The 71674-nt window shown below is 46.1% G+C and overlaps 2 protein-coding genes, 2 long non-coding RNA genes and 2 pseudogenes across 4 annotated transcripts; 4 read left to right on the top strand and 2 right to left on the bottom strand.

Moving 5' to 3' along the window:
• Window positions 1-7296: 7296 nt before the first annotated feature.
• On the bottom strand, window positions 7297-7718 carry LOC119361481 (annotated as a pseudogene).
• An 8-nt stretch (window positions 7719-7726) lies between these two features.
• Window positions 7727-8732, top strand: LOC119361480 (annotated as a pseudogene).
• Window positions 8733-14090: 5358 nt separating this feature from the next.
• Window positions 14091-15681, bottom strand: LOC119366402 (protochlorophyllide reductase A, chloroplastic-like). Its single transcript, XM_037632136.1, has 2 exons — window positions 15547-15681; window positions 14091-15450 (listed from the first exon to the last, which is right to left on the bottom strand). Exons 1-2 carry the CDS (start codon window positions 15589-15591, stop codon window positions 14329-14331), a joined length of 1167 nt encoding a protein of 388 aa, XP_037488033.1. The 5' UTR covers window positions 15592-15681; the 3' UTR covers window positions 14091-14328.
• A 4484-nt stretch (window positions 15682-20165) lies between these two features.
• Window positions 20166-22068, top strand: LOC119368856. Its single transcript, XR_005176758.1, has 5 exons — window positions 20166-20434; window positions 20514-20737; window positions 21337-21499; window positions 21681-21719; window positions 21887-22068. It is a non-coding gene; the product is annotated as an uncharacterized LOC119368856 (long non-coding RNA).
• Window positions 22069-24078: 2010 nt separating this feature from the next.
• Window positions 24079-24674, top strand: LOC119368855. Its single transcript, XM_037633991.1, has 2 exons — window positions 24079-24255; window positions 24361-24674. The coding sequence occupies exons 1-2, from the start codon at window positions 24103-24105 to the stop codon at window positions 24607-24609; spliced, it is 402 nt and encodes a 133-aa protein (XP_037489888.1). The 5' UTR covers window positions 24079-24102; the 3' UTR covers window positions 24610-24674.
• Window positions 24675-37045: 12371 nt separating this feature from the next.
• Window positions 37046-41424, top strand: LOC119368854. The gene is made up of 3 exons (XR_005176757.1): window positions 37046-37173; window positions 37335-37388; window positions 41381-41424. It is a non-coding gene; the product is annotated as an uncharacterized LOC119368854 (long non-coding RNA).
• The last annotated feature ends 30250 nt before the right edge of the window (window positions 41425-71674 follow it).

Raw genomic sequence — 71674 nt, 5'->3', positions numbered from 1 at the left:
CTTTAGTGTCGGTTGCCGAACCGGCACTAAAGGCCGTTACGAACCGGCGCTAAAGCCTGGTTCTGCACTAGTGATGGGTGGGATACAAGTGGCGTCGGGAGCACCATATGTCAACCATCTTCTGTTTGCTGATGATAGCTTGTTGTGATGGCGCAAGGGAGGTGTCAACCCTGTTGGAGAGGTATTGCCAAGCTTCAGGTCAGAGAGTTAATACGAGTAAATCCTCAATTTTCTTTAGTAAAGGGTGCCCGGCTAATACGAAAAAGGAGATCAAAGGAATTTTGAATGTTCCCAATGAAACTTTAAAGGAAAAGTACCTAGGAATGTCTTGTGATGTAGGCACTTCGAAATCAGGGGCTTTCAAATATTTGAAGGACAGACTATGGGGTAAAGTGAAAGGTTGGATAGAGAAAACAATTTCGTTTCAAGGCAAGGAAGTGTTGGTAAAATCTGTAGCCCAGGCTATGCCAGTTTTCTCTATGTCCTGCTTTAAGTTACCAAGAGGATCATGTGAACATCTGAATAAGTTGATAAGGCAATTTTGGTGGGGCAGTAGGGAAGGAAAACGCAAACCTCATTGGGTGGCGAGGAAGACCTTCAGTCAGCCCAAAATTATGGGGGGTCTAGGCTTTCGAGATTTTGAACTTTTTAACCTATCTCTTCTTGCGAAACAGTCTTGGCGCCTACTACAGAATCCTAGCTCGCTATGTGCACAAATGCTTAGAGCAATCTATTTTGCCAATGGATCCATCTTGACAGCTGAACTGGGGAGTAGGCCATCACAAGTATGGCGAGCAATCTTGGAGGAAAGGGATGTTTTGAACCAAGGTATCATATGCAGAATTGGCAACGGTACCTCCACAGTGATATTGAGAACATAATTGGATTCCTAACAATGTTATGATGCGGCCAATTGCCTGTTTGTCAAGCGACCCGCCGGTGCGTGTCAACGAACTAATTGATGCAACGAGTGCAACATGGATAAGGGAAGTGCTTCAGCAGGTCTTTTTGGCGCCAGACGTAAATTCCATTCTTAGCATCCCTCTGTGCACTAGGAATCTAGAGGATTCGTGGGCTTGGAATTATGAGAAAAATGGCATTTTCACAGTTAGATCCGCATACCGCATGCTTGCAGATACCAAAAGGAGGAGAGAGGACTGGTTGGAAAACAATGCAGCTAGATCAAATTATGAGGAAGATGCAAGGGAATGGACTTCTTTATGGGCAGTGGAGGTACCGGGAAAAATAAGAAACTTTTTGTGGAGACTAGCGAGGTGCTCGATCCCGACGGAGGATGTTCGACATAGTAGAAACATGGCGGACAACGAAAAACGCCAGCTGTGCGGTGCACAGGACTCATGGAGGCATTCATTATTGGAGTGCTCATCGTCAAGATGTGTCTGGGCTTTAGTTGACATGGAAATTGTGGATCTCTTTGAGTCTACGAGAACCAAATGCCAAGAGCTGGATAGTCGCGATGATCGATAGCTTAGAGCACAAAAAACTCATAGAGTTGGTCGATACTCTTTGGGCGATTTGGACAGCGAGACGAAAGGCAATTCGTGAAGGTAGACAAAGCCCACATGCTACTCATTCTTTCGTGACCAGCTTCATCTTCGAGCTTGAAAATATTCAGAGTTCAGAGAGAAGGGTTGCTCCCTTAGTACTACATGCAACCTCAGGCGGCCGTGGTTCAGTCTCTCGCGAGGGATGGATAGCACCGGGTGCTGGTCGGGTTAAAATACATGCTGACGGAGGCTTCTCCAGGATTGAAGAGCGAGGTGCAGCAGCTGCAGTATGCAGAAATAATGAAGGCGTCTTTCTGGGATCCTCTGCCATGGTTGTCGAAGGTATAACTGAAGCAACAGTATTAGAAGCCTTGGCGTGTCGAGAAGCTCAAGCGCTTGCACTTGATCTCATGGAAGATAGAATCGTTATTGCGAGCGATTCGAAGACGGTGGTTTAAGATATTGAAAAAGGTACAGAAGGGCGACATTCTTCCACTGTAATGCGGGCAATGGAGTTTGGTTTATGTGACTTTATTTTCGAGGGTCGAGCACTCAATTGGGAAGCTCACAATTTAGCTAAATTTGCTAGTTCTTTAGATGTTGGTCGCCATGTTTGGCTAGGGGCTCCTCATGACCCCCTAATTATTCCTGTAAACCTTGATACTATTCAATAAAGCTTGGTTTACTGCTAAAAAAAAACCCTCTCTCTCTCTCTCAAATCTATTTTTGGCACGCAGGAGCATGTGCTCAGGCAAAATGGATTTCCGACCCCGTGAGAATAAATCATCTTCGTAAGGAGTCATATTCCCTTGATACTTGAATCCAACTGTTTGGAGGCCATAAATTTGCTAAGGAATGAAGATCCTGATAGATCAAGAAATTCTTTTTTGGTTTAAGAGATCAAGTGGAGGAGCAATGCTACACTCACGGGCATATAAGCACGGGCTATTACGGAATGCTTAGTTGGGATACTTTGATTTGAGAGGATATCCGTAAACCCCCGTGTGTTCAGAATTTTCGGCTGGAGGAAAGGGAATCTTGTATTACTAGTGTTTGTCGTTGTCAAAATAATGTAAGCTACTTTATGGCATCATATGGTAGGACGCAACAGCGACTGCAGTTTGGCTAGGCATGGAGACCTCGGGCGCTATCCCAATGTGTGAAACCAAATCTTTCCCTAATAATAAAGCACGAATTGACTTCGTGAATTCATCATCACAATACGCTTCTTTCTGTGAATTTACACTTTCAATTTGATCTTAAACCATATACATGAGGTGGTACGAAAACCGTTTCGTTCGCTGGTGACAATTGTTTCTGATTGTAGTCGATGTTGGGCTGGAGTCAGGCGAGTCTGCTTGGTCAAATGGGCCAACTCTGGCCCGTAGCTCATCCGCCCCACACAAGCCATTTGGGCACGAACGGCGAAACTTCACGTAGAGTCGCTACCGAATTACATAATCCCACCTCGCTTATGGTCGTACTTCGTTGGCCTTTTTGCAAAAAAGTCCTCCTATTTTTGATAAATTAACCTGCAGTGCTATTTAAAGTGTAGATAATGTTTCGTTTCTTTCAAAAAACACTCTGCCTCCACTGAACAGCCGTGCACGCACCGCCGCTTGTCGCCGGTGTCGACGCCGCTGAAGCCAAGGCAGGGGATGCGTTTTGGCGGACGTCAGCGCCGCTAGAGCCCAGGAATGAGGCGACGTGTCGCGGCTGGCGTTGTAGAGCGCGGCGTACCAAGGCGTCGCGGCGGTCGTTGAAGGGTGCGGTGGACCGAGGCATCGCGGAGGAGGATGATAAGGCGGCCGGCGTGCTCTCTTGGGGCGAGGCGTCATGGCGGGTTGTGGTGAGCGCGGCCAGAAGTGGTGGAACGCGCGCGAGGCTACAAAGGGGGGAAACAGCAGAGGTGGGGCGCGGCAGTGGCGGCGTTGCAGGCTGGCGGGCCAGGGTTGGCGCGTGCGGCTGGCTGCGAGTGAAGCGGCGACAGACAGTAGCGAGGTAACAAGAGGGAGCGAGCGGCGATGCTGGCTGGCAAGTGAGAGGCGTGGGCAGGTCGCGGCGGCAATAGCAAACCACCAGCAGCAGCATAATATGGTAGGAAGCAGCAACGACTGCAGTTTGGCTAGGCATGGGGACCTCGGGCGCCATCCCGATCCGTGAAACCAAATGTTTCCCTAATAATAAAGCACGGATTGACACCGTGGATTCACCGTCACAATACGCTTCTTCCCGTGAATTTACGCTTTCAGTTTGAACTTAACACATACACGCGAGGTGGTACTAAAACCGTTTCGTTCGTTGGTGATAATTGTTTCCGATCGTAGTCGATGTTGGGCTGGAGTCAAGCAAGTCTGCTCGGTCAGATAGGCCATCTCTGGCCCATAGCTCGTCCGCCCCACACTAGCCATTTGGGCACGAACAGTAAAACTTCATGTAGAGTCGCTACCGAATTACATAATCCCACCTTGCTTCTAGTAGTACCTTTTTGCAAAAAAGTCCTCTTGTTTTTGAGAAATTAACCTGCAGCGCTACTTAAGGTGTAGATGACGTTTCATTTTTTCTTCAAAAAACCTCAGCCTCCACTGAACCGCCGTGCACACCCCGTCACTTGTCGTCGACGTCAACACCGTAGAAGCCAAGGCAGGAGATGCGTCGCGGCGGACGTCAGCGCCGCCCGAGCCCAGGAATGAGGCGACGTGTCGCGGCTGGCGTTGTAGAGCGCGGCACACTGAGGCGTCGCGGTGGGCATTGAAGGGCGCGGTGGACTGAGGCGTCGCGGCGGAGGATGATAAGGCGGCCAGCGTGCTCTCTTGGGGCGAGGCGTCGCGGCGGAGGATGATAAGGCGGCCAGCGTGCTCTCTTGGGGTGAGGCGTCGCGGTGGGTCGCGACGGGTTGTCGCGGGGCTACATAGGGGGGAAACGGCAGAGGCGGGGCGTGACAGCGGCGACGTTGCAGGCTGGCGCGTGCGGCTGGCTGCGAGTGAAGCGGCGACAGATGGTAGCGAGGCAACAAGCGGGAGCGAGCGGCGATGTTGGCTGGCGAGCGAGATGTGTGGACAGGTCGCGGCGGCAACAGCAAAGCAGCAACAACATAATATGGTAGGACGCAGCAGCGACTGCAGTTTGGCTAAGCATGGGGACCTTGGGCGCTATCGTGATCTGTTAAACCAAATCTTTCCCTAATAATAAAGCATGGATTGACTCCATGGATTCATCGTCACAATACGCTTCTTCCCGTGAATTTACGCTTTTAGTTTGAACTTAAAACATATACACGAGATGGTACTAAAACCGTTTCGTTCGCCGGTGACAATTGTTTCCGATCGTAGTCGATATTGGGCTGGAGTCTGGCGAGTCTGCTCGGTCTGATGGGCCAACTCTGGCCCATAGCTCATCTGCCCCACACAAGCCATTTGGGCACGAACGGAAAAACTTCACGTAGAGTCGCTACCGAATTACATAATCCCACCCCGCTTCTGGTCGTACGTCGTTGGCCTTTTTGCAAAAAAGTCCCCCAGTTTTGAGAGATTAACCTGCAGTGCTAATTAAAGTGTAGATAACGTTTCGTTTTTTCAAAAAACACTCTGCCTCCACTGAACCGCCGTGCACGACCCGTCGCTTGTCGCCGGCGTCAACGCCGTTGAACCCAAGGCAGGGGATGCGCCGCGGAAGACGCCAGCGCCGCTCGAGTCCAGGAATAAGGCGACGTGTCGCGGCTGGTGTTGTAGAGCGCGGCGTACCGAGGCGTCGCGGCGGGCGTTGAAGGGCGCGGTGGACCGAGGCGTCGCGGCGGAGAATGATAAGGCGACCGGCGTGCCCTTTTGGGGCGAGGCGTCGCGGCGGGTTGTGGCGAGCATGGCCAGCAGTGGCAAAACGCGCGCGAGGCTACAGAGGGGGGAAACGGCAGAGGCGGGGCGCAGCAAAGGCGGGGTGCAGTCGCGGTGGCGTTGCAGGCTGGCGGGCCAGGGCTGGCGCGTGCGGCTGGCTGCGAGTGAAGCGGCGACATACGGTAGCAAGGCAACGAGCGGGACCGAGCGGCAGCGCTGCCTGGCGAGCGAGAGGCATGGATAGGTCGCGGCGACAACAGCAAAGCAGCAGCAACATAATATGGTAGGACGCAGCAGTGACTGCAGTTTGGCTAGGAATGGGGACCTCGGACGCTATCGCGATCTATGAAACCAAATTTTTCCCTAATAATAAAGCACGGATTTACTCTGTGGTTTCACCGTCACAATACGCTTCTTCCCGTGAATTTAAGCTTTCAGTTTGAACTTAAAACATATACGCGAGGTGGTACTAAAACCGTTTCGTTCGCTGGTGACAATTGTTTCCGATCGTAGTCGATGTTGGGCTGGAGTCAGGCGATTCTGCTCGGTCAGATGGGCCAACTCTGGCCCATAGCTCGTCCGCCCCACACAAGCCATTTGGGCACGAACGGCGAAACTTCACGTAGAGTCGCTACCGAATTACATAATCCCACCTCGCTTCTGGTCGGATGTCGCTGGCCTTTTTGCAAAAAAGTCCTCCTATTTTTGAGAAATTAACCTGCAGTGCTACTTTTGTAGATAATGTTTCGCTTTTTTTTCAAAACATACTCTGCCTCCACTAAACCGCCCCGCCGCTTGTCGCCGGCGTCGATGCCGCAGAAGCCAAGGCAGGGGATGCGTCGCGGCAGACGTCAGCGCCGGAGCCCTGGAATGAGGCAAGGTGTCGCGACTGGCGTTGTAGAGCGCGGCGTACCGAGGCGTCGCGTCGGGCGTTGAAGGGCGCGGTGGACCGAGGCGTCTCGATGGAGGATGATAAGGAGGCCGGCGTGCTCTCTTGGGGCGAGGCATTGCGGCGGGTTGTGGCGGAACGTGCGCGAGGCTACAGAGGAGGGAAACGGCAGCGGCGGGGCGCGGCAGTGGCGGGCTTGCAGGCTGGCGGGCTAGGGCTGGCGCCAGCGGGGCAACCAGCGGTGACAAACGGTAGCGAGGCAACCAGCGGGAGCGAGCGGCGGCGCTGGCTGGCGAGCGAGAGGCGTGGACAGATTGCGGCGGCAACTGCAAAGCAGAAGCAGCATAATATGGTAGGACGCAGCAGCGACAGCAGTTTGGCTAGGCATGGGGACCTCGGGCGCTATCCCGATCTGTGAAACCAAATGTAATCCTACCTGACGAGTAATACATGTTTTTTCACGAAAAAAAACTATGTAATTATCCATCTAAGCTAATCCGAAACATTGCTCTTTTTGAGTTGATGGAGAGCCATTATATTTGAGAGACAACATCTCTAGTAATATCTGATTTCATTCAGGAAACAATTTATTTTTTGAACTGGTAGCTACATAATTTTTTTTTCAGGGCTGTCACTTTTATTTCCAATTGAGCGGACAAATCAGGAGGGTGTACCTGTAGGCCGCAGCATCTATTTGAACCAAGATACTCATCAATATGCTGGAATGGCATTCTGTAGACAGAACCATATATAGGCTCTGTTTTATCATTCATTCAATGTACAGCAATATGATAAAAAGAAGCAACTTTCAATCAACGCAGACCACAATATATGTCATCCTCAATCAGGCCTATGGTTTTATTATTCATGGTTGGCCGAAAATTGTACATCTTCCACACAAGATCTATGCACTCTCGCCGACACTCGCAAGGCCTATCCCGCATAATTGAGTTTCTAAAAGGGCGTAAAAATGATAATTACCAACGTTAAAAATGCGACAAGTTCATCATCGGCGTCCCAGATGCATGCCGTTGCCCGGACGTGGCCGGAGCCGGAGATGGGTGGGAGATCAGACGAGTCCGACGAGCTTCTCACTGAGCGCCCAGACCTTGCAGGCCTTCTCAGGGTCGCTGGCCTCCTGCGAGAGCTGGTTCTCGAAGGACGCCGATTCCTTGTTCCAGCTCCAGTACACGCCGGACTTGGTCAGGCTAGGCTCCGCCACCACCTGTGCCAGCCTCTTGCGGGACTCCGTCTCGGAGACGAACCCCTTGGTGACGGCGGGAACAGGGTGCGCAACAACGGGATGTGCTCCCGGAACAGCCCCGTGGTGGCGATGCAGCCGGGGTAGAGCGAGGAGAAGGTGATGCTGGTGTCCTCGTGGTACCGCTGGTGGAACTCCTGCATGGTCAGCATGTTGCACACCTTTCTGTCCTTGTACACCTTGGCGCCGTCGAAGCTCTCGTCCCCGTCGATCATGGCGGAGGTCGCCGAGGCTGGCCTTGGGCGGCACGTTGCCGGCGAGCGTGTTGCTGTTGCCGGCCATCTTCGACATTATGGGCGGCATCTTCTTCACCGTCGACGGCAAGCCATGTCGCCGGTAGCGCGTGAAGATCCAGAGCGTGCTGAGCAACCCACGGTTACTTGCCCGCATGACCGCTTGTTGTCGCGACAAGGTGGAGAATGGACTCCTCCCGGTGTTTACGCACATGGCTAGCACCGGGACTATGTTCGACCTGCATGATTTGATAACGAGGTTTGTGTTCGACCTGATCACCACCACGCCTGTCTTCGGCGTGGACCCTGGCCTCCTGTCCTCGGACATGCCGCCCATGGATACGGCCTCTTTCTGGATGGTGATGAGGCAGCTAAACAGCGGTCCAGAGAGGAAGCTCGCCGCAACGCACACGGTGCTGCGCAGGTTCGTTGCCGAGATGATGGAGAGAAGGAAGAAGAAAGAACGTGATAGTAATGAGGGTGCTAGTTCTTCCATAGACATTCTGTCTTTCTACATCCACGATCCAGACTACCAGCATGATGGCTTGCTCCATGCGACCCTCATGAACTACATGATTGCCGGGAGGGACACGGTTGGCACCACTTTGCCATGGGTCTTCTACAACCTTGCACAAAACCCTCATGTCATGTCAATCATCCGTAATGAACTATCGCCCATCGCATCACGGAAAGCTGCCATGGATGCCAAAAATGCCAGCACCATGGTGTTCTTTGAGCCAGGGGAGACCAAAACTCTTGTCTATATGAGATCTGTCCTCTACAAGTCTCACAGGCTATACCCGTCGGGCCCCATCGAGCGAAAGACGGTGGTCTTCGATGACGTGATGTCGAGTGGCCATGACACTTATGCAGATGAAGACTGTTGTTGCCGTAGTGGTGTGGAACTTCGATGTTGAGGTGGTTGAATGGCAGAGTGTCGAGCCGATGATGTCTTGTATACTACAAATGAAAAATGGACTCATGGTGAAGCTGAAGAAGCGAGAAATATGACCTCTGGTCTCTTTTTCTTATATGTATCTTGCTTGAGCCTTCGGGGTTTGGGACCTCATGGTATTTGTATGTGTATTGTTATATAATTTTTTGTGGCAATATATTGTTATATATTGTTATCATTGATTTGGAGTCTGATTAAATGTGCTTTTGATTTGAGATTTACTCATGTTAGAGTTAATAAATGTTTCGGAGACTAGCTTAAGCGGTTCTTTAAAAATGGTAAGAAAATGGTTCTAGTAGGTGTTTCCGCTGTGTTTTGGACCCTCTGGAAATGCAGAAACAATGTGATTTTTGAGCATAAAACGTACAGTAATCCTATGACTCTAGTCAAGCTGATTTTGCTATTGGATTGGTGGATGGTCTACTTTGCTACATTGTTGCTGATCCTATCTGTTTGTGTCTATTTTAGTATCTTTATAAATATCCTGGTAAAGCTCTACAATGTACGGATCTAACAAATATCCTCAAAGAGGTTTGTAGATAAGGAAGTTAAGCTTATTTAATACTCATATGAATTGTAGATCGTCTGATTTGTCAACAAGTGGTCCTATTGTGGTGTATGTGTAAGCTGAAGAATGAATGATTCTCGACCGTGTTGCCTGAAGTGCCAACTCATTGCTCTAGCTTGCCCAGAACCATGTTGTGTTTTTTTGGGTTCACGCACTCAACGCTATTATTCTATCCCTTCTCCTTATTGGTGCAAAGGCCTTGGTGAATAGTCCACATCATGTTTACTTGCCCCCCTATACATAGTCTTTTTTGCCTTTTCTTTTCTTTGTCATGGCTCTTTCATAATCTTGTAATATTGTCTTGCATAATGGAATGCCTGAGTTCAGTTTGCTAGTATTGTCTCCTAGATGATGTGTCAAAGAAAAAAAATCATTCTCGCCCTCTCACTATTTGGAAGTGGATCGTTGCTTAGTTATTTTTGGACGGATGTTTGTCTTCATAATTGGCCAGCTGGCACATTACAAGTCTATAACATGCATGCAACAAGTCATTTGCGTCTTCCACTCAAAAGAGTTAGTCTTTAGCTTAGTATTTCAACCAATCAAGACATATTCATTAGCTATAACAAATTCGTTACTAGCTATATATACCAAATCGGCCAGACAAGCACATGATGATTGTGGAGCAAGATAACTCTTTAACACAATAATAAAGTGATTGCACCAAAAAGTTTCTAGTTTCATAAACTTTTTTGCATGTCCCCTGCTCTTCTGGTCTCTTTGACATGCTCTGTTTTAGCATGGGAATATACTAACATCGCATCATCATCAAGGGGGAAGGGTAGTGCGGAGCAAACGAGACGACAAGCTGCCCTTTATTTCTAGATTTTCTCTTAGGATTTAGTACTAATTCGTCGTAATAACAGCAAATAGCCCATTGAGCAAGCTATTGGTCCGTGCTTGGCCCCTTTTCCACTTTGTTTCATGAGGGTCACTCGGGTGGCTAGAGCACGGGTGTGCTCGCTGCCCACTAGTGTTTGAGTCATAAGCTCGACTCTGTGTGCTCAGGTGTTTACTACTATAAGAATAAACATCCAAGTGCTAGTTTTGGCTGGTCTCATTTTTTTCCACACCCCACCACTGATAATCATAGTACATAATAGAATGAAAGTTATGTAACATTTTCTGGTTCCTTGCAACATTATCATCCGAGCAACATCTTTTACTGTTAGTTATGAACTTGTGATATTCTTATCTATGCAATTTCCTGCAAGAATAAATCAATTGTATAAGGTAGAAAACTCATAGGTATCCATCTAAGCTGCACCTTTGTCCAGAACAAAAACAGCTACACCGCAGTATTGCACTTTCTGAGGTCACAAAACCAATATATTCGCTATTTCTCAAGTTCTTGCCTGATTCTAGAGACAAACATCCGCAGTAAATCTTATTTCATTCAGGGAACATTGGCACAAGTGAGCTTAGCACCACTGTGAACGAGTAGCTACATAGAGTTTTTTCAATGATGCTGCTTCTAGTTCTAGTTGAAAAGTTTCAGACAAATCAGGAGGTTTCCTTGTAGGTCGTACAATCTATTTGAAATAATATACTCAATCTATTGCAGGGTTCCCGAGTTTCTGAATTCTCTGTGGAAAATAGCCTTCTTTAGACAGAATCACATGCTTTGCTTTATCAAAGGTTTAAAGTTTAAATGATCATGATAGATTCTTTCAAATTATACACTAAAATGCAAAAAAGAAACAACTCAATCAATGAATACAGAATACAATATATGTCATCTTAAATTTTTTATTATTCATGGTTCGCTAGAAATTATACTTCCTCCACACAAGATGCACTCTCGCGGCTACTCGCAATACCTCTTTCATGCAATTGAGTTTTTTAAACAACATATGATAATTCCAACATTTTAAAATGCAACAAATTCATCATCAGATGCATGCATGCATGGGGTCGATGTGGCTGGAGGTGGGTGTGATCAGGCGAGTCCAACGAGCTTCTCGTTGAGCTCTTAACCTTGTAAGCCTTCTCAGGGTCATTGGCCTCCTGCAAAAGCATGTTCCCACATGACGTCCAGTCTTGTTCCGGCTCCAGTACACGTCTGAAAACGTTTGTTTTATCTGCACAATATTATATGGTATCTTTTGTTATCGCTTATTGAAGCTTCTGTTGGACAAAATATATCTTATTGGACATCACATATTTATAATAAAATTTTGTACTTATATAAAGATCGGCATGCCAATAAATCTTAACAAGTTGTTTTGATTGATAGAGAACTTCATCATAAAACATTAATTACTATTCTTTACAATTGTATCTTACAACATTACTACATTGACGTTATGTATTGGATATTAAAATCATTACACACATATAGATCATGATAAAGTAGCACTTTGTTTGTTGTAAAGTAATTATAATATTGTTTTACATGTTAATTTCGGAATTTTTTTCTCAACTAATTTTAAGCAAATAACACAAATTGACATAATCACTTTAATATTTAGAAAAATATGTGCAACTTAGATGTACTACAGTCGCATTATATGTGTCTGTTCTATTTTAGTGTATTTATATATTCTGATAAAGATCTACAGTGTATGGAGTAACAAATATACTAAAAGAGGTTTGTAGATGAGGACAGTTCAACTTAGTTATTACTCACAAAAAAATCTAGAATGTATGAGGTGTCAACAAGTGGTTCGTGGTGTTTTGGAAGCCGAGGAATCACATGGTGTTCAACTGCGTTGCCTCAAGTGTCGACTAGTTGCTCTACATTTCCCATAACCATGTCATGTTGTTGCGGGTTCGCGCATCCAAGACTGTACTCCACCTTCTCATTATCTCTCGAAACAGGTTTTCGCCCCGCTTTATAGATAAAGCACAAACCAAGTTACACGGCCGAACGATACATGGTAGTGAGGGTGCCCTCTTACACAGCAGATACCGGGATAACCGGACCACAAAAAACACAAATTACATTGCTGAGAGATAATACAGGCAGACTAGACTAAAACATCACGACACACCCTAGGACACCTAAACTCCACGACAACGCCCTCAAAAGGGAAAACGACGCTAGGTGTCGCCACTGTCGAGTCTGATCGGACTAAGGTCTCACCCGGAACCTTGACACGGAGAGAAGAACCACGACGACATCCTCAAGAGAAAAGTGGCACCCGCAGGCGTCGCCGCCGTCGACGCCAAAGTGCGGAGCTTTCGCTCGGCAACTCATCCGTACCACCACGTGGCACTCAAGACAATCACAACGTGTACCAGCCTCCGGATCCGAATCTGGGCAACACTCCCAAAAATTACACAGAGCAAGCCCGAGACACCCACCGCTACAACCTCGCACTCACCTTGGCGAGTAGTCCGCCCCATGGTTATCTGCCATCCCTGTACATAGTTTTTCTTCTCCTTCTCTCTTTTCCTCATCATGGCTCTTTTTTAATCTTGTATTGTTGTCTTGCTTAATGGAATGACTGAGTTCAGGTTGACTATTATTGCCTCCAAGTTGATGCATCAATGATATAAAAAAAATCCTTCTCAGGCTCGCGCTATTTGGAAGTGATCATTGTTCTTTTTACATATGTTTACCTTCATACAAGTTTGTAACATGCATACAACAAGTCATTTGCCTCTTCCACAGAAAAGAGAAAGCCTTTAGCTCAATATTTCAACCAAACAAGACATATCCATCATCTATGCAAAATTGGTTACTAGTACCTAATCGGTCACGCAAGCACATGACGCTTGTGGAGCAAGATAACTCTTTAACACATTAATAAAATGATTGCGCCAAAAAGTTTTCTAGTTCCATAAACTTTTCAGCATGTCTTCTTCTATTTTGATCTCTTTTTTACATTCCCTGTTTTAGCATAGGAATCTGTTACATCGCATCATCATAGTTCAGAACAGAAGGAAAGTTAAGTAACCTTTTCTGGGTCCTTGCAACGTTATTATGGGAGCAACATCTTTCAATGTTAGTTGTGATATTGTTATCTGTGTAATGTCTTGCAAGAATAAATCAACCGTACAAGGAAGAAAACTCACAATTATCCATCTAAGCTACACCTTCTCCACACACAAATCCATCTAAGCTACACCGAAGCATTGCACTTTCTGAGTTCACGCAGCCATTGTAGTTGGTATTTCTCAAATCCTCGACCGATTCTAGAAACACAACACCTGCAGTAATATCTGATTTCATCCAGGAAACATTGACACAAATGAGCATAGCACCACCTTTGAACGGGTAGCTGCATAGAGTTTTTTTCCAGTGCTTCCGCTTCTAGTTCCAGTCAAGCAGTTGCAGACAAACCAGGAGGTGTCTCTATAGGGACGTAGCATCTACCTGAACCAAAATACTCAATCTGCTTCAATGCTGCTGGGTTTCTGATTTTTTGTGTGTGGAAAATAGCCTTCTTTAGTTGAAGGCCGGCGCCATACACAGCAAAGGAGTGCCTCCAAGCTAAAATGGTTAGCATCGACTACAAGATAAGAGGCGCCTCCAACTTTCTCTTCAGACTAAAATTATATTGTGTCCCTACTTGCCATGCTCACTAGTCACTGGTGCATGTTGTAGATTGGTTGATTGAAAAAAAAAACTTTTTTTTATGTGACTGGTGCCTGCTACGGGGATTCATCTTAGAGGCCAAACTGAACTTTATGCCCTACACGGTTTTGGGCAAAGTTTAGAGACAGCCATGTGGACCCCAGCTTAGATGCCATGCACCCTCTAAATGCTGTGGATGCCTACAACCATATGCTCTGTTTTATCGAAGGTTTAAAGTTTAAACAAACATGAATAGGTTCTTCCAATGCACAATAATAAAATGGTAAAAAGAAGCAACTCAATCAATCAAACCAGATCACAATATATGTCATCCTCAATTAGGCCTGCGGTTTTATTATTCATGGTTGGCTGAAAATTGTACATCTTCCACACGAGATCTGTGCACTCTCGCCGACACTTGCAAGGCCTCTCCCGCGTAATTGAGTTTTTAAAAAGACGTAAAAATGGTAATTACCAACATTCAAGATGCGACAAATTCTGCATTGGCATCCTACACGCATGCATTGCCCGGACGTGGCCGGAGCCGGAGGTGGGTGGGAGATCAGGCGAGTCCGACGAGCTTCTCGCTGAGCTCCCAGACCTTGCGGGCCTTCTCGGGGTCGCTGGCCTCCTGCGAGAGCTGGTTCTCGAACGACGCCGAGTCCTTGTTCCAGCTCCAGTAGACGCCGGACTTGGTCAGGCTGGGCTCCGCCACCACCTGCGCCAGCCTCTTGCCGGACTCCGCCTCCGACACGAACCCCTTGGTGATGAACTTCTGGAACGGCGGGAAGAGTGTGCGGAACAGCGGGATGTGCTCGCGGAAGAGCCCCGTGGTGGCGATGCAGCCGGGGTAGAGCGAGGAGAAGGTGATGCCGGTGTCCTCGTGGTACCGCCGGTGGAACTCCTGCATGGTCAGCATGTTGCACACCTTGCTGTCCTTGTACGCCTTGGCGCCGTCGAAGCTCTCGTCGCCGTCTATCATGGCGGAGCCCGAAGCGCCGCTGAGGCCGCCGGCGAGCCCGCGGAGGTCGCCGAGGCTGGCCTTGGGCGGCACGTTGCCCGCCAGCGTGTTGCTGTTGCCGGTGATGGAGCCGACGATGACCATGCGGCGGGACGGGTAGTCGGACTTCTGGAGGTCCTCCATGAGGAGGCGGGCGAGCAGGAAGTGGCCGAGGTGGTTCACGCCCACGCTCATCTCGTGCCCGTCGGCGGTGAAGGTCGGCGTGCGCGCCGTGGGGCGGTAGATGGCGGCGTTGCACACGAGCACGTCCAGCGGCATCTCGGCGCGGCGGAACGCGTCGACGAACTGCCGGACGCTGTCCAGCGAGGCGAGGTCGAGGTGCATGATGGTGTAGCTCCCGTCAGCCATGCCAGCAGCCTTGGCCGCCTTGGAGGCCTTGAGGAAGTCTCGGCACGCCATGACCACGTGCCACTTGCCCGTCTCCGCCAGCGCCTTGGCCGCCGCCAGGCCCAGCCCGGAGGACGCGCCCGTGATCACCACCACGCCCTGCCGCAGCGTCTTCTTGCCGCTCGGCTTCGCCGTCGCCGAGCCCGGGCTCGTCGTCACCGACGAAGGCGCCGTGGCCACCTGCGTCTTCACCGCTAGCGACGCCTTCTTCGCCTTGCTGCTCACGCCCAGGTAAGCCGCCGTGTCCTTCACCGTCACGGCGCCCAAGCCATTACCCTGCATCCATCAAAAGAACAAAATACACATCCATGAATCTCACCACCGACGCCAAATATATATCCAGCAGCTATGTGCATTGGGTTGATTAGTTACCTTCTTGGGGACGGAGAGGGTGGAGGGGAGGAGCTGGAGAGCCATGGATGACGGTGAGCTCGGACGGACGACTGTCGCTAGCGAGCTCGAGCGTGCGCCGCGAGTGTACTGTGCTGATGTACTGTACTTGGCGAGTTGGTGAGTGAGCTCTCGCTCGCCGGCGGCATTTATACACGGGAGGAGCACCACGGGCTGCGGATAACGGCGCGTGGCCGGAGCCACCGTGGCGCCTCCACAGCCAATCACAGGGCGTGGACGGGATTTTCTGGGACGGATTTGTCCCATCGACGCTGGATATTTCTGGCGCTTTTCGCCAACGGCCGACAGCGACGGCAAGCGATCCTCTGCGCCCGGCGCTGCCGTCGCTCCCTCCAGATCGCTGCCATGGCAGCGGGTCAGTGGCTGGACCTGCGCGGCGAGCCGGCTGGGCGGAGCACGGGATGGAGTTGCCGGCAAATCTGGAAATAATGCAGCATGGCCTGCATGGGTGAGGGCGTGTGGGCCCGGCACGTAGATCTGTCCCTTTGCAATGCGCCGCGACGCCACGTAGGCGCGGGAAGTGCCCATGTGAACGTGTAGTAAGCGACTGGCTGCGGGCGCGACACGTAGGATCGACCCATTGGGTCTGGGCCGACGTGGCGTCCGAGGTGGCGGGTCGAGCTTTGCGCCTTTTACCTCCCGGAGCCATGCATCTCACGTGTCCTTACTTCTATCTTCTATCCGTTTATGGCTTCGCGAACCTTTGTCAAATGGAGCAGCGTCCATGGCATGCCACGGTGCGCTTGCGCCATTTACCTCTGACAGTGAAGAAACCGACCGTTTTGGAGCCAAGTTGCATGGCTATGGACTACACGTAAAACAGTATGGCAGTACTAGCTAGTAGCTACTGCACTTGGGAGAGTGGGAGTCGTGGGAGTTCCATCCATGTCGATCCATACAACTTTACTGCATTTGCTAGGCTGTCTCTCAATATATTTTTTTTGGAAAAAGTAACCTTGTACGCATGTCTTAGGACAAACGTTTCTGATTGCAAAACATCAAAACCGTATTGTACAAAGGAGTGGCACAGCTCGTGTCATCTTTCACTCACGCGCAACTCCAAATAAACACCATAATATTGGCTATGACTACGACAATTAGCACGGGGGTTAAGCCTGCGAGAGTTACATTATGAGGCAGCTAACTAGAGAGACCAGGCGAAAAGAGACAGAGAGTTGACGAAGCCAGAGTAAAACAATATCGAGAGGACAAAAAAAACTGTCAAAAACAACAATTTGAGAGCACAAAATGGCCAGCAGGAGGTCAGGACATCTATCCTTACTAAGACTGCTACTAGTAGTAAGTTTGCATGGGTACCAACAAGAAGTCTCTTCAAGGACGCTTTACTAAAACGACTTCATGGTTGCCTAGAGCTGAAATAACATGTCTCTAGGTATGAAATTAGATGTCTGCATTGTACCGGGACGTGGAGTATCTACGCGCGAGCTCAGATGAGCTCGTTATCTAGGACGTTGGCTGATGTGCGGAGATGTGTGCCAGTTCTATATACGTGCGTTCTGGGCTGGTTAAGAAATGGTCACTGTGGCGAAATACGTAGATGGCAGGCGCGGTTGGTGGGCCGCGTTCTGACGGGCAGAGAAACGTCCGTTTCGGGTTGAAGAGGTGGGCTATGGATCAGAACAGTTTTTTGCCGTCTATTCTGTGGCACCGAGTGTGAGATTTCCCGTTTGCTGGGCCCATGGCAGGGATTAAGTCCTTGGTCTGGTGGGTTCGGCTAGGGGAGAGTTGACCTAGCTTTCAAAGGGCTGGCGGTGAGCGGCGGCGGCGACGGCGACAAGGATGGAGTTCCTGATGCAGCCTATATGCGGGTATGTAAATCTGGCTGTTTGCCTTCGTTGTAGGTACCTGAGACCGTAAATGTGTTCATTCCGAGCCGATTTGCGTGTGCGTGCTGCAGATCGACTTTCCTTGAAGAGGTTGGGGAGAGTTTGGTGCCCGACCCTCTGGTGGCCGGTGCGGTCGATGCTGAGATGGTAGTGCAGCATCCGTTGGTGGCGCCGGAGACGGAAGGACACCAGGTGCGGGTTGAGGATCAGCCGGCAGCTACAGGGGAGGGGCAGATCTTGATGCGCAGTGCAGCAGCGGAGGACATGAGGGACGTCTCACCACCAAGCTCGGAGCTATCTACTGGGAAGATGAACCCACGAGCTCCTGGATGGAATAAGAGGTTAGGCCATGGATAAATGATTTTGACATCAATAACTGAATATGTTGGTGCCATGGAATGGAATGAAATGGTTGAGTACAATCGGTGTTATTTAATTTCTTGCGAGGCTGGATTGCATAAGCAATGTGAGTTACAAGCTGGAAATTTAAGCAGTTAATTGTCATGTCTACTTATTGCTGAACAGAGCAGCACGTTCGTAGCAAATTTTGAAATCTATGAATTACAGACACGATACGATGGGCAGAAGGTGTGCGGCAGAAGCAAATAGTGGACTGATGAGAGTAGGAATATGGTTTAAGAGTTGCTGGGTAATAAATTCCAAAACATGGTTAGCCTGCCTACCGTTTATTTGTATGTACAGCTGACATAAGAAGCTGTAAGTAATTTTTCCATGGATTGTACTGATTTCGCAATGCATTGTTGTCTATGATTCGACCTAATTGTATACTTTTGCCTTTGCCCTGCATTGTTTGGTATTCGTATTGATCAGTTAGCTGTAGGTGAGATGTTAATAGAAGAAGCTCCTGGCTAGTTTTCGGAGAGAAATTGCATATAAGTATAAAAACTGTCTTGGTTTTCACAATCAATTACGCTTCTTTGTGGAAGAAAAAGTGTATTGTCTTGCTGTCATCGGGTGGGAGTATCTCGGTCAGAGTGAGGCTTCGTTCCCGCATTGATCCCCTTTACAGTAGAGTTGGCACATAAGATTGAATTTATGCTCACTGCAAGCATGAAGTACTTGCTGCTCACAGCGTGCAGTGTGATTGCAGGTTGAGGATAGGTGCCGCTGCACCAAGTAGGCCGCCTTGCCCAAACCGTGTCAGTGCCTTCGAGAGGGCTGTTCGAAACTATGCTGAGAATCCAAGAGACAATGTGGTCACACCAACTATTGGCACGACATTTGACTCCGTTGGAGAGGCTTATGACTTCTACAATTTGTATTCATGGGAGAAGGGCTTTGGGATCAGATATGGCAAGAGTCGGCTTAATGTGGAGAGGGTTAAATGCATGCTAGAAATTGTCTGTGGTTGCTCGGTAAGTATGATTTGTTGTATTTATGCAGTGTAGAATTTATTGGGGTTCATCAAGCTTGACGTGACTTGAATAAATCTACTTGTGGTCCATTTTCCTTAGGGAAAGGCTGGTGTCGAAAATACAAGATCATGCCGCTGCGAATGCCCGGCTCTAATAAGGCTCCTACGAGCAGAAGATAATGGGTGGTATATTGCAGAGCATAGAGATACTCACAACCACTTGTTGTCGCCTAACTTTGGCGAGACACTCCACTGGCCATCGCACAAGCATATAGATGTTTACACAACAGATCTTGTGAAGCAGTTGCGGCAGAATAATGTAAATTTGGCTAAGGTATACAGCATAATCGGTGGTTTCTTTGGATCGATGGAGAATGTCCCCTTCACAAAAAGGTCTTTGCGCAGCCTCTGTGGTCGAATTAACCGAGACAACGCAGAGGATGACTGTGAAGAAGACAATGGATGTCTTTGCAGAGATTGGTGCTAAAGATCCGCATTTCACATATAGGGTCCAAGCTGACAGTGATGGCAGAATTAGGAATTTGATGTGGGCTAGTGGGAACAGCAGGCTGCAGTACTCTTTCTTCGGGGATGTCATAACCTTTGACACAACTTACAGGACAAACTTGTACGACATGCCATTTGGTCTGTTTGTTGGTGTGAACAACCATTTCCAGAGTGTGATTTTGGCGGGAGTATTGGTTCGTGATGAGACTGAGGATAGCTTTGTGTGGGTTTTCTCTGAGTTCCTTCGAATGATGGGCGGATCCGCACCGGTAACTATACTCACAGGTAAGAAAAATATTTTTTAAAGCTTGTGGATATTCGTCCATGGTTGTTATTCGGGAGCGTATATTAATTAGTTCGCATTGCATTGTTTTCTTCTCTCAGATCAGAACCGTGCTATGGAGCTGGCTATCAACAAGGTCATGCCAAATACAACACACAGGTGGTGTAAATGGCATGTGTTGAAGAAAGCAAAGGAGACACTTGGTTCGTTGTACACGAAGAAAAGCGAATTCAGGGCAGAATTTTACAAGGTGATAAACCACATGCTCACGGAAGATGAATTTGAGAAAAGTTGGGAGCTGCTGTTGGACAAATCTCTACTACTATTAAAAGAGCAAACTAGACTTATTTTACAACCACCCAAACAAGTGTACACAGAACAATCAGAACCTCAGATCTAATCCATTTAGTCAAATCTAACAGTATATAATGACCCGATGGTCTGCCAGCCGATTGAACAACTGGGATTCAATGTTCTGCCGCGGCGGCAGACCATGGTCGCGCACTCCCCCCTGATGACCGATGTGATCCGTAATTTTAGGATCATCCTCAACCTCCCTCCCCTCGAATTCGCACAGATTCGCTCCATCCCCAACCTCCCCGGTGCCCTACCGCCTCCTCCCCTCATGGCCGCCCCTCCCTAGCCGTCCGTCCTGCACGCAGACTCTCGCTGCAGACCCCGTCTGGTCTGCCCGCAGACCCGCCGCTCCCTCCTCGCCGTCCTTCAATTCTGCCCCTGCCTCCCCTCTCTCTTGCAGCGGAGCAGAAGCGGAAGCGCCGGGAGAAGATCAACCGACGATTCATTGAGCTATCCACCGTCATCCCCGGCCTCAACAAGGTCGGCTCCTCTTCTTACACATACGTACATATCCAACAAAATAAATTTCTTAACTGATTGGCCCAACTAATTCGCTCAGATGGACAAGGCGATGATCCTTTCAGACACCATGAAGTACGTCAAGCAGTAGTAGGAAAATCTCAAGGCACTCGAGGACGCGACCTCCAGAGCATCCAGTCCGCGGTGCTCGTCAGGAAGTTGTGCACAGCCGCGCCAGAAGACGTCGGCGGCTGCTGTCCGTCATCGTCCGCAGCGGGCGTAGCTGGAAGCACAACACCGACGACCAGGAAAGTGCTGCTGGAGGTAGAGCTCCCCTCTTATTGTTTCCCATATCCCCTTTCTTTCAAAATTCTGAACCCAAAGATACAGATCCACCGACGTTGCACTCGGTCATGAATATTGCATCCACCTGCATCAACAAGGCGTCTATAATATCTACCTGCATGCTTAGGCTAGCGCTTGTGTACCTCCATGTTGCCATATGCTTCCAATCGGTTCAGAAGAAATCCATCTTATATGTGCATACCTGTCAAAAACCATAAAGCACTCTGGTGAATCACTTTGGGAGTTCATGGTTGTGCCAAAAATTGGTACCAGATCACCGGTTGTTCGTCCATGATTTTCAAAAAGCAAGTACAAGATCATGATGTTACTGAAGTGAGAAGATGATTGATCTATAACCCAGTTGTGCGTCAAGCCTGCGTCAATGGTGTTTCCAACGATCAACTATCCCCCTCTTTTGTAGTATTGACAAAAACCGTGCCAATGTTGCTACAGTTTCATCACCAAAAAAGATAATCCAGTTTTGTTAAATTAATTTATGTAATAATATGTTCATTACTGATCCTGAACAAGGAGTAGACAGATTATAGTTTCTAAAGCTTCTTTGTCGATATGCATAGGCGAGAAGGACAGCTGGAGTCGCCGCTGTCGCTTATGGAGCTCCACACCATTGCCCAGTTGTACAATAGCATGTGCAATCTTCTCCATTCAAGACTAAGTGCAAATGGTGAACTCTTTGCCAAACAAGAAGATATGAGGATCAGGCATATAGGCCCCCATAAGGTAGCTATATAGGAATTCATGTGTAGTAGTGTGGATTATGGTCACATTTTGTCTAGGACTGCAGATAACTATGTCAATAAAAATGGATATTTTGCATATTTTCTGAATTTTGAGTAAGGGCTTCATGTATAAGCTATGCAGTAGTTTTGATTTGGGGCACTGATCAATTCTTCACATGCAGGAACATGGAGAGATGAATCTGGTCGATTGTAGCCACAAGGTGAGTGGCTTGATCCTTAATTAATCCAGTTAAATTTCATGGATTATTGATTAGTTTTTCAGCAGGCAAATTTTTGTACATCTGATTGTAGGGATACTGTTGTAGTATTTGGGAGAAAGAGTACGTCTGCACCTGATGGTGATATGCCAAAGTTTTGTATTTTCTAGGTAAATTTGCTACATGGGAAGATTCCTCAATGGCAACAATACACCATGATAGTGATAATGATATACATCCTATGCTGAACAAGAGCAAGACAGAAAAGAGTAAAAGATTCTCCCCGAAGTAATTACGGATTGCTATTTTCAATTCTAAGTAAAAAAGAATATAAGGTTACAATTCATCACCTGAAAAAACATATCTTTGTAGTCATAGTAATGCTTCTCCAACTGACCATACCCTTAAGCATTTGATGAAAGTGGATATATCATCAAGAGCCTTGCAAGCAAATTTATCTACAATAGGAAACACACGATGATGAAATATCAGATATTCCAAATCACTATATGAAATGTTTAATGTTTACTTCCCCTTGTAACGTTAGCTTATCTAGCAAATTTCTGTTATTCTGTACATCTGATTGTTAAATTTCAAATAGTACAGGAACCAGATATCCAGATATAATAGAGTAGGGATCGACACTAACTAAACCTCTTGACACGCTCATTTGAAAGTCAAGTATATTTATGCAGCAACGCCTTATTACTCCTACAGAAGATACCATTACTGCTGCTCATAGAAGAGATATTACACCATCAGTTGAGTTTAGCTCAATCTGCAGTTTTCATTACAATGCATGAATCTTATTTATCTTGCTTCAAATGAACAAACAAGAGAGGATGAAGTACCCATCTTCCAGTCATCTGGCAAGCAACAGTCTTGTGCATATTGCAGACCTTCTTAGCAATCATCATCGAGTGCCATTGTGTCTTGATTAACACAATTGTACAGGGATCTTGAATAGCACATCAAACAGAGGCACGCCTAATTGAAATTACATTGGTACATTAGTACACGGTAAACTGCACAGTACGAATTAAAATTTAAGTGCAAAGATACGATAATCCAGAGTAGACACGTAATAATGTCTAAGAACTAAGATCAAATGAGAATTAAACCTGACGGACAATACAGCAATGAAAATTCATTTCACAATAATATAGCTCATACCAGTGGAGGCATCGAACTGTGCCCATATATTTTTGCGCATCCACGCCCGCTCCTTGTTGTCTTGTTGCGGGCATCCGCGCTGGGTCGCCCGCGAGCATGCTGAGCTCGAGCGTATCCTTCGGCACTTCCAACGGAGCCTAGCGCTAGGATGCTCCCGTGCATGCCGAGCTCGGGGACCTCCTCGGCCACTTGGGCGACCGGGTTCGACCAAAAGGCGGGGAAGAGCAGGGGTGGCCCGAGGAGGCGGGGAGAGGGAGCTGGCGATGACCAAGGAAGAATGGGGAACGACGGGGAGAAATGTGAGGGCCGATGGGATTTTTTTTTAGGTGAAGCGGTGGGTGGGTAGGTAGGTGACGGTGGGACTAAGTGATGGTGTGAGGGGCCTAACTGAGGGAACCGTCTCCCTGTCCATTGATATGGGCTAGAAAATTACCAAAAGTCCGATCAATCCAGCCCGGCCGTTCGTCTGATGCCCGATGCCTAGCGCTCGGCTGAGTTTCTTTACCTGCTAATTAGCGTTCTTGAAGCAGAAACCAAGCTAGCTGCTAGGTAGGCAACAAATGAATCATATCCAAAATTAAAGTATTTGTAAAGGTGTTGTTATATTTCAGTTGACTTAGACTAAGTTGAGTGATATTAGCATGTTTATTTTTTTTAAAAAAAATCACCTTTTTCATTGGATTTATGTTTTCTAAATTTTGATACATGAATATATTTGTCATTTTTTTAATCGAGACTCAATAATTATTTTTATCTCTCTAAAAACATTCCAATATTTTATTATCCTTCTAAAAATACATGAAGACGGAGGAGGATCTCCTCGATAAATATTACCTCTGTACGTTAATATAAGACATTTTTTCAGTTTAGTTTACAGAGGGCGTAGTACATAATGTTGTTTAGTTATTGTTTTTAAAAATTATGTAACAAATTATAACAAAGTTATGTGATCGTGAATTTTTTGTGAAGACATGTATGCCTGTCCTGTATTACACGTGCACTCTCATTGTTGGGCATGAGACATATTTCGATGGCTCGGTAAAAAAAATCACTAAAAAAGATTTAAAATGGATTTTTTTTATAAATTATGATACGTGCGTTGCACGTGCACGCTTACTAGTACAAGCTAAGAGGTCATGATTACATGACACAGTTGTTTGAGATTCGTAAGAAATGGGCGAAGCCTTCCTTCAAGGGGGTATTCTGTGCGAAAATGACAAGCACACAGCGGAGTGAGAGCGCGAACCACATGCTGAGAAATTATGTCCCTCCTGGATGCCCAATGCACATGTTTGTCCAGAAATACATGAGGCTTCAGTTCGATCGCGAATCGGAGGAGAATTACGAGGAGAAACGCACACGCATTGTAAGTGCATATATGATGTTCGGGAAAAATTTTATGTGCTAACGAGCATGGTAGTACTATGAAAGAAAAAATGCCTAAATTTCTGATGTTCTGGCAAATTTGCAGGGGAAGCCACTGATGAGGGCTAATCTTGCAGTGGAGAGGCATGCAAGCAAGATATACACACGAGCTATGTTTGAACAGTTTGGGCATATTTTGTATGAGTGTGGAGCTTATCAGGTGGAGGAGATTGAGAAACACAAAACATACATGGCAATACATAGCGAAACAGAGAAAAGGGAGAAGTGGTGTAGAGTATCTTACAAGGTGACTATGCTCGACGGTGGAGATGAGTTTGATTGCGAGTGTGGATAGTTTGCGCATATGGGACTGCTTTATAGTCACGTTCTGAAGGTTAGTTGTCTGTCATAGTTCTGTCAAAAATTAATTCTGTTCGTCGTGGAATGGCCTAATATTAATTTATTGTTTGCCTGATGATTTGTAATGTATGTTGATTACTAGATTGGTTTTATCATAAATCAGTCACCGGGTAAATGGTGTTAGATTTTGGATATGGTATGGCAAGCAGGATGTAGATGAAACTCGCGGGCTGAGCCATGTGAATGTTGTTTTGTTCATGCAGGTCTTGGATTTCATTCGAGCTAAAGAAATACCGGCGAAGCATATCGTGAAGAGGTGGACAAAGGATGCAAGAGATGTTGTACCTGCTCATCTAGCTCAGTACCAAAAAGACAGTATGCAAAACAATCCTTTCTCTTATAGACATTTCACCATGTACATGCATGCGATGGAATTAGTTAGGCTAGGGGACACCAGCGTTGAAGCATACAACAGTCTGATGGACCTGTTCAGGGCGAATTTGACAGTAATGCTCCCATTCACGGAAATTAGAGATGGTCTAGGACTAGAGGATAGACTGGCAGACAAGGGCGCAATTGTGAATGAGCGGAGCCGTAGTGCTTTAGTCATAGAATAGAATGACAATGTGGGCGGAGTTGCTGCGGAACTTCCGCATAATGATTCTATGTCAAGGACAAGCAACCGGTTGGATGGCCTGCTGGCTCCGGCAAAAAGGAAAGAGATGGGGCGACCCACAACAAGCAGGGAGAAGGCTCCGTATGAAGGGCTAAGCAAACGGACCAGATTCTGCATGATTTGTCGTAGAGAAGGTCACAAGCGAACAACATGCCCTGAGCGCGGTGACATGCCGAAGCAACCAAGGAAGCCTGCTAGGTGCAAGAACTGTGGTGTCGAAGGACACCGGCGGAACAATTGCAACAAAGCAATGGAACTAAGACTCGCTGGAGGTGTGTGAAGAGTAGTGGTAGTCTGAGGCCACCTGTGTGTTATGATATGAAACCTTATTTTATCGCGGGACGTGATGTCGTGCTTGTAACCGTCTGGTTAAAGTCCAATTTCAAGGTGTCCCTATTTCTAACTAAGTTCTGTTAATATTCAGACTTGCTGCTGGCAAACACCTACTCTGTTGGGTTTTCCAGGTTTTACTGTCTGTATGAGTGTCTGTATGAGTTGATTCAGTGTAGTACTGAATTCAGGCTGGATCCCAAGATGTGTGACTGCGTGTGTGTGTGGCTGTGGTTTTCTTATATTTTAAAACATGACATGGGGTATGGGTTGGCGACTGGATATGAAATAACATGTATGTGTCAAGTTCTCTGTGAATGTGTGCCAGGTGTCAACACGCATGGCGCAGTAGAGGGGTTTGAAATTTGAACGGCCTGAGCGGGAAAGAGGTGCATGTGCTGCTATAAAAGATGAAGCAAGCTGCAGACTGGGGGACGGCTTCAGTGCGGTCAAGCCAGCTCCATTGTTGTGCTTCTTGGGAAGATGGAGGCTAGAGCTTCATACGGTTCTATTTTGACCGGGGTCAACCTGCAAGAGGTTTGTCCCTTCACTACGAAATCAATTCTCTGTTACAAATTCCTTACATCCAGATGTCATTAGCGAGAGTTTGGGAGCAGGTTCCTTCGAACGGGATTGCTTCTGAAGGGAGTGTGAACCAAGTAGCATCTGATGCCTCAACCGGGCCTGTGCAATCAGATATTACGAGCGGGTCAATGCAGGTGCATGACTGGTGTGTGTGTGTGTGTGTACGCGGCTTGTTGATCTCATTGATTCATGTGGTTCTCTTTTTTCTCGTTGTTCTTCAGAAAAGCTGGTTCTTGGGGAGAGCTTCATATGTGGACGATGCATCTGTCGATGAAGAACAGGAAGTTCGAGGAGACGCTGGATTGGATCCAGAAGCTGGTGGCGTGGAAGGCACTGGTGATCACGATCCCGATGGAATCGCCTAGGATGGGATTGTTGATGCTGAAGAATTTGAGGACGAAGAAGGATCGGCTGCTCAACACGGTGAGATGGGTGAGGACGATGGAGAAGATGAAGTAGTGAGCCCACCAGCTAAGCGTCAACGTCTTGGGTAGGCAAGGGAGTCAGGGCGTGTTTGTGGAGTGTGTACAGTACGTCTCATTGTAATTAGGAGTGTGGGATGCATTTTTTGTTAAACAAAGACGACGGTCTTTGTTTTGTCAGCTGGTTATTAGTGTCGGGGGTTGAGCATTAGAGTAGTTGGGAATTGCTGTATGGTGGCTACCTGGGGTTGAAGAATTTTTTTTATTTTCCATATGAGGTGTTCTTGAAGCTTGCATGCCTGTAAACGCTGATGGGGCCCATGGCCAAGGGGATTAGCAGTTAGTGGCAGTGTGGCTGACTGCAAGCACCCGATTGTTGTGCCAGTGATGCCTGGTGGAACCGCACGGCCAGGGTGGTCCGGTAGCACGGCGCGAGTGGGGGGGGCATCCTCTGTGTTTGTCACAAGTAGCAAAAATGGATCGAGCTGATCAGTTGTTTGTTTCCGATTCTAGATACGTGTCAGGTCCCTGGACTGGTCCCAAATGGAAGTAAATGCTCCCTGCCCGTGCACCCATTACTCAGGTAGTGGTGTTCCATTTCAAGCCCCTAAAGCATGTGGTTAAAATGGAAATGGGTTTGTACCGGAACACGTGTGCGCTAGAATGCAGGACTCAGCGGTACACGAAAAATGTTGTACCCTCATGTTCGGTGAGACCCCGAGCTACGTGCAGCGTGTAGAGGCGGGAAAGTTCCCGCTGAGGCAACCCAAAATATCTAGTGATGTAGCATTTTTGTTGATGAAAAAAAGTTGATGCGTATTTAGCACTGTGGTGGTAAAAAGTTGTCAGGTGGCAGGGGGCCTCGGGTGAAACCGAAGCGACTATTACCTCCCTTGGGCTAGTAGCTGCGGTACTGCTCACTCCATTCCCCAACCCCAACCTCCATCTTTCTCACAGCAGCCTGGGGGAGAACAAGGGCGGAGCTAGGTCTGAGTAAGCGGCGCAGATCCACTATCCGGCGGACTTCTAGGCGGCTCACTTGTGAGTAACAAGAGCGCATGCACCGGTGATGAATCTGCACCCCTCTCTCATCCATATTGCTGTTCTTCCTCCTTGGTGAGCTCATTTGTGACCTCTGCTCTCTGCTACGGCCATGTCTATTTGAATGCAGGAGGTGGATGGCGACCGATGGCAGTCCGGGGAGCCGCAAGCGGCGCAGATCGATCGATGAACCAGATGAGGCGGGAGGATCTAGCCGGAGAAAAAGAAACAAGCATTGGGGGAGCTTGTCCATGGTGGTGTCAGCTAGCGGCTCGCCGGTGGTCGAGCTAAGAAGGAGGGCAACATACTCGAGCATGTTCGCTACTCCGCCACTGCTGACCATCGCCCCGTTTTCTACACCGTCGCCATCCCACTGGTCCACCTAGCTTGCTCACTAACCGGTACGCTGGAACCGTAGATCGAAAGTTCTACGCAACTCTGCTTTCCAGGGTGAACCCAAGAAACATGATATTTATATTTTGGGACGGTGAGGTGCGAAGAATCACGGTCAGGGATGCGGTTAGGATCTTTGGGGTGACTTGTAGAGGTAGGTTAGTTGAGTTCGGGGCACCACCTCACAGATCTGACCTGATGGATAACATCAGGAGGTATCTACGCATAGAGGGCACGGGGCTGTTAGTGTGAAAGACTGTAGGAGGTGATTAGCAAGATCAACCCTTGTTGCATGACCAGGGAGGACACAGTTGCTTTCATGGTAGCTGTCACCATAGTTGTGTGCGCCACGTTCATTGGTCCAAGGCAGTCCGTGCATGTCATTCCTGAAGAAATTTTTCTGGTCGTGCAAGACCCAATACAGATTGGGTCATACAACTGGGGAGCCTACTTGCTGGAGATGGCTAGAAGGGCTGCAAGAAGGCTGCATGCGGACGTACTTGCCGGCATGGATGCGTCTATCCTGTGTGGCAATCCACTTTTCCTTAAAGTGAGTTGTTGGAATGCACCTTTCAATCATTGTGCATGTCTTTATGTTTCTCTCAGCACTAAAAAGTTATATGCCTTTCTAACCTTTTTGTTTGTCGTCCAGTGTTTCACTCTCGACTGGATTGACTTTGGGAGGCATAACTTGCATTCAAACTTTGGGCCAAGGATAGCAGCTTACACACATGATCAAGTTGCGAAGCTAATTAAGCTACTGAAGGCTAATCCTGCTGCTTATAGAGTAAGTACAACATGTACTAAATGGAAGGAGTGGGTGCGCACATCTTCAGTGAAATGAAAATTGCAGGACTAACACTGTCAGCTTTTGCTCTGTTACAGACAAGGCCTGATGGATACATTACTAATCTTGAGATGCAGTGGCATCCTTTGGTAGCAGGCAACGTTTCTCTGGTGATATCTTGCATCCTGAAAATTATGTAAGAAATCCTCTTATTTTTTTGCCCAATGCTAATTGTGATAAGCATGCAGGATAATGTAGAAGAGATTTGGAGGTTTGAAGATGATGAAGCTGTGGATACCGGAGGTATTGTCTTGGCTACAACATTGGGGGAACCGCAGCCTGTCGCTAGCAGTAAGTGCATCAAAGGCTGAAAAAACATCCAGGCAGTCAAATGTGGTGTGCCACGTCGCTATTTACGGTTAATGATCGGAGCCATTGTTGCTTTGTCATGCAGGTGGAGTACTTGTTGTTGAACCTACTATGATATCAACGCCGCCAGCAATGCCGACTTCAACAACTACCCCAGTTAGGCGGTCTACCAGGCTAAGTGCCGCAGAGAAAGGGCAAAAGGCAGCTGCTGTGGAATCTGACATGGATTCATCTGACAGTGATGAGAATGAAGAGGAAATGCGTGAGCGGCGCTCCAGGAACGCTGCTCGTCACCTACGAAGACAAGGTTAGTGCCTCGTGCAGTGGCAAGCGTGTAGCAAAAATATATATTTAACCATGAGCAAATTGGTACATAATAGCATTATCCTTAAAATCACATAGATATGTTTGGGGGCGAAGCTGAGCAAGGGATACGTCTGGAAGATTCTGGAGGTATGAATTTGGTACTACTTTCATAGGTGTGTACTTTTATGTTCTGGAGGTTGATTTGACCAAGCTGTCTGAATTTATAAAAACTTTAGGGCCTGCACGGCACGTCCGTGTAGCGGAACAAAGAAATGTTGTTGCAAGACAGGGCGCAAGGGGCGGAGCTGGTGCCGGATTCAGGCAAAACATGGCTCCAACTGATGGTGCGGAGCCAATATCAGGTATTCATGCCATATATCTGAAAATAAGTACGCATGTAGTTAAATTTTCTTGGGCACCTAACCAAAACAGCTGAGCCTGTTGGGACTGTGCAGGTGCTGCTAGTGAGATGGACGCTATCCTGCAAGAGATTATAGCAATGCAATCTGGCCCTATTGAAACACAACCAACTGTGAAAGATGAGGTTGAGGTGTATGGCACTCAACAACCTCATGTGGTAGACATTGACGGGGAGTGTGCAATGCAGCTTCAGACCGAGCTGGTTGAGCAATGTAAGTCGCTGAATTTTCCGAAAGTTTAATTATTTGAGAGAATGGTAATATGGTGGTGTCCAGAGGAAATGAATTTATATATGTTGACAAAATGACCCATGACGAATGTAGATGTGCTCGAGGAAACAACCCGTGTTGCGAACCACCACTTATCGTTGATTGTGCCAGGAGGAGTTCTGTATGCAGTGAATATTGAAAGCCATGAGGAGTCCGATTTTGAAATGTGGTCTGACGATGATCACGTAAATAAGGTCGACACTGACAGAAGGCTGAGGGAACAAGAAAACCATGATGCAGAAGTGGCAAAAAAGATTCTGGAAGATGAAGAGAGGGAAGCAAAAGAGCAGCAGGAGAAAGATGAGGAAGTTGCAAAGAAGTGTCAAGAGGAGATTGATCAGAACGCACGGGACCAAGTGGCAAATGATACTCATGTTGCAGAAATGTACTAGAAGCTTTATGATCGCAACGGTGAGTATAATCATAATAATTCAACAATTAGATGGTCCATGAAAATAAGCATGGAAATGTCTAGGGGTACTAATCTGTGCATGTGTTTCGTGCAGGCACTGACGAGCAAATGGAGATGCTATCTTCTCATGTGGTTCTTGCTGATTCAAGGGGGCCAAGGGCGACTACAGGGCAATCATCAGATGCAGGTGTGTGACAGAAGAAACAATTCGTAGGTACGCGCTGCAAAAATGACGTGGTGATGAGAACCTAACAAAATTTTCTTCTTGAAGATGCAGTGGTTCAGACCAGCTTAGATGATTATTACTACTGTCGGAGTGGCGTAGCCATGCACCGACCGAATAGAGGTAAAAATCCTATTAAATCAGATACGTGAAATGGAGAGTCATTTATGCTTGTTTGGATAACATATGTTTGTGAAAAATGTGTTTGACTATGCAGGGAGGAGGACTGCCCGCCAGAATAAACGGAAGAGTAGGAAATCAAGAAAGGCAGGGAGTAAGCATCGAAGAAGAGTTAGGTTCTCAAATTTTGTTTAGACAATTTTTCCAACGACAGCTCTGAACCCGATGACAGCAGTTCAGATGACGGCAACGATGCTAGTGGTGAGGACAATGGGGACCCAGCTGCACACGGTACATACAAATTATCCCTTTGCGATATTGGGTAATTAAATTTTTTGTTTCTTAAAGATTATGAGATGAGGACTAACAGTATGATAAATGTACAGGTGTTGCCAACACTGTGACTGGGGATGTGTTACGGACGCATGTTGTTAGTTCAGGAAGTGATAGCAGATCTGAAGCTAATTTAGTGGACCCTATTGCTCCAGATCACGGGCATGCTGGTGAGTGCGCGTGTTTTCACAGGCATTGAATTGTTCAAAAACATTGGCTTGGCTATAATTAGTTCATCCGTTGGTGTGTCTTGTAGCTGGCGTGGACGGAGCTCCGGAAGATGTCCTAGTCACTATTGGCCGACTCCATAGGCATGACAGTACCCCTGGATATACTTTTGAATGGAGAACCGGTGAGCTCCCAGACACATGAAAAAATGAGAAATTCTTTTTGCATGCACATGATTTCGTTATGATGTATTTAAAACTTGATAAACTAATGACAGTGTCGGAAGTTGGGGGAAGCTCGACACAAGTGCCAGTGCGGGTACAGAATTTGAACGAAGGTAAGAAAAAGCATTATGGGCTTTACCATTAAGTATACCGCATATAACATTGGTTCTATTTTCAAGTCGTGTAATAATCTGTTCACATGTGCCATGCTCGGATGGTGGAACAGCTGGTCGACACCACGGAGCAACAGGTGTGCACTCGTTGTTTTGCAATGATAACTTTCGAGCTTCATACATTTGCTTGCCTGGAAGAGTTTTGAATACTTTTTTGCATGCTTACATCTAATGTTTCTGTATTTTCAGCCCCGGTGTCAGAGAGACTGTCAATAAATCTGAGGTTGCCGGAGGGAAAACTAAGGATTGAGGTTAAGTGAGAGATGGGTGAGAAGTTCCCTGGGAAATTCGGTCTTAACCATGATATACCCACTGCTCAGGATGTACTGCGGTTCTACGACAAGATGGTGCACAGCACAAGGAGTGATCGTGACAGGTGGGTAGTTGTTTGTGATGCCTAAATGCCAGATCTGTCTAAGCCATTTAGTACATATGCCCAGAACTAATTGGGAATGTGCACATAGGAAATGGTTCAAACACCTGGTCATGTACCTCATCGTCCTGGGTGGGGATGATTTCATACATCAATTTGGACCTGATGGTGAGCTGACAAAGTATGGCTGGATAGCATTGTCAAGTATGCTAGTCGGTAAAGGTGCTCGCATGTACAGTAAATGGAAAATAAGATGGAGGCATCTGTTCGACATTCGTTTTGTGGTAAGTGAAAACTAAAACTTCATCAGTCTGTGCATGAGTAGCTCGTGCGTATCAATGACTAACTGTATGGCTTGGTGACAGGAGCATCTGATGTACAACTCTGATGACTTGAGCGGCAATGCACTAGACTACGAATTCCTAGCGAGTATGCTGGATGAAGATTTGCTTGGATACAAGATTCAGTGGACCAAGAAGGTACATAAAGACAATGGTAGAAGACATATAAGTTTCATACAAACTGCATGAAGAAAAAATGAATGACTTGCCTTGCTGATTTTTGCTTTGCTTTTTAATCTGCAGCTGTTTCTTCCTGTACCAATGATGGGTGGATTTTCCTTTTATGTTGTGGATATTGAAGAAAGAACGCTTCTTGTCATGGATCCCGTGGAAACAAGTGTCCAGGATGATGAGATGTGTGTGAAACATGAAGTCAATGCACACCTCATCTTGCGCAGGCTCTGGAGTGTGCTTCGTGGGCGCTTTGCAGACTGGTATATCCCTGAGGATGGCTGGAGTGTGCTATATGCCTACAGCATGAATGAACCATGTGATATGTAAGTCATTTATGGAGAACAAGTCAGTACCTTACAGGAAGAGCAAATATTTAGCGTTGTCTAACTGTAAATTCACGTGTTTTTTGGCAGCGAGGACAGCTGGATCTACCTTGGGCATTACTGGAGGAACTACAATGGTCTGTATCTCGAGAGGCAAATTGGCGTGGTAAAACAAGACATCGTTTTATACAATGATCATTACATAACCACTCGATAAAAAAGCAGTGGAGAAAACCATGTAACTCATCGTAAATCGTTTAATGTTTTCCGCAGAACGAGCTGGCTTACCTTAAGAAGCAGTTTGCATACGAGGTGATTACGATGAGGGGCAATAGGGGTGACCTACCAAGCTTCATGATCGAGGAAGTTCTATTCTAAGCAACCGAAGGGAGGCTATTTATCTACGTGTATATAATAAGCGTTAAGAACTTATGAACTACGAGGGAAGAGCTTTTGAATTAGATGCATGGCTGGGGTGTGATAGATAAGCTTTCACTCCACTTGCTGGCGTTGGAGTGCTAACTGTCGCATCCAGCATGGTTAGATCCTATTCGGTTGAAAACAATCAGTGGTGCCTTTTGCGTCCGTCCCCTATGCGGAATTTAGGTGGGGGTCTGTGGTGTGTGCTGGGTAGTGCTTGAACATGGTTTGCTTGCCATGTCGTCTGTACTCATGAAGATGTTTACCCACTTATGAGTAGTACTGAAATTTGCCCTGACGTTCATTTGTATGATCAAGGAACTGGCACTTGTATGGATGATGTGGATAGAAGGTCTTTAGTACGTAGTTGATGGAAAAAAGGAGAACGGAAACGAACGAGGGATGACTGAAGGCATCCTTTTGAGCGAGGGGTAACTATCAAAATTTTAGAAATCTGATTATTACCTAGATAGTCAGCACAAGCAAGTACTGCTCAGCACATACAAGAAAGAATACATTTGCAACAACCATCCCAATCGAGTCCGTTTTGGTATTAAGTCGGAACTAATTCTCTATGTCTAATTATTCAGTTATTCAGCTAAGCAGCCAGAGAGCCACAAAATTCAGATAGCACATCTATTTCCTAAATTAGCTCAAAAGAACCTTTTTTTCAATTACAGGTCACAACTAATTCTATGTGTCTAACCACACAGAATAGAATCAGAGACACAAGTCTGCATTAATCAAGTCCAGTGGTGTCAACAACCAATTATTCAGGTAAGCATCTAGAGAGTCATGAAATTTGTCCTGGTGTTCAATTGTATGATCAAAAAGTTGGCAGTTATATGGTTGACGTGCATAGAAGGTCCTTAGTATGCAGTTCATGCAAAAAATCAGAACGAAGGCATCCATTTGAAGTGACATATTCGTAGCATTTGAAAGAAGTAGTTTGAACATACAACTTTAGTACTGGCTTCGGCTTCAGGAACTTAACATGTTTACGCTGAATCCGTAAAATATGTGTTGTAGATGAGATGTATGGTTAGGGGTGTTTATTACGATTTATGGCAGTGGTAGTGAATAAACCAAAACTGATGCGACAGATCCATGCCAGATTGTAGTGGTTGAATTATATAACACACGTTTCACTAGTGTAGTTGAGCAATGGAACGACGGGAGAAAAATCTTCATTCCGTCATCCATTGAAAAGACTGTTGGTACTAATACACATATATATAAATATAAATATGTTTTGTTGAAACGGATACAAGGTCTTAGAAAAACCAACATGGTGCTATGTTGCGACAGGGGATAGGTAACTAGTTTTCAGTAAACAACACGCCGCAAAAATAAGTTGTTCACCCCATGTCTCATACAAAATCCGCGATGATAACCGAGACGACAAAGACACTGCAAAGTGGGTAACATCTAGCATGGCAATGGGTGGTGGCAGGTAATGTGATTAGACGTCGAAGGCAGAGTCGGATGGCGCTAAAACAGTCCACAATGCTTGAGCTAGCTTTGAGAAGTTACCCTGGATCTTCAAGCTCTCGTGTAGGCAGTCCCTCTTGGTTTTGAAAACATTTTGCTGTCAACAAAGACGTGCATGGTATGTCAACCACATACCTTGTTATAACATTTTGCTCTGAACTTTAATGCAAAATGTTGTACATGTACTGCACGGAGTCAAGAGAAAAAATGGAGGCAACTGTCTTTAACATACCTTTGTGAGCGGCATTTTCAGCTTCTCACACTACACCACGTACTAGATTTCCCTACTAATGTGTGTTGGGAAAAGTCAATTTTACCAGCAGACTGTTGGTCAGGAAAACTTTTATCTAAGTGTTGGTCGGTAATACTGATGTATCGTGTCCAACTGTCGGTCGGCAATACTGGAATGTTTCACGTTAGACTATCAGTCGGGAAAGCCCATATCTCCATCAGACTGTTGGTCGGCGATTAATGCCGACCGACTGTTCATTACCAATTGGGTCGGCCCGTCTTTGCGCGCGCACGGACCAAAAACTTAGCGCCAAGGCTCCTTCCTACTTTTTCATTCGGCCTTCAATAGGTGCCACAGCCAAATCCAAATCCCCCAAACCTAAATCCTCTCACGCACTCCCTCCGCCGCCGCCCGCTAGCTAGCAGCCCGCACGCCGCCGACCACCCGCCGTCTCCAGCACGCCGTCACCTGTCTCCACCCTCCTGCAACCCCAATGCTTAGGCCCCGAACACTTCTAACCCTAGCTTGTGCGCTGGAGTTCGGGGAGAGGCCAAGGCGCGGTGGTGGACGCCGCCATCCCTCTCAGATCCGGGGCTGAGAGAGGGAGGGAGGAGGGAGGGAGAGGTGGGTCACCTGCGAGAGAGAGAGCACTCGCACCCTCGCTTGTCAGTCGTCACCCAGGGGCCGCCACCACCGCCGCCACGCCATGGGCTTCCTCCGATCTGTGCTCGTCGGTTTGTTTGAAGAAGGATCTGGCCGTTGACTGCTGGTGCTTCCCCTCCCCGGGCGGTGAGTGTTCTTTTCACTCTCCTCTCCCTCTCCACCCATCCTCAATCGGTGCTGCAGTTAGTTGATTTATTTGCTTTTCCCTTTTCCGTTCAGATCAGCCATGACTTGGGATAGTACTCCCTCCATCCCGAAAAACATGTCGCGAGGGAAATTTTTCAAAAAAACCCTCCAATTTCTCCCGACCAAACCCGCACTCCTCGTCATCCTCCTCCGACAGAATCCCCAGCTGTGCTGCTCCCCGCCGCCGTCGCTTCCCAGCTCCCCCGCCGCAGCTACCCTGCTCCCCACCGCGGCGGCTCCCTCGCCGCAGCTGCCCTGCTCCCCCGCTCCCTCGCCGCAGCTGCCTCCGGCTCCGGCTCCGCCGCCGCAGCTGCCGCTCGCTGCCTCCCCAAGCTCCCCCCTTCCTCATAAAAATCTTCGATTTCCGCCGCGCTGATGGGCCCGACGATGAGGCGTCGCGGCTGGCGTTGTAGGCGTCGGGCGCGGCGGACCGAGGCGCTGCGGCGGGGCGGCTTCGGCCTGTAGTGCGGGCGCTACTGCAACGACGAACCGGAGGAGAGGCTCCGGCAGTGGAGCCAGGCATGGCTTGGCGTCGCCAAGAAAATCTCACCACCTTCCCTTTCTTATTTCGCACGCGCCATAATGCTGGCGACGGAGCTTTGACCTCGCCTCGTTAGAGGATAGTCCCCTCACCGTCCTTCCTCTCCTAAAAGCGCCCTCATCCCGGGCGGAGAGTACCTCAGCCGGCGCCCGGCGCGCCTCTCCATTTCCTTCTCTTGTTCGCTCCGGTGCCGGCTGCGGGCGAGACCTCCCAGTAGCACCGCAGCGATGTCGTCGACGGCGGGGACACCATCGGACGGCGGAGGGGATAGGCCGTGGCAGTCATACCACACCGCCTACACCAATGCCAAAGCTGGTAAAACTGCATTCCACTCTTTCTTGGCTTAAGATTGCGCCGGTATGGTTTGAGCACTGGTATTTATTCTCTTATCACGTTGCATTAGGAATGGAGGGAGTTGACAAAGAGAAGGTGCAGAAGGTGATCTATGAAATGAGCAAGGGTTTCGAAAATGAGCAGAAAGAGGCGATTACCAAACTTAAAATCGAGCATCTGCGCACACAGTGTGCAAAGTTAACTGATAATGACATATCACATTTTCAGAAGGTACGAGGCAGCAATTTTCTGAACAATTGATCATAAACATCTGTACTGCCCTGTTATTATGCCCCAACATCTGTGTATTTATGCTTGTTCCCCCCAACCTAGTTGATGAACAATTCATCATAAACCTCAACTAAAATACAGCATGCTGTTTGTTTCTCCAGCATCTCCAAGTCCTACAGCCTGGGTCATCTCTATCACCAACACATACAACCTGGGTATGAACCACTTACTGAATTTATTGAATCTTCTCTACTTCATCTTTACTGAATTTACTGAATGTGCGTGTTCTCTGAACCACTTATTCTCTATCTACTGAATTTTGGAGTATACTCTTTGCAGTTGTTTCTGAGGATAACTGTTTATTGCCTGAAAGATAACACAGAACTGATCAAACATCTTGTAGGAGTAATTAACTAGCTATGTTACTCAAGGAAACCTTCCTCAGATTAACTTGTTTATTTGCAGTACTTCTCTCTGTCTCTAGAACAATTATTTAAACTGGAAAAGAGGAGGCAAGAGGGACCATGTCTAGCTGATGTCTGAGAGCCTAAAACTTGCTTATGCAGTAAATTGCCCAAGTTAGCTGTAATACATTCATCTTACTGCAAACAAGAGTCTGAATGTCTGAAATGGTACCTTATGGTGCTCCCTTCGTTCAGAATAATGGACGTCCGAAGATGCATGCACTCACCTTTTTGAAACTTTGATCATATGGAAAACGATATGCTGAATGAAAATATCAACAGTGGTTTTACCAGCCATAATTATTCCTAGTTATATTTTGAATTTCGCTTCTGTAGCATGCTGTGATTGAAAACTGTAGTTTAAAATTTCAAATTGTAGACCATGAAAAGGAGGAACTAGGTAGCACTTGATCCAAAGGTCCTGACGTAGGTGTTGTGTGCTGAAACATGTTTCGAACTAGAGCATTTTCAGTGAACTAGTCTCAGCTTGAAATTTGGTTCAGTTAACTCCATACAAGGGTCTCTTTTTGGTTTAGTAGTGATTAGAAGATCATGTACTGATGATATGAGATTAGCAAAGGCCTTGCTTGCCACTAACCTTCAAAGTATACTGATTGTGACATTAGCATCCCTCATTGAAATAAATCCAAATATTTTAAATTAATTCAAATAACTAAAATTAATCCAAATCAATTCAAATAATTCAAATAAATCCAAATAACCCAAATTAATTCAAATAATCCAAATTAATCCAGTTAATTCAAATAAGATAATTCAATTAATCCAAATAACCCAGATAATTCCAATAAATTCCAACAAGGAGTTGATATACAAGGATTAGACAAGGCATACACAAGGGCATGACATAAGGGCATCTTTGTCCCCTCTTGACACAAGATTACACAAGACATACACAAGGAGCACCTGACTACATGACATAAGGGCCTCTTTGCCCCCTCTTGACTACATTCTTTCTCTGGCCACTTCTTCCCTTCCCTTCCCTTTACTTTTCTTTCTTTTCCCTTCTTTAGCCAATTCTTTCCTTTCATTTTCTTTTCCTATTGCAATTTCCATTTCTTCTATAATGGCCCTAGTATCAACAACTACCCGATTGTCGCAATATACACTGATGATTTCCCTGCCAGCATTCTAAATGCGATCCTTGTGCAAGTGGGGCAACTTATATTGATTTCCTCCTTTGTCTTTCATAACTTCAAACATAACTGCTTCTAATGTGATAAAGCTTCTATGCAACTTGTCGGGATCGTAGTTCTCGAATTCCTCTTCCACACCCTGTACCAGTTCCTGGATGTTTGTAGGTGACCTGCAGTCGGTTAGAGACTGGAGAGAGGTATGGAAGCAGAGGTCCAAACAATTTAACTCAGGGCTATTTGGGGGCTGTTGTAGCAATCGGATGTCAAGATCAGTTTGTTCCACAGCTTCTCGAAAAGCTACATCATTGGGAAGGACATGGGGCTTTGCATTATCCTGTTGGATGAATATTGTTGCTCCCTCGTCATCGTCAGGCCACTTATCCTGAATTGCCGGGATAACCTTATTGATTAGATAATCTCTGCACACAGGCCTAGTTACTTTCACTGATGTCAACACCTTTGTTCCCTTTGTTCTGTTATGACTTGTCCGCTTCGCCTCAGTCTCTTCAACGAATGCCCAAATGCCAATCTTCCCGTCGAATGTTAGCTCCCCCTCATTGTTATATCGAGGCCTGGCAACAGCTGTTAGGAACATCACCTCCCCAATGCTGTGAGTGTTTGACACGGTGCGCTTCGGCTCAGGTTCTCCTGGAAGTACATAGTAACTATTCTTCACTCTCGTCATGTCAAACCACTTCTCATCGATGTGAACCATATTCGTCATTGGTTTAAACATAGCCCGAGAAGTTGAGATTGAATTGTCATCGACCATGGACATACAAAATTTCAATCTCGCAAGCTTGTTCTCTAGCTTGAGGTGAGGCTTCACGGTGCTTGTGATGCGGTTGAGCTCATTCAACTGGAACCTCTTATGTAGGGTCGATCGGGCCACACCTAGAGACCATGCCAGAGATCGAATTGTCCTTCTTTTATTTAGTGGGATTGTTGAGGTCCTCTCTAGATCCAGCTCCTTTCTCTTTCGGCCAGATCTTCCTGGCTTCTTGCTTGAGACATCTACTTCTTTGCCATCGGCAATTTGATTTTTGGCTTCTTCCCAGATTCTTTCAACAGATCGTACACTTATGTCCAACAGGTTTGAGACTAGCAGCTTGTCGTCTGGTTGAACAGACCCATCTCTGAGCTCGATTACCAGCAAAGCGAAGTAAACACCATGCCTCTCCTTATCTGACAATTCTCTTCTCTTCTCTTGAAGTATCCAATTCATAACTTCATCCTCTTCCTCTTGAGCTTCGTCCTCTTTCCCTTCATCTTCTGGAGGCATCCAATTCATAGCTTCATCGTCTTCCTCTTGAGGCATCAAGTTCAAATCCATAGTTCCATTTTCTGCCACTTGAGGTTCCTCCTGTTCAGGGATCCAATTCAAATTAATACCTTCATCGTCTTCCTCTTGAGGCATCAAGTTCAAATCAATAGTTTCATGTTCTTCCTTTTGAGGCATCAAGTTCAAATCCATAGTATGTTTCCTGACATTAATGACAAAAGATGAGTACACCATGGTACCATAACAAGAATATACACACAAAATGAGTATGCAAGTCAAACAAGAAATAGGTGCCATGGCACCATTTCTAGTTTGGTTGCCACGGTAGCCAAACAAGAAATGCTGCCATGGCAGCCAAACACTTTGCTCTAACCATAAGCCATTTTCTCTAGTTAGAGTAGTTAACAGAATTTTACTCTAGTTAGAATAGTTTTGCTAAATTTTACTTGCTCACAGTACCATGCCTATGGTAGAAAAGTGTCAAGAAAAATATACTCCTGTCAATAGAATCAAAACTGATTTATTACCTTTGCATATAAACAACTCCTAGTGAATTAGCATCAATAATTGTAGTTTAACTGAATTTTACAAAATCTGACCAAATGTGTAGTTAGTCAGTGAGCTAGAGATCATTTGCACTTGACAATGTTTGTGACCATTTGCTTTTACAAAATCTGAACCAATGTGGCTCTACAAATCATAGCAGGAAGTACTCTGGCTCTACTGAAAATTGTTTGAAACAGGAAAATGGATCATAATTGTTTTGAATTTTGTTGGACTCTTGTTGACCAGATTTACCAAGTGTTAATGTTCAGTTTTCAATTTACTGGAAACTTTAGAGTTTCTATTAGTGGATCAAAACATGCTGTTAGCAACTCTAAATTTACTCAAGGCCTTGGTATTAATGCATGTTTAACTGAATTTACTCAAGTCCTTTGTTTAACTGAATTTCCCTTTTGTTTACACACAGTTACAATAGTTTAACTGAAATTTAACCCTGCATCAGCACATTAAGCAAGCAACATCAGGAGATTAAGCAAGCAAGCAACATCAGTAGATCAGCAAATTAAGCAAGCAAGCAACATCAACATATCAGCAAATTAAGCAAGCAACACAAGTACTCCATGATCAGCAGTAGTTTCTTTAATAATTTTCAGTTAACAACCATCATGATTCTGTTCACAATGATCAGCAGCATTTTCTGTATAATGAATGTACTCCATGAATTTTAAGTTAACAATTGAATTTACTCCATGATTGGCATTGTCATGATTCAGTTAACAGTAAACCATTTCACTAACTTTCAGGTAGCAGTATTCTAATGGACTACCTTCTTCAGAGTGCAGACGAGCACAACACGGCTTCACTTGGGTCAGCAACAGCAGCACAGGCAGAGGAAGATCAGGTTCGACGCAGATCAGGTTCGACGCAGAGGATCCCACGAGCAGAAGATCAGGTGCGATGCACAGGTTCAATTTCAACCCAGCTGTGCGCTTGGGTTCAGGTTCAGGTTCTCCCACAGTGCAGAAGATCAGCAGCAGCACCACGACAGAGGAGCAATAGCAGCAGCACGTAGAGCTCCACCTGTGACAGGGGAGAAGCAGCTGCGCGGGCGCGCGGGCAAGCGAGAAGGAGCAGCACGGCGACACGCGGGAGCTCGAGGAGGACTCACGGGGGATAGAGGAGGACGAGCGTGAGCTCCTGGTCCATCGAATCGTGGAGGCAGGTTCCGGCAACGGCCGTAGGGGATCGCAGCTGGAGGGATCACGGCGGCGCACGCGCGGGAGCTCAAGAAGGAGACGCGGGAGCTCGAGGAGGATGCACGGGATCTCGAGGAGGACGCGCATGAGCTCCTGGTCCACCGGATGGTGCTGGGAAGTTCTGGCGACGCCGCAGGTAATCGCGGCGGGAGGAGATCGCGGCGGCACAGGATTGGGCGGCGGCGGCGGTACTTGGCGACGGCGGCGGCAGTAGATCACTTCCTGGTGGGCGACGAATCACGCAGCTGGGCGGCCCCGGCCCCTGGCGACACGCGCACGACGACGGAGGAAGAAGACGATGGCGGAGGGACTTGTTTGAGATGGTTTTGAAACTGTGACGTCTTTTTTGCAAAAGTACCAGTGAACTAGGCGTGCGACATGTTTTTCGGGACGGAGGGAGTACTTCTATCCAGCAAGCAGCGTTTTGGATGTGAGCTCCAGCTCAAGCAGAGCATAAAAAACAGGGGCTCTATCTGCTAATGGGGTAGCCGGCAATGCAGTCTAAGAGCTACATCTCGTGTGATTTCTGGATATGAGAACTTGAGAAGAACAAGCTTCATGCTATTATTGAAAAAAATAATCTATGCTACAGGTATTCCTTTCAGTAGTGTTGCAGGAAACCTTAATTAGCTACTGTTTTTTATGAACTGGTTGTGATTGATTTGTGAACTTTAGAGCTTGTGAGTTGTAATTTGTGATGTTTGAACCCTTGCCAGACTATCAAATTATGCTATGCGTGCCTGAAGGTCAATACATGGGTATTCATCATATGAAAATTCATTACTTTATTTATATAGAAAAAGTATCCACATATCTGTGCTTTGAGACGAGGGACAACCCTGAGAACTAGCTTCAGGTTCCACAAAAAGTCCAAATAATCATACTAATGTTTCAGACTTTTATTTAAGCATTGTAGAATTCTGGCAAACATAGGACTATATTAAAATTATAGTTCGGTTTTACTGGAATGAAGATAAAGTACATATCTAGCAGTTTGTATTTATACAGTCATGCTTCTATAGATTTTCCCAGGATTCTTCTTTGCATCCCATACACTTAGACGGAGTGGGAGGCTGCTGCAGCGGTGCTGGACTCGGAGCCCAAGCCATCCGACGCCGCCAACAGGTTGCACCTCTTCGCGGAAATCACCACAACTGTGATGTCTGTATAGAAAATCAGTATTTTCTTGGTTCATATCCTATCTGAAACTTGGAATGTTGATTGTTAGGCACAACTTGGCTTTCACAGTAGCCTGCATATTCTTCTGCTCACAAACAGGGCAAAACATGCACCATAGAATGCTGGGAGAACATAGATTTATTTTGCTCTTCGTACTTTTATTAGATAAGCCACATTGCAAGGAGAATATGGATTTATGTTGCTCTTCCTACTATTATTAGATAGGCCACATTCTTTTTGTTTCATTCATGCCTTTGTTGCTAACAGTATGGTTGTGTAAATTCAACATTGATGTTTAATGTTATTACATGATTTACAAAAAACTGGTATTCATATTACATGAGATGTTGCAGGTGCTGACAGTCGGATGCCTTCAGAATTGGCTCTTAAAACATTCAACCAAGATTAGAGCTAGCATACAGTTTGCAGTTTATAGTCGTACTCATACTCAATGAGTCCCTACCTCGGCTTCTGGGCAAGATATTCTTTAATTTTAGGTAAGCTCTGATTTGTAAAGCATTATTGCAGCTTTTAGAAACTCTGAATCTCAGATTTATTGAGATATCGAAATCCCAATTTGAGATTCATCGAGATAAGGAGATCTTATTCGACCATGTAATTTAAATCTTATTCCAATGAGTATTGTTGATTGTCGTTTTTACCAACATTACTCAACTTATGGTCACTTCCCTTTGTTTAGTTCAGCGCCATTCTTTTCTCTTAATCGTTTTGGTAAAAAGAAATGTCTCACTATAAAATATATTATGTAATCCTTTTTTGCTCAGCAGCAGTTAATTTCATAGAGGTGATGTAATATACTAATATATAATGTCATTATTGTTGTAGAAGTTGCAGAAGTGTAATGCTGACTCTACTCGAATGATGATCTTCCTACGTGCCCCTTTTGTAAGGATGCATGCTGACGTGTGCACATCATTTCTAGCTTGTTTTGGTGCATCTTTTATCCTGCTTCAGCTGGTTAGCCTGAATCCCCTTTTCTCCTGTTTCAGTTGGTTAGCAACCACTATTGTTCAGGAATTTTGAGTGGCGCACATCTTGGTCTGGCGAGCCGATGACCGGACATCATTTGTCAAGGTTTGTGCACATTGAAAACTCTTGCTGCGGATAGGAATGATTTTCATCACAAACTGATGTAGCTTCTTAATATGCGTACTATATTAGATTGATCCTTTTGAATTAAGTTGATGTAAAATTATTTATTCAACCCAGGCTCTGTCAGCCTCTTTTCTCTTTTTTCATTGTAACTTATATATACATAGGGAGCTGACCTTCATGCACCACTCAGGCGCCACATCCGGCCACTAACATCACGTCTAGGCACTAACTCACTCCCACTCACACAACTAATTCCATGCACTTAATCCCTACATGCATGCATGTCCACTTGCGCATCTCCACTCAACGGCCACACACCTGGTCAGCGGCCATGTAGCTGACAAACAAACTAACTTGCCTATTCTCCTCTAGCTATTCCAGTTGTCAAGCGCCTTGCCGCTTCACACGGCGTGCTGCATCACACAGCACCGCGGCTTCACGCCGCCATTGGCATCTCACCATGCTCGCCGCATCGCACTGCAGCCCGGTATCTCGCCTCCTCCGTGCACTCGATTTAACCTTCGACGACTAGATACTCTTAGACCATCTATGTTACATGCATAACGAAAGCAAACTAAGTATGCGGATACAAAATATAAAGATTAGTGCGAACAATCTCAATCGAGGATCAACGTTAGTGTTAACACATGATTATTGAATTCTCTGTATTTATTACTATTTATATTTTTGAGAATGTGATGATCCTGTATGTTGGCATTTTGGTACTGTAGTATAGTTTCTAATAGTGTATTATAACTGAGAATTGATTAACTTTTCTAGGAAGCAAAAAGGACTACACTCACAAGGAACCATGAAGCCAACGATCCACGTCAACTAGATGTTTTAGCTTTCATTTTGTACAACTGATGTCTCGTACTTGCACCTTTTGACTGTCCTTTTGTAAACCTGATGTATGGTTCCTCGGTGGTTTTGTTTAGAACAGATTGAAGTGTATGTATGTGCCAATTAGTTAATGGAATAAAAAATGTTTCGTGCTCTCGATTTGAGTGTGACATATGGTGTTTGGGTGATTATGCTTAGAACAAATGAACTATATGTATGTGACAATCAATACCATATGTTAATTAAAGTTGTGGTTGGCTAAACAAAATGTTGATGAACTATTGTTCGGCAAAAGAAAACCCCATCTGATTGTTGGTCGGCAAAACAAATGCCGTCTGATAATCGGTTGGGAAAGCCTAATGCTAGGCCCAACAAAATGTTGGTTGGGAAAGAATACACTGTCCAATAGTCGGTCGGGAAAGGCCCGTTGCTGCCCTAACAGAATGTTGGTCGGGAACGGCCCATGGTAGGCCCAACAGACTGTCAGTCGGGAAAGATATTCCATAGCCATCAAGCAATCGGTCGGGAAAGCTATGTCGGTCAGGAAAGGGTTTTCCCGTCTGGACTTTCCCCAACAGACAAGGTTGGTCAGCAATAGTTTTTCCCGACCGACTGTCTGTTGGAAGAAGTTGTATTCCCCACCAACCTGGTTGTTGGGGATGTAGTGCTGTGGTGTAGTGTCACCGTCGAATTGACGAGCGATGTGGATGGCACACACTCCAGATTCAGCACTAAAAAACATTGAGGAAACAAAAAAACCTAAGATTGTGAGTTTTGAATGGTTCTATCAAACAGGCCAAATGATTACATATTTATTATGCAAAGGACTTACATAGTGAAAGTAGCGTCCGTGGTAGGTTCGTGCTTCATGCGCCAATTCTCCTTGACTGCCGGCCAGCCAGCATAGAATTCATGAAGACATGCGAACAATGCATTGTGCAGTTTCCATGCCGTTGCTTCATCGCGGTCCTTCCAGGGGAGAGTTTGCACCGTCTTGTGATACAGCGGGTCTAGCAAATCGATAACTTTCATTTGCATGTCCCAAACTAGAACCAACCACCCTTCGGGCCTTGGCACCGGTGTGATGAACTGTGGGATAACATAGGGATGTCAGCTGTATGCCATGCAAGTGAGTCAACGTACTATTACGGAAAACATCTAGTGCTCAACCAGAAAATTACCATTTTGGACGAAGTTATATCATACTTGAGATAATCAGAGGCTAACTGCCTATGGATTGACACGGTGTGCAGAAAATCGCAGTCAGACAACACTAGTGTCTTCATTGGCAGAAGGAACACATGTTGTTAGACAAGAGAAAACAGTTTAATAAATGGAACTGATAAATACTTGGAAGGTTTGTAGCTTACTGGAAAGTCCGGTTCAATTGGGTGCCTCCAGCTTAAGTAAGGGTTTGCAGTTTCAGCATACGCATCAAGTTGAGCGAAACGCCTAAACAGGATTGACATCAATTCATGGCCTATGATGTTATTGCCAACTAGCTGGTCACGTAGGACAACACCAGATATCCGAATAAATCTTGGGTTCTCATGGACGAGAAAGTTCCTGCATGTAGTACAGTGATTCGTTAGTGTGGGCAAAATAAGATGAACTGCTTACAATGTGATGGTAGAGAAATGAGGGAAACTCGTTACACTGGTGCATGCACATACCCAGATAGCTCGGTGTCGGGAGCAGACATGAGGTACTGCTCAATTAGCTCAGCAACACCAGCCTGTGGAGGATAGGGTACAACTCCCCTGACCCACGGATCAGTCTGGAAGCCGGGCCGAGCTACGTATTTCCGGCCAGGAAGATCAGCACACCTCTCACCAAAAACAGTTGTACTACCATCATTTGGGAGATCGATGTATAATTCACTAATCGCTTGCATGTTTTCCTTGGAAAACTGGGTCACCGTTTGTATAAATTGGCAAAGAGCAGAGCCCAACCGATTTTCATTGCTTTGATAGGATTTGTGTGCAGTTTTAACCCGCTTGCTCGTGGAAGTGTTGGCTACAATGAAAAACGGCGGCGTCAATTCAACTAGTATAACTGAGCAAAATTATAAAACCGTGGGCGAGGTTACCTTCACATGGAGATAGGTTTAGTCGGCGGCCCTGAATGACATTTCTGGATGGTGTTCTCATTGCATCAGCTGTTCATGGAAAAGGGGCGTAAATTATAGTACATACATGGAGAACAAAAAAAATGCATGTACTGGAGCAGGAGGTACCGTTGGGGGCATTATCAGGTCTGGGTGGGCAGTCGTCGTAGCCACGCGCTGCACAACATGTACATGTGCGGGGATGGGCAGCATAAATCTTGTCAGCAAACTTCATCATCTCGAGCTGGATGTGTCCACGTGCAGTTGTTAGGTGCGATATGCAGCGAGCATTGACTTCCTTTAGAAGAACAATGGTTTCATCGTTCGCCTGAAGCATGAGATGGAGTTGGCAACGTCAATCCTTCTGGCTAATGATAATGCTTGTGAGCAGAAACTGGTACATATGAACACTTCAACAAAGAGAACTAACCAGATGCGGGTACTGCCTCCGGAGGTAGTTTGAGAAATCCATGGGCCCTAGCAGCCGTATGGTCGTCGGCGTCATTTCAGAAATCAAATTATGTTTTTGGGATGAGCTAGGTGCGTCCCTCGGAGATGTCACGCTTGCGGTACCACTGCAAGACAAGCTTGGCTGCATCGGAGAAATAACCGTGTTTCTGGACTCTGATAGCTCCACAACAGGATACTTTGATCGCTCATAACACACAGTTGAGTGATGGCGTAGCTTCAAAAGTAATGTCATTATCATTAAACTGAAGGAGAAACACTTGCATGCAGATAAAAATGGACATGGCAAATGACAAAGGCTCACCATAGCGCTGGCATAGGATGTGGTTCCCTTGCCAACATCAGTGGCCTGAGTTATCATATTGCGGACTAACTTTTGATCAAACTCCTTGACCCTGGGCAGAGTAGAATGATGTTTGTTGAAGATTCCCAGGTCGAGGTTGTCTAGAATGAAAATCTGTGAAAGAGAGTGGAATACATTAGTTGGACGTAATTAAAGGTTAAAAGGATTTAATTGTTGCATACGGTCAACCGATGGTGCTACCTGCAGGAAAAAATGGCAGCCTACTAAGTTACTGACGGGGTTGCCTGAACGGATGTCATTCTTCAGCCTCTTAACTCCAGCTAGCATAGCTTGAATCATGTACTCACACCAATTGAATTGGGATATCATCTCCGTGTCAGCCAGAGCCCACCAGAATGGTGGCGTAATCATGCTTTGTGGTCGGTGCTAGGACATGGCCCATGACGAAAATAACAAAGGCAATTTGGAAGCAGTCCTCTAGCTTGCTTGATGATTTAGAAATGTCCCTCCTGAGGAAATCTTCACATGCGCGAAGGCTGTCTACCCCCTTCTTGTCCATTCCCAATGCGGTCTTTATGAATTGAACCGCCTCCGGCTTGATGTGACCATCACGGCCCTTTATGTTGCAATGTCCACACGGGATTCCAAAAACCTTGTGAACATCCTCTGGCCAGAATTTCAAAACCTTGTTAGCAGCCAGGACAATTGCACACCGGGTAGTGCTGACCTTGCTCATTGTCCAAGCGCTGAATTTTAGGTTCAATGTCTGCAGCATCTGGAGGTCAAGCATGCCACCAAAACCAATGCTTGTAATGAGAAAACGCTTGTAATCGTTGAATGACCGGATAACCTTGAGCACATGCTTGACAGACATACGAGATGTTGCTGCTGGACATGACTCTGGGAGAGCACACTCTGCTGAATCATCACTTGGCAAATTCGGAGGGATCTCTAGGTTCTCACCACACGTGTCCCCTCCGCAACTGGCTGCATCCGACATGTTTGGCCTGCAAACATGAACCTAAAAAAAATTGATGTTGTGCAAATGAAAATTTAGCCCAATGTTCAGTAAAGAACAGTACATATGGTTGAAAGTATGTTGTTCAACTTAAAATGATTAGGACTACAAAATGATCTCTGCTAACTGAAGGCAGTACACTAATAGATGTGTAGACAGTAAAATAGCAGGCAGAGGAAATATTGGGTCCCAGTACATCCCTGTAACTACAGCTAATGGGATCCGATACATCTCTGGAACCCATTACACTAATAGATCTGTAGGCATAGGTAATGCTAATGGATTAGCAGATTCAGTGGAGCTAAGCAGGGTATGGGCCGAGCAGGAAAGAAATATAGTCTGCCGACCTTACGAGCTGTTGGATCTTGAGCAAATGGGTGTAATAATCCAAGAAATCCTTGTAGGGACTTATAGTTTGCACAGCGCGCGTCACATTAACGTACATAAAAATGAAAATGACATTCGGTGTCACCACAAATATAATAATTCATACACGTGATTGCATTACAACGAAATGGCAGTGACCGTCACAAAATGAACAAAGCGGGTGGTCCCAAGTACAAAGTAGCATACATAATAGATTGGTCTAACTACTGAACTCTGGACTTAATTAAGTGGCTAATACTGACTGCAGCACCACACATGACTCCTGACAAGAAAAACTAAGCGCTCTGCTGAAAGACTAGGAACACCAGTGCGACCATGAGGATGAAGTTTGTTCCAGCCAACAGCAACGCCGTGCGCTGGCTGTCAACAGAGCAACATGGCTGAGCGCCGCGGTGAGGATTCTGCTGCTGAACCTGTGCCTCCATGTGTCCATGCGGTGGCTGAATCTCTGGCTGCATGCGGTCTTCAAAGCTGTCGGTCCGCCTGTACCGCTGCTGAATCGGAGAGCCCGAGTGCCTAGCAATGGCGGCGTGAAGCGCGTACGGCTGGCTAAGGCCAGCACGGGTCAGCTCCGGGAGGCACGTGTCCGTAGATCTAATGAATCCAAACAACCCAGCCTGCATGGAATCGACATTGAGAAACTGAGGAGAAATCCATCTCAAAAAAGTAAATGGATGTTCTTTGAGGACAGATGGGGACTTACATCTTTTCTCACGCACTTGTAGAAGCGAGATCCGGCTCGAGACATGTAGGTGACCACCTTGTCTTTGCAGTGGGGGAAGGGATAAGTGGAAGCACTCCCTCCTGCTGCAGGGAAGAAGACGAAGACGCCATGGACGCTGGTCTGTTCAAGCTGTTCGCTTGAACAGTTAGTCAAGCAGATAAGGTTTGGGGAGGCGGAGGGGAGGGGATATGCGGGAGGGGGAATCTTCCAGAGCAAGCCGTTGGATTTAGCAGATGTATAATATAAAATAAATGGAGGGGAACGTCCGTTGCAGAGGTAACGGCTGAGCCGTGGCACGCTCCGGTAGCGTGCATCTGAGCCACCAGACGGTGGAGTGACGGCCGTCATACTTAATGCGCCAGCTGGGTGGACCATCTTCTCTGAAAAAGCTTCGCATACTGCTGAGAATACGTTTAGAAATACAACCGCAGGCACGAATCTTGGCGCTATATAACGGCTAAGATAATAGGTGCATCTGAGCTCGGGCTCAGAATAGCACTTTTGGCTGCAGTACTCTTTCTTCAGGGATGTCATAACCATTGACACAACTTACAGGACAAACTTGTACGACATGCCATTTGGTCTATTTGTTGGTGTGAACAACCATTTCCAAAGTGTGATTTTGGCGGGAGTGCTGGTTCGTGATGAGATTGAGGATAGCTTTGTGTGGGTTTTCTCTGAGTTCCTTCGAATGATGGGCGGATCCGCACCAGTAACTATACTCACAGGTAAGAAAAAGATTTTTTAAAGCTTCTGGATATTCGTCCATGGTTGTTATTCGGGAGCGTATATTAATTAGTTCGCATTGCATTGTTTTCTTCTCTCAGATCAGAACCGTGCTATGGAGCTGGCTATCAACAAGGTCATTCCACATACAACACACAGGTTGTGTAAATGGCATGTGTTGAAGAAAGCAAAGGATACACTTGGTTCATTGTACACGAAGAAAAGCGAATTCAGGGCAGAATTTTACAAGGTGATAAACCACATGCTCACGGAAGATGCATTTGAGAAAGGTTGGGAGCTGATGCTGGATAAATACAAGCTAAGAGGTCATGATTACATGACACAGTTGTTTGAGATTCGTAAGAAACGGGCAAAGCCTTACTTCAAGGGGGTATTCTGTGTGAAAATGACAAGCACACAGTGGAGTGAGAGCGCGAACCACATGCTGAAAAATTATGTCCCTCCTGCATGCCCAATGCACATGTTTGTCCAGAAATACATGAGGCTTCAGTTCGATCGCGAATCGGAGGAGAATTACGCGGAGAAACGCACACGCATTGTAAGTGCATATATGATGTTCGGGAAAAATTTTATGTGCTAACGAGCATGGTAGTACTATGAAAGAAAAAATGCCTAAATTTCTGATGTTTTGGCAAATTTGCAGGGGAAGCCACTGATGAGGGCTAATCTTGCAGTGGAGAGGCATGCAAGCAAGATATACACACGAGCTATGTTTGAACAGTTTGGGCATATTTTGTATGAGTGTGGAGCTTATCAGGTGGAGGAGATGGAGAAACACAAAACATACATGGCAATACATAGCGAAGCAGAGAAAAGGGAGAAGTGGTGTAGAGTATCTTACAAGGTGACTATGCTCGACGGTGGAGATGAGTTTGATTGCGAGTGTGGACAATTTGCGCATATGGTACTGCTTTGTAGTCACGTTCTGAAGGTTAGTTGTCTGTCATAGTTCTGTCAAAAATTCATTCTGTTCGGCATGGAATGGCCTAATATTAATTTATTGTTTGCCTGATGATTTGTAATGTATGCTGATTACTAGATAGGTTTTATCATAAATCAGTCACCGGGTAAATGGTGTTAGATTTTGGATATGGTATGGCAAGCAGGATGTAGATGAAACTCACGGGCTGAGCCATGTGAATGTTGTTTTGTTCATGCAGGTCTTGTATTTCATTCGAGCTAAAGAAATACCGGCGAAGCATATCATGAAGAGGTGGACAAAGGATGCAAGAGATGTTCTACCTGCTCATCTAGCTCAGTACCAAAAAGACAGTATGCAAAACAATCCTTTCTCTTATAGGCATTTCACCATGTACATGCATGCGATGGAATTAGTTAGGCTAGGGGACACCAGCGTTGAAGCGTACAACAGTCTGATGGACCTGTTTAGAGCGAATTTGACAGTAATGCTCCCATTCGCGGAAATTAGAGATGGTCTAGGACTAGAGGATAGACTGGCAGACAAGGGCGCAGTTGTGAATGAGCGGAGCCGTAGTGCTTTAGTCATAGAACAGAATGACAATGTGGACGGAGTTGCTGCGGAACTTCCGGATAATGATTCTATGTCAAGGACAAGCAACCGGTTGGATGGCCTGCTGGCTCCGGCAAAAAGGAAAGAGATGGGGCGACCCACAACAAGCAGGGAGAAGGCTCCGTATGAAGGGCTAAGCAAACGAACCAGATTCTACACGATTTGTCGTAGACAAGGTCACAAGCGAACAACATGCCCTGAGCGCGTTGACATGCCGAAGCAACCAAGGAAACCTGCTAGGTGCAAGAACTGTGGTGTCGAAGGACACCGGCGGAACAATTGCAACAAAGCAATGGAACTAAGACTCGTTGGAGGTGTGTGAAGAGTAGTGGTAGTCTGAGGCCACCTGTGTGTTATGATATGAAACCTTATTTTATCGCGGGACGTGATGTCGTGCTTGTAACCGTCTGGTTAAAGTCCAATTTCTAGGTGTCCCTATTTCTAACTAAGTTCTGTTAATATTCAGACTTGCTGCTGGCAAACACCAACTCTATTGGGTTTTCCAGGTTTTACTGTCTATATGAGTGTCTGTATGAGTTGATTCAGTGTAGTACTGAATTCAGGCTGGATCCCAAGATGTGTGACTGCGTGTGTGTGTGGCTGTGGTTTTCTTATATTTTTAAAACATGACATGGGGTATGGGGTGGCGACTGGATATGAAATTACATGTATGTGTCAAGTTCTCTGTGAATGTGTGCCAGGTGTCAACACGCATGGCGCAGTAGAGGGGTTTGAAATTTGAACGGCCTGAGCGGGAAAGAGGTGCCTGTGCTGCTATAAAAGATGAAGCAAGCTGCAGACTGGGGGACGGCTTCAGTGCGGTCAAGCCAGCTCCATTGTTGTGCTTCTTGGGAAGATGGAGGCTACAGCTTCATACGGTTCTATTTTGACCGGGGTCAACCTGCAAGAGGTTTGTCCCTTCACTACGAAATCAATTCTCTGTTACAAATTCCTTACATCCAGATGTCATTAGCGAGATTTTGGGAGCAGGTTCCTTCGAACGGGATTGCTTCTGAAGGAGTGTGAACCAAGTAGCATCTGATGCCTCAACCGGGCCTGTGCAATCAGATATTACGAGCGGGTCAATGCAGGTGCATGACTGGTGTGTGTGTGTGTACGCGGCTTCTTGATCTCATTGATTCATGTGGTTCTCTTTTTTCTCATTGTTCTTCAGAAAAGCTGGTTCTTGGGGAGAGCTTCATATGTGGACGATGCATCTGTCGATGAAGAACAGGAAGTTCGAGGAGACGCTGGATTGGATCCAGAAGCTGGTGGCGTGGAAGGCACTGGCGATCACGATCCCGATGGAATCGCCTGGGCTGGGATTGTTGATGCTAAAGAATTTGAGGACGGAGAAGGATCGGCTGCTCCACACGGTGAGATGGGTGAGGACGATGGAGAAGATGAAGTAGTGAGCCCACCAGCTAAGCGTCAACAACTTGGGTAGGCAAGGGAGTCAGGGCGTGTTTGTGGAGTGTGTATAGTACGTCTCATTGTAATTAGGAGTGTGGGATGTGTTTTTTGTTAAACAAAGACGACGGTCTTTGTTTTGTCAGCTGGTTATTAGTGTCGGGAGTTGAGCATTAGAGTAGTTGGGAATTGTTGTATGGTGGCTACCTGGGGTTGAAGAATTTTTTATTTGCCGTATGAGGTGTTCTTGAAGCTTGCATGCCTGTAAACGCTGATGGGGCCCATGGCCAAGGGGTTTAGGTGTTAGGGGCAGTGTGGCTGACTGTAAGCACTGCATGTCCATCCAGCCCCCGATTGTTGTGCCGGTGATGCCTGGTGGAACCGCACGGCCAGGGTGGTCCGGTAGCACGGCGCTGGGATCAAGCTGATCAGATGTTTGTTTCCGGTTCTAGATACGTGCCAGGTCCCTGGACTGGTCCCAAATGGAAGTAAATGCTCCCATTACTCAGGTAGTGGTGCTCCATTTCAAGCCCCTAAAGCCTGTGGTTAAAATGGAAATGGGTTTGTACCGGAACACGTGTGCGCTAGAATGCAGGACTCAGCGGTACACCAAAAATGTTGTACCCTCATGTTCGGTGAGACCCCGAGCAACATGCAGCGTGTAGAGGCGGGAAAGTTCCCGCTGAGGCAACCCAAAATATCTAGTGATGTAGCATTTTTGTTGATGAAAAAAAGTTGATGCGTATTTAGCACTATGGTGGTAAAAAGTTGTCAGGTGGCAGGGGGCCTCGGGTGAAACCGAAGCGACTATTACCTCCCTTGGGCTAGTAGCTGCGGTACTGCTCACTCCATTCCCCAACCCCAACCTCCATCTTTCTCACAGCAGCCTGGGGGAGAACAAGGGCAGAGCTAGGTCTGGGTAAGCGGCGCAGATCCACTATCCGACGGACTTCTAGGCGGCTCACTTGTGAGTAACAAGAGCGCATGCACCGCGATGAATCTGCACCCCTCTCTCATCCATATTGTTGTTCTTCCTCCTTGGTGAGCTCATTTGTGACCTCTGCTCTCTGCTACGGCCATGTCTATTTGAATGAAGGAGGTGGATGGCAACCGATGGCAGTGCGGGGAGCCGCAAGCGGCGCAGATCGATCGATGAACCAGATGAGGCGGGAGGATCTAGCCGGAGAAAAAGAAACAAGCGTTGGGGGAGCTTGTCCATGGTGGTGTCAGCTAGCGGCTCGCCGGTGGTCGAGCTAAGAAGGAGGGCAACATACTCGAGCATGTTCGCTACTCCGCCACTGCTGACCATCGGCCCCGTTTTCTACACCCTCGCCATTCCCACTGGTCTAGCTAGCTTGCTCATTAACCGGTACGCTGGAACCGTAGATCGAAAATTCTACGCAACTCTGCTTTCCAGGGTGAACCCAAGAAATATGACATTTGTATTTTGGGACGGTGAGGTGCGAAGAATTACGGTCAGGGATGCAGTTAGGATCTTTGGGGTGACTGGTAGAGGTAGGTTAGTTGAGTTCGGGGCACCACCTCACAGATCTGACCTGATGGATAACATCAGGAGGTATCTACGCATAGAGGGCACGAGGCTGTTAGTGTGAAAGACTGTAGAGAGGTGATTAGCAAGATCAACCCTTGTTGCATGACCAGGGAGGACACAGTTGCTTTCATGGTAGCTGTCACCATAGTTGTGTGCGCCACGTTCATTGGTCCAAGGCAGTCCGTGTATGTCATTCCTGAAGAAATTTTTCTGGTCGTGCAAGACCCAACACAGATTGGGTCATACAACTGGGGAGCCTACTTGCTGGAGATGGCTAGAAGGGCTGCAAGAAGGCTGCATGCGGACGTACTTGCCGGCATGGATGCTTCTATCCTGTGTGGCAATCCACTTTTCCTTAAAGTGAGTTGTTGGAATGCACCTTTCAATCATTGTGCATGTCTTTATGTTTCTCTCAGCACTAAAAAGTTATATGCCTTTCTAACCTTTTTGTTTGTCGTCCAGTGTTTCACTCTCGACTGGATTGACTTTGGGAGGCATAACTTGCATTTAAACTTTGGGCCAAGGATAGCAGCTTACACACATGATCAAGTTGCAAAGCTAATTAAGCTACTGAAGGCTAATCTTGCTGCTTATAGAGTAAGTACAACATGTACTAAATGGAAGGAGTGGGTGCGCACATCTTCAGTGAAATGAAAATTGCAGGACTAACACTGTCAGCTTTTGCTCTATTGCAGACAAGGCCTGATGGATACATTACTAATCTTGAGATGCAGTGGCATCCTTTGGTAGCAGGCAACGTTTCTCTGGTGATATCTTGCATCCTGAAAATTATGTGAGAAATCCTGTTATTTTTTTGCCCAATGCTAATTGTGATAAGCATGCAGGATAATGTAGAAGAGATTTGGAGGTTTGAATATGATGAAGCTGTGGATACCGGAGGTATTGTCTTGGCTACAACATTGGGGGAACCGCAGTCTGTCGCTAGCAGTAAGTGCATCAAAGGTTGACATCCAGGCAGTCAAATGTGGTGTGCCACGTTGCTATTTACGGTTAATGATCGGAGCCATTGTTGATTTGTCATGCAAGTGGAGTACTTGCTGTTGAACCTACTATGATATCAACACCGCCAGCAATGCCGGCTTCAACAACTACCCCAGTTAGGCGGTCTACCAGGCTAAGTGCCGCAAAGAAAGGCAAAAAGGCAGCTGCTGTGGAATCTGACATGGATTCATCTAACAGTGATGAGAACGAAGAGGAAATGCGTGAGCGGCGCTCCAGGAACGCTGCTCGTCACCTACGAAGACAAGGTTAGTGCCTCGCGCAGTGGAAAGCGTGTAGCAAAAATATATATTTAACCATGAGCAAATTGGTACATAATAGCATTATCCTTAAAATCACATAGGTATGTTTGGGGGCGAAGCTGAGCAAGGGATACGTCTGGAAGATTCTGGAGGTATGAATTTGGTACTTCTTTCATAGGTGTATACTTTTAAGTTCTGGAGGTTGATTTGACCAAGTTGCCTGAATTTATAAAAACTTTAGGGCCTGCACGACATGCCCGTGTAGCGGAACAAAGAAATGTGGTTGCAAGACAGGGCGCAAGGGGCGGAGCTGGTGCCAGATTTAGGCAAAATAGGGCACCAACTGATGGTGCGGAGCCAATATCAGGTATTCATGTCATATATCTGAAAATAAGCACGCATGTAGTTAAATTTTTTTGGGCACCTAACCAAAACAGCTGGGCCTATTGGGACTGTGCAGGTGCTGCTAGTGAGATGGACGCTATCCTGCAAGAGATTACAGCAATGCAATCTGGCCCTGTTGAAACACAACCAACTGTGAAAGATGAGGTTGAGGTGTATGGCACTCAACAACCTCGTGTGGTAGACATTGACGGGGAGTGTGCAATGCAGCTTCAGACCGAGCTGGTTGAGCAATGTAAGTCGCTGAATTTTCCGAAAGTTTAATTATTTGAGAGAATGGTAATATGGTGGTGTCCAGAGGAAATGAATTTATATATGTTGACAAAATGACCCATGACGAATGTAGATGTGCTCGAGGAAACAACCCGTGTTGCGAACCACCACTTATCGTTGATTGTGCCAGGAGGAGTTCTGTATGCAGTGAATATTGAAAGCCATGAGGAGTCCGATTTTGAAATGTGGTCTGACGATGATCACGTAAATAAGGTCGACACTGACAGAAGGCTGAGGGAACAAGAAAACCATGATGCAGAAGTGGCAAAAAAGATTCTGGAAGATGAAGAGAGGGAAGCAAAAGAGCAGCAGGAGAAAGATGAGGAAGTTGCAAAGAAGTGTCAAGAGGAGATTGATCAGAACGCACGGGACCAAGTGGAAAATGATACTCATGTTGCAGAAATGTACTAGAAGCTTTATGATCGCAACGGTGAGTATAATCATAATAATTCAACAATTAGATGGTCCATGAAAATAAGCATGGAAATGTCTAGGGGTACTAATCTGTGCATGTGTTTCGTGCAGGCACTGACGAGCAAATGGAGATGCTATCTTCTCATGTGGTTCTTGCTGATTCAAGGGGGCCAAGGGCGACTGTAGGGCAATCATCAGATGCAGGTGTGTGACAGAAGAAACAATTCGTAGGTACGCGCTGCAAAAATGACGTGGTGATGAGAACCTAACAAAATTTTCTTCTTGAAGATGAAGTGGTTCAGACCAGCTTAGATGATTATTACTACTGTCGGAGTGGCGTAGCCATGCACCGACCGAATAGAGGTAAAAATCCTATTAAATCAGATACGTGAAATGGAGAGTCATTTATGCTTGTTTGGATAACATATGTTTGTGAAAAATGTGTTTGACTATGCAGGGAGGAGGACTGCCCGCCAGAATAAACGGAAGAGTAGGAAATCAAGAAAGGCAGGGAGTAAGCATCGAAGAAGAGTTAGGTTCTCAAATTTTGTTTAGACAATTTGTCCAACGACAGCTCTGAACTCGATGACAGCAGTTCAGATGACGGCAACGATGCTAGTGGTGAGGACAATGGGGACCCAGCTGCACACGGTACATACAAATTATCCCTTTGCGATATTGGGTAATTAAATTTTTTGTTTCTTGAAGAGTATGAGATGAGGACTAACAGTATGATAAATGTACAGGTGTTGCCAACACTGTGAGTGGGGATGTGTTACGGACGCATGCTGTTAGTTCAGGAAGTGATAGCAGAACTGAAGCTAATGTAGTGGACCCTATTGCTCCAGATCACGGGCATGCTGGTGAGTGCGCGTGTTTTCACAGGCATTGAATTGTTCAAAAGCATTGGCTTGGCTATAATTAGTTCATCCGTTGGTGTGTCTTGTAGCTGGCGTGGACGAAGCTCCGGAAGATGTCCCAGTCACTATTGGCCGACTCCATAGGCATGACAGTACCCCTGGATATACTTTGAAGGGAGAACCGGTGAGCTCCCAGACACATAAAAAATGAGAAATTCTTTTTGCATGCACATGATTTCATTATGATGTATTTGAAACTTGATAAACTAATGACAGTGTCGGAAGTTGGGGGAAGCTCGACACAAGAGCCAGTGCGGGTACAGAATTTGAACGAAGGTAAGAAAAAGCGTTATGGGCTTTACCATTAAGTATACCGCATATAACATTGGTTCTATTTTCAAGTCGTGTAATAATCTGTTCACATGTGCCATGCTCGGATGGTGGAACAGTTGGTCGACACCACGGAGCAACAGGTGTGCACTCGTTGTTTTGCAATGATAACTTTCGAGGTTCATACATTTGCTTGCCTGGAAGAGTTTTGAATACTTTTTTGCATGCTTACATCTAATTTTTCTGTATTTTCAGCCCCAGTGTCGGAGAGACTGTCAAGAAATCTGAGGTTGCCGGAGGGAAAACTAAGGATTGAGGTTAAGGGAGAGATGGGTGAGAAGTTCCCTGCGAAATTCGGTCTTAACCATGGTATACCCACTTCTCAGGATGTACTGGGTTCTACGACAAGATGGTGCACAGCACAAGGAGTGATCGTGACAGGTGGGTAGTTGTTTGTGATGCCTAAATGCCAGATCTGTCTAAGCCATTTAGTACATATGCCCAGAACTAATTGGGAATGTGCACGTAGGAAATGGTTCAAACACCTGGTCATGTACCTCATCGTCCTGGGTGGGGATGATTTCATACATCAATTTGGACCTGATGGTGAGCTGACAAAGTATGGCTGGATAGCATTGTCACGTATGCTAGTCGGTAAAGATGCTCGCATGTACGGCAAATGGAAAATAAGATGGAGGCATCTGTTCGACATTCGTTTTGTGGTAAGTGAAAACTAAAACTTCATCAGTCTGTGCATGAGTAGCTCGTGCGTATCAATGACTAACTGTATGGCTTGGCGATAGGAGCATCTGATGTACAACTCTGATGACTTGAGCGGCAATGCACTGGACTACAAATTCCTAGCGAGTATGCTGGATGAAGATTTGCTTGGATACAAGATTCAGTGGACCAAGAAGGTACATAAAGAAAACGGCAGACGACATATAAGTTTCATACAAACTGCATGAAGAAAAAATGAATGACTTGCCTTGCTGATTTTTGCTTTGCTTTTTAATCTGCAGCTGTTTCTTCCTGTACCAATGACGGGTGGGTTTTCCTTTTATGTTGTGGATATTGAAGAAAGAACGCTTCTTGTCATGGATCCCGTGGAAACAAGCGTCCAGGATGATGAGATGTGTGTGAAACATGAAGTCAATGCACACCTCGTCCTGCGCAGGCTCCGGAGTGTGCTTCGTGGGCGCTTTGCAGACTGGTATATCCCTGAGGATGGCTGGAGTGTGCTATATGCCTACAGCATGAATGAACCATGTGATATGTAAGTCATTTATGTAGAACAAGTCAGTACCTTACAGGAAGAGCAAATATTTAGCGTTGTCTAACTGTAAATTCACGTGTTTTTTGGCAGCAAGGACAGCTGGATCTACCTTGGGCATTACTGGAGGAACTACAACGGACTGTATCTCGAGAGGCAAATTGGCGAGGTAAAACAAGACATCGTTTTATACATGGATCATTACATAACCACTAGATAAAAAAACAATGGAGAAAACCATGTAACTCATCGTAAATCGTTTAATGTATTCCGCAGAACGAGCTGGCATACCTTAAGAAGCAGTTTGCATATGAGGTGATTACGATGAGGGGCAACAGGGGTGACCTACCAAGCTTCATGATCGAGGAAGTTCTGTTCTAAGGAACTGAAGGGAGGCTATTTATCTACGTGTATATAATAAGCGTTAAGAACTTATGAACTACCAGGGAAGGCTTTCGAATTAGATGCATGGCTGGGGTGTGATAAATAAGCTTTCACTCCACTTGCTGGCATTGGAGTGCTAACTGTCGCATCCAGCATGGTTAGATCCTATTCTGTTGAAAACAATCAGTGGTGCCTTTTGCGTCCTTTCCATATGCGGAATTTAGGTGGGGGTCTGTGGTGTGTGCTGGGTAGTGCTTGAACATGGTTTGCTTGCCATGTCGTTTGTACTCATGAAGATGTTTACCCACTTATGAGTAGTACTGAAATTTGCCCTGACATTCATTTGTATGATCTGGGAACTGGCACTTGTATGGATGATGTGGATAGAAGGTCTTTAGTATGTAGTTGATGGAAAAAAGGAGAACCAAAACGAACGAGGGATGACTAAAGGCATCCTTTTGAGCGAGGGGTAACTATCAAAATTTTAGAAATCTGATTATTACCTAGATAGTCAGCACAAGCAAGTACTGCTCAGCACATACAAGAAAGAATACATTTGCAACAACCAGCCCAATCGAGTTCGTTTTGGTATTAAGTCGGAACTAATTCTCTATGTCTAATTATTCAGTTATTCAGCTAAGCAGCCAGAGAGCCACAAAATTCAGATAGCACATCTATTTCCAAAATTAGCTCAAAAGAACCTGTTTTTTCAAATACAGGTCACAACTAATTCTATGTGTCTAACCACACAGAACAGAATCAGAGACACAAGTCTGCATTAATCAAGTCCAGTGGTGTCAACAACCAATTATTCAGGTAAGCATCTAGAGAGTCATGAAATTTGTCCTGGTGTTCAATTGTATGATCAAAAAGCTGGCAGTTATATGGTTGACGTGCATAGAAGGTCCTTAGTATGTAGTTCATGCAAAAAATCAGAACGAAGGCGTCCATTTGAAGTGACATATTCGTAGCATTTGAAAGAAGTAGTTTGAACATACAACTTTAGTACTGGCTTCGGCTTCAGGAACTTAACATGTTTACGCTGAATCCGTAAAATATGTGTTGTAGATGAGATGTATGGTTAGGGGTGTTTATTACGATTTATGGCAGTGGTAGTGAATAAACCAAAACAGATGCGACAGATCCATGCCAGATTGTAGTGGTTGAATTATATAACACACGTTTCACTAGTGTGGTTGAGCAATGGAACGACGGGAGAAAAATCTTCATTCCGTCATCCATTGAAAAGACTGTTGGTACTAATACATATATATATAAATATAAATATGTTTTGTCGAAATGGATACAAGGTCTTAGAAAAACCAACATGGTGCTATGTTGCGACAGGGGATAGGTAACTAGTTTTCAGTAAACAACACGCCGCAAAAATAAGTTGTTCACCCCATGTCTCATACAAAATCCGTGATGATAACCGAGACGACAAAGGCACTGCAAAGTGGGTAACATCTAGTGTGGCAATGGGTGGTGGCAGGTAATGTGATTAGACGTCGAAGGCAGTGTCGGATGGCGCTAAAACAGTCCACAATGCTTTGTGAGATAGCTTTGAGAAGTTACCCTGGATCTTCAAGCTCTCGTGCAGGCAGTCCCTCTTGGTTTTGAAAACGTTTTGCTGTCAACAAAGACATGCATGGTGTGTCAACCACATACCTTGTTATAACATTTTGCTCTAAACTTTAATGCAAAATGTTGTACATGTACTGCACGGAGTCAAGAGAAAAAATGGAGGCAACTGTCTTTAACATACCTTTGTGAGCGGCATTTTCAGCTTGTCACCGTCGAATTGACGAGCGATGTGGATGGCACACGCTCCAGATTCAGCACTAAAAAACATTGAGGAAACGAAAAATCCTAAGATTGTGAGTTTTGAATGGTTCTATCAAACATGCCAAATGATTACATATTTATTGTGCAAAGGACTTACGTAGTGAAATGGGCGTCCGTCGTAGGTTCGTGCTTCATGCGCCAATTCTCCTTGACTGCCGGCCAGCCAGCATAGAATTCATGAAGACATGCGAACAATGCATTGTGCTGTTTCCATGCCGTTGCTTCATCACGGTCCTTCCAGGGGAGAGTTTGCACCGTCTTGTGATACAGCGGGTCCAGCAAATTGATAACTTTCATTTGCATGTCCCAAACTAGAACCAACCACCCTTCGGGCCTTGGCACCGGTGTGATGAACTGTGGGATAACATAGGGATGTCAGCTTTATGCCGTGCAAGTGAGTCAACATACTATTAAGGAAAACATCTAGTGCTCAACCAGAAAATTACCATTTTGGACGAAGTTATATCATACTTGAGATAATCAGGGGCTACCTGCCTCTGGATTGACACGGTGTGCAGAAAATCGCAGTCAGACAACATTAGTGTCTTTGTTGGCAGAAGGAACACATGTTGTTAGACAAGAGAAAACAGTTTAATAAATGGAACTGATAAATACTTGGAAGGTTTGTAGCTTACTGGAAAGTCCGGTTCAATTGGGTGCCTCCAGCTTAAGTAAGGGTTTGCAGTTTCAGCATACGCATCAAGTTGAGCGAAACACCTAAACAAGATTGACATCAATTCATGTCCTATGATGTTATTGCCAACTAGCTGGTCACGTAGGACAACACCAGATATCCAAATATATCTTGGGTTCTCATGGACGAGAAAGTTCCTGCATGTAGTACAATGATTCGTTAGTGTGGGCAAAATAAGATGAACTGCTTACAATGTGATGGTAGAGAAATGAGGGAAACTCGTTACACTGGTGCATGCACATACCCAGATAGCTCGGTGTCGGGAGCAGACATGAGGTACTGCTCAATTAGCTCAGCAACACCAGCCTGTGGAGGATAGGGTACAAATCCCCTGACCCACGGATCGGTCTGGAAGCCGGGCCGAGCTACGTATTTCCAGCCAGGAAGATCAGCACACCTCTCACCAAAAACAGTTGTGCTACAATCATTTGGGAGATTGATGTATAATTCACTAATCGCTTGCATGTTTTCCTTGGAAAACTGGGTCACCGTTTGTATAAATTGGCTAAGAGCAGAGCCCAATCGATTTTCATTGCTTTGATAGGATTTGTGTGCAGTTTTAACCCGCTTGCTCGTGGAAGTGTTGGCTACAATGAAAAAACGGCGACGTCAATTCAACTAGTATAACTGAGCAAAATTAGAAAACGGTGGGCGAGGTTACCTTCACATGGAGATAGGTTTAGTCGGTGGCCCTGAATGACATTTCTGGCTGGTGTTCTCATTGCATCAGCTGTTCATGGAAAAGGGCCGTAAATTATAGTACATACATGGAGAACAAAAAAATGCATGTACTGGAGCAGGAGGTACTGTTGGGGGCATTGTCAGGTCTGGGTGGGCAGTCATCGTAGCCACGCGCTGCACAACATGTACATGTGCGGGGTAGGGCAGCATAAATGTTGTCAGCAAACTTCATCATCTCGAGCTGGATGTGGCCACGTGCAGTTGTTAGGTGCGATATGCAGTGAGCATTGACTTCCTTTAGAAGAACAGTGGTTTCATCGTTCGCCTGAAGCATTAGATGGAGTTGGCAACGTCATTCCTTGTGGCTAATGATAATGCTTGTGAGCAGAAACCGGTACATATGAACACTTCAACAAAGAGAACTAACCAGATGCGGGTACTGCCTCCGGAGGTAGTTTGAGAAATCCATGGGCCCTAGCAGCCGTATGGTCATCAGCGTCATTTCAGAAATCAAATTATGTTTTTGGGCTGAGCTAGGTGCATCCGTCGAAGATGTCGCGCTTGCGGTACCACCGCAAGACAAGCTTCGCTACATCAAAGAAATAACCGTGTTTCTGGACTCTGATAGCTCCACAACAGGATACTTTGATCGCTCATAACACACAGTTGAGTGATGGCGTAGCTTCAAAAGTTATGGCATTATCATTAAACTGAAGGAGAAACACTTGCATGCAGATAAAAATGGACATGGCAAATGAGAAAGACTCACCATAGCGCTGGCATAGGATGTGGTTCCCTTGCCAACATCAGTGGCTTGAGTTATCATATTGCGGACTGACTTTTGATCAAACTCCTTGACCCTGGGCAGAGTAGAATGATGTTTGTTGAAGATTCCCAGGTCGAGGTTGTCTAGAACGAAAATCTGTGAAAGAGAGTGGAATACATTAATTGGACGTAATTAAAGGTTAAAAGGATTTAATTGTTGCATACGGTCAACCGATGGTGCTACCTGCAGGAAAAAATGGCAGCCTACTAAGTTACTGACGGGGTTGCCTGAACGGATGTCATTCTTCAGCCTCTTAACTCCAGCTAGCATAGCTTGAATCATGTACTCACACCAATTGAATTGGGATATCATCTCCGTGTCAGCCAGAGCCCACCAGAATGGTGGCGTAATCATGCTTTGTGGTCGGTGCTAGGACATGGCCCATGACGAAAATAACAAAGGCAATTTGGAAGCAGTCCTTCTCTAGCTTGCTTGATGATTCAGAAATGTCCCTCCTGAGTAAATCTTCACATGCGTGAAGGCTGTGTACCCCCTTCTTGTCCATTCCCAATGCGGTCTTTATGAATTGAACCGCCTCCGGCTTGATGTGACCATCACGGCCCTTTATGTTGCGATGTCCACACGGGATTCCAAAAACCTTGTGAACATCCTCTGGCTAGAATTTCAAAACCTTGTTAGCAGCCAGGACAATTGCGCGTCGGGTAGTGCTGACCTTGCTCGTTGTCCAAGCGCTAAATTTTAGGTTCAATGTCTGCAGCATCTGGAGGTCAAGCATGCCACCAAAACCAATGCTTGTAATGAGAAAACGCTTGTAATCGTTGAATGACCGGATAACCTCGACCACATGCTTGACAGACATACGAGATGTTGCTGCTGGACATGACTCTGGGAAAGCACTCTCTGCTGAATCATCACTTGGAGAATTCGGAGGGATCTCTAGGTTCTCACCACATGTATCCCCTCCGCAACTGGCTGCATCCGACATGTTTGGCCTACAAACATGAACCTAAAAATAAAAATTGATGTTGTGCAAATGAAAATTGAGCCCAATGTTTAGTAAAGAACAGTACAGATGGTTGAAAGTATGTTGTTCAACTTAAAATGATTAGGACTACAAAATGATCTCTGCTAACTGAAGGCAGTACACTAATAGATGTATAGACAGTAAAACAACAGGCAGAGGAAATATTGGGTCCCAGTACATCCCTGTAACTACAGCTAATGGGATCCGTTACATCTCTGGAACCCAGTACACTAATAGATCTGTAGGCATAGGTAATGCTAATGGATTAGCAGATTCAGTGGAGCTAAGCAGGGTATGGGCCGAGCAGGAAAGAAATATAGTCTGCCGACCTTATGAGCTGTTGGATCTTGAGCAAATGGGTGTAATAATCCAAGAAATCCTTGTAGGGACTTACATGTGATAGAGCATGATGGGGGGAAAAGTGATGTGCATGAGGGCGGACCTGGATGAGAGCTCGATCTGGACGCCGACCAATGCCACGGGCGAGGGTGATGGCCAGAGCCGAGCTGTGCGAAGCAGAGTCTTCCCGGTCGCTGGACAGAGAAAGAAGAGGATCTGATTGAGTTGGAGAGAGACGACAATGAACTAAGCGGTGGGAGCCTGCAGGGAAGTGATCACGGGTTGGGCCGCACTGGGCGGCCACGTGAATAACTGTGCAGGCGAAAAAAAATGGATCACTACCGTTGATGTTACTACACGTGGGCAAGTAAAAAATTACGAGAAAAACCAAAAACTTGGTTTTATGTATGAATGGGATGGTCATTGGGGCGTGTCCCCATTTGCACAGTGCCCGTCACATTAACGTACATAAAAATGAAAATGCCATTCGGTGTCACCACAAATATAATAATTCATACATGTGATTGCATTACAACGAAATGGCAGTGACCGTCACAAAATGAACAAAGCGGGTGGTCCCAAGTACAAAGCAGCATACATAATAGATTGGTCTAACTACTGAACTCTGGACTTAATTAAGTGGCTAATACTGACTGCAGCACCATACATGACTCCTGACAAGAAAAACTAAGCGCTCTGCTGAAAGACTAGGAACACCAGTGCGACCACGAGGATGAAGTTTGTTCCAGCCAACAGCAACGCCATGCGCTGGCTGTCAACGGAGCAACATGGCTGAGCGCCGCGGTGAGGATTCTGCTGCTGAACCTGCGCCTCCATGTGTCCATGCGGTGGCTGAATCTCTGGCTGCATGCGGTCTTCAAAGCTGTCGGTCCGCCTGTACCGCTGCTGAATCGGAGAGCCCGAGTGCCTAGCAATGGCGGCGTGAAGCGCGTACGGCTGGCTAAGGCCAGCGCGGGTCAGCTCCGGGAGGCACGTGTCCGTAGATCTAATGAATCCACACAACCCAGCCTGCATGGAATCGACATTGAGAAACTGAGGAGAAATCCATCTCAAAAAAGTAAATGGATGTTCTTTGAGGACAGATGGGGACTTACATCTTTTCTCACGCACTTGTAGAAGTGAGATCCGGCTCGAGACATGTAGGTGACCACCTTGTCTTTGCAGTCGGGGCAAGGGATAAGTGGAAGCACTCCCTCCTGCTGCGGGGAAGAAGACGAAGACGCCATGGACGCTGGTCTGTTCGCTTGAACAGTTAGTCAAGCAGATAAGGTTTGGGGAGGCGGAGGCGAGGGGATATGCGGGAGGGGGAATCTTCCAGAGCAAGCCGTTGGATTTAGCAGATGTATAATATAAAATAAATGGAGGGGAACATCCGTTGCAGAGGTAACGGCTGAGCCGTGGCACGCTCCGGTAGCATGCATCTGAGCCACCAGACGGTGGAGTGACGGCCGTTATACTTAATGCGCCAGCTGGGTGGACCATCTTCTCTGAAAAAGCTTCGCATACTGCTGAGAATACGTTTAGAAATACAACCGCAGGCAAGAATCTTGGCGCTATATAACGGCTAAGATAACAGGTGCATCTGAGCTCAGGCTCAGAATAGCACTTTTGGCTGCAGTACTCTTTCTTCAGGGATGTCATAACCTTTGACACAACTTACAGGACAAACTTGTAAGACATGCCATTTGGTCTGTTTGTTGGTGTGAACAACCATTTCCAAAGTGTGATTTTGGCGGGAGTGCTAGTTCGTGATGAGACTAAGGATAGCTTTGTGTGGGTTTTCTCTGAGTTCCTTCGAATGATGGGCGGATCCGCACCGGTAACTATACTCACAGGTAAGAAAAAGATTTTTTAAAGCTTCTGGATATTCGTCCATGGTTGTTATTCGGGAGCGTATATTAATTAGTTCGCATTGCATTGTTTTCTTCTCTCAGATCAGAACCGTGCTATGGAGCTGGCTATCAACAAGGTCATGCCACATACAACACACAGGTGGTGTAAATGGCATGTGTTGAAGAAAGCAAAGGATACACTTGGTTCGTTGTACACGAAGAAAAGCGAATTCAGGGCAGAATTTTAGAAGGTGATAAACCACATGCTCACGGAAGATGAATTTGAGAAAGGTTGGGAGCTGATGCTGGATAAATACAAGCTAAGAGGTCATGATTACATGACACAGTTGTTTGAGATTCGTAAGAAACAGGCGAAGCCTTACTTCAAGGGGGTATTCTGTGTGAAAATGACAAGCACACAGCGGAGTGAGAGCGCGAACCACATGCTGAAAAATTATGTCCCTCCTGGATGCCCAATGCACATGTTTGTCCAGAAATACATGAGGCTTCAGTTCAATCGCGAATCGGAGGAGAATTACGAGGAGAAACGCACACGCATTGTAAGTGCATATATGATGTTTGGAAAAAAATTCATGTGCTAACGAGCATGGTAGTACTATGAAAGAAAAAATGCCTAAATTTCTGATGTTCTGGCAAATTTGCAGGGGAAGCCACTGATGAGGGCTAATCTTGCAGTGGAGAGGCATGCAAGCAAGATATACACACGAGCTAAGTTTGATCAGTTTGGGCATATTTTGTATGAGTGTGGAGCTTATCAGGTGGAGGAGATTGAGAAACACAAAACATACATGGCAATACATAGCAAAGCAGAGAAAAGGGAGAAGTGGTGTAGAGTATCTTACAAGGTGACTATGCTCGACGGTGGAGATGAGTTTGATTGTGAGTGTGGACAATTTGCGCATATGGGACTGCTTTGTAGTCACGTTCTGAAGGTTAGTTGTCTGTCATAGTTCTGTCAAAAATTCATTCTGTTCGGCATGGAATGGCCTAATATTAATTTATTGTTTGCCTGATGATTTGTAATGTATGCTAATTACTAGATTGGTTTTATCATAAATCAGTCACCGGGTAAATGGTGTTAGATTTTGGATATGGTATAGCAAGCAGGATGTAGATGAAACTCACGGGCTGAGTCATGTGAATGTTGTTTTGTTCATGCAGGTCTTGCATTTCATTCGAGCTAAAGAAATACTGGCGAAGCATATCGTGAAGAGGTGGACAAAGGATGCAAGAGATGTTCTACCTGCTCATCTAGCTCAGTACCAAAAAGACAGTATGCAAAACAATCCTTTCTCTTATAGGCATTTCACCATGTACATGCATGCGATGGAATTAGTTAGGCTAGGGGACACCAGCGTTGAAGCGTACAACAGTCTGATGGACCTGTTTAGGGCGAATTTGATAGTAATGCTCCCATTCGTGGAAATTAGAGATGGTCTAGTACTAGAGGATAGACTGGCAGACAAGGGCGTAGTTGTGAATGAGCGGAGCCGTAGTGCTTTAGTCATCGAACAGAATGACAATGTGGACGGAGTTGCTGCGGAACTTCTGGATAATGATTCTATGTCAAGGACAAGCAACCGGTTGGATGGCATGCTGGCTCCGGCAAAAAGGAAAGAGATGGGGCGACCCACAACAAGCAGGGAGAAGGCTCCGTATGAAGGGCTAAGCAAACGGACCAGATTCTGCACGATTTGTCGTAGACAAGGTCACAAGCGAACAACATGCCCTGAGCGCGTTGACATGCCGAAGCAACCAAGGAAGCCTGCTAGGTGCAAGAACTGTGGTGTCGAAGGACACCGGTGGAACAATTGCAACAAAGCAATGGAACTAAGACTCGCTGGAGGTGTGTGAAGAGTAGTGGTAGTCTGAGGCCACCTGTGTGTTATGATATGAAACCTTATTTTATCGCGGGACGTGATGTCGTGCTTGTAACCGTCTGGTTAAAGTCCAATTTCAAGGTGTCCCTATTTCTAACTAAGTTCTGTTAATATTCAGACTTGCTGCTGGCAAACACCTACTCTATTGGGTTTTCCAGGTTTTACTGTCTGTATGAGTGTATGTATGAGTTGATTCAGTGTAGTACTGAATTCAGGCTGGATCCCAAGATGTGTGACTGCGTGTGTGTGTGGCTGTGGTTTTCTTATATTTTTAAAACATGACATGGGGTATGGGGTGGCGACTGGATATGAAATTACATGTATGTGTCAAGTTCTCTGTGAATGTGTGCCAGGTGTCAACACGCATGGCGCAGTAGAGGGGTTTGAAATTTGAACGGCCTGAGCGGGAAAGAGGTGCCTGTGCTGCTATAAAAGATGAAGCAAGCTGCAGACTGGGGGACGGCTTCAGTGCGGTCAAGCCAGCTCCATTGTTGTGCTTCTTGGGAAGATGGAGGCTACAGCTTCATACGGTTCTATTTTGACCGGGGTCAACCTGCAAGAGGTTTGTCCCTTCACTACGAAATCAATTCTCTGTTACAAATTCCTTACATCCAGATGTCATTAGCGAGATTTTGGGAGCAGGTTCCTTCGAACGGGATTGCTTCTGAAGGGAGTGTGAACCAAGTAGCATCTGATGCCTCAACCGGGCCTGTGCAATCAGATATTACGAGCGGGTCAATGCAGGTGCATGACTGGTGTGTGTGTGTGTACGCGGCTTCTTGATCTCATTGATTCATGTGGTTCTCTTTTTTCTCGTTGTTCTTCAGAAAAGCTGGTTCTTGGGGAGAGCTTCATATGTGGACGATGCATCTGTCGATGAAGAACAGGAAGTTCGAGGAGACGCTGGATTGGATCCAGAAGCTGGTGGCGTGGAAGGCACTGGCGATCACGATCCCGATGGAATCGCCTGGGCTGGGATTGTTGATGCTGAAGAATTTGAGGACGGAGAAGGATCGGCTGCTCCACACGGTGAGATGGGTGAGGACGATGGAGAAGATGAAGTAGTGAGCCCACCAGCTAAGCGTCAACGGCTTGGGTAGGCAAGGGAGTCAGGGCGTGTTTGTGGAGTGTGTACAGTACGTCTCATTGTAATTAGGAGTGTGGGATGCGTTTTTTGTTAAACAAAGACGACGGTCTTTGTTTTGTCAGCTGGTTATTAGTGTCGGGAGTTGAGCATTAGAGTAGTTGGGAATTGCTGTATGGTGGCTACCTGGGGTTGAAGAATTTTTTATTTGCCATATGAGGTGTTCTTGAAGCTTGCATGCCTGTAAACACTGATGGGGCCCATGGCCAAGGGGTTTAGGTGTTAGGGGCAGTGTGGCTGACTGCAAGCACTGCATGTCCATCCAGCCCCCGATTGTTGTGCCGGTGATGCCTGGTGGAACCGCACGGCCAGGGTGGTCCGGTAGCACGGCGCTGGGATCAAGCTGATCAGTTGTTTGTTTCCGGTTCTAGATACGTGCCAGGTCCCTGGACTGGTCCCAAATGGAAGTAAATGCTCCCATTACTCAGGTAGTGGTGTTCCATTTCAAGCCCCTAAAGCCTGTGGTTAAAATGGAAATTGGTTTGTACCGGAACACGTGTGCGCTAGAATGCAGGACTCAGCGGTACACCAAAAATGTTGTACCCTCATGTTCGGTGAGACCACGAGCAACGTGCAGCGTGTAGAGGCGGGAAAGTTCCCGCTGAGGCAACCCAAAATATCTAGTGATGTAGCATTTTTGTTGATGAAAAAAAGTTGATGCGTATTTAGCACTATGGTGGTAAAAAGTTGTCAGGTGGCAGGGGGCCTCGGGTGAAACCGAAGCGACTATTACCTCCCTTGGGCTAGTAGCTGCGGTACTGCTCACTCCATTCCCCAACCCCAACCTCCATCTTTCTCACAGCAGCCTGGGGGAGAACAAGGGCGGAGCTAGGTCTGGGTAAGCGGCGCAGATCCACTATCTGGCGGACTTCTAGGCGGCTCACTTGTGAGTAACAAGAGCGCATGCACCGGCGATGAATCTGCACCCCTCTCTCATCCATATTGTTGTTCTTCCTCCTTGGTGAGCTCATTTGTGACCTCTGCTCTCT

This window comes from Triticum dicoccoides, chromosome 2B (genome assembly GCF_002162155.2).
Source record: "Triticum dicoccoides isolate Atlit2015 ecotype Zavitan chromosome 2B, WEW_v2.0, whole genome shotgun sequence".
NCBI lineage: Eukaryota > Viridiplantae > Streptophyta > Magnoliopsida > Poales > Poaceae > Triticum > Triticum dicoccoides.
Note: the sequence above shows the minus strand (reverse complement) of the source record. Positions and strands in the feature narration are given on the sequence as shown.

Bases quoted from the DNA above. Each gene is read 5' to 3' on its own strand.
- LOC119366402 (XM_037632136.1), bottom strand. From the start codon at position 15,591: ATGGCTCTCCAGCTCCTCCCCTCCACCCTCTCCGTCCCCAAGAAG. The intron at 15,451-15,546 runs GTAACTAATCAA...TGATGGATGCAG, and splicing joins CCCTCTCCGTCCCCAAGAAG to GGTAATGGCTTGGGCGCCGT.
- LOC119368855 (XM_037633991.1), top strand. From the start codon at position 24,103: ATGACAAGCACACAGCGGAGTGAGAGCGCGAACCACATGCTGAGAAAT. The intron at 24,256-24,360 runs GTAAGTGCATAT...GCAAATTTGCAG, and splicing joins AGGAGAAACGCACACGCATT to GGGAAGCCACTGATGAGGGC.